Source organism: Helianthus annuus, chromosome 15, assembly GCF_002127325.2.
Source record: "Helianthus annuus cultivar XRQ/B chromosome 15, HanXRQr2.0-SUNRISE, whole genome shotgun sequence".
Taxonomy (NCBI): Eukaryota; Viridiplantae; Streptophyta; class Magnoliopsida; order Asterales; family Asteraceae; genus Helianthus; species Helianthus annuus.
The window spans coordinates 96,884,792-96,956,880 of NC_035447.2; the positions used below are offsets into that span (position 1 = coordinate 96,884,792).

The 72,089-nt window shown below is 36.8% G+C and overlaps 3 protein-coding genes, 1 long non-coding RNA gene and 1 pseudogene across 5 annotated transcripts; 3 read left to right on the forward strand and 2 right to left on the reverse strand.

Moving 5' to 3' along the window:
- Positions 1-3,131: 3,131 nt before the first annotated feature.
- On the reverse strand, positions 3,132-3,857 carry LOC110913930. The gene has a single exon (XM_022158747.1). The coding sequence runs from the start codon at positions 3,855-3,857 to the stop codon at positions 3,132-3,134; it is 726 nt and encodes a 241-aa protein (XP_022014439.1).
- Positions 3,858-24,218: 20,361 nt separating this feature from the next.
- LOC110911998 (myosin-binding protein 3) lies at positions 24,219-27,230 on the reverse strand. The gene is made up of 3 exons (XM_022156659.2): positions 26,645-27,230; positions 24,837-25,822; positions 24,219-24,414 (listed from the first exon to the last, which is right to left on the reverse strand). The coding sequence occupies exons 1-3, from the start codon at positions 27,054-27,056 to the stop codon at positions 24,355-24,357; spliced, it is 1,458 nt and encodes a 485-aa protein (XP_022012351.1). The 5' UTR covers positions 27,057-27,230; the 3' UTR covers positions 24,219-24,354.
- Positions 27,231-32,482: 5,252 nt separating this feature from the next.
- LOC110913929 lies at positions 32,483-33,742 on the forward strand. The gene is made up of 3 exons (XM_022158746.1): positions 32,483-33,038; positions 33,093-33,220; positions 33,362-33,742. The coding sequence occupies exons 1-3, from the start codon at positions 32,483-32,485 to the stop codon at positions 33,740-33,742; spliced, it is 1,065 nt and encodes a 354-aa protein (XP_022014438.1).
- Positions 33,743-45,150: 11,408 nt separating this feature from the next.
- On the forward strand, positions 45,151-47,847 carry LOC110911996 (annotated as a pseudogene).
- A 3,989-nt stretch (positions 47,848-51,836) lies between these two features.
- LOC110909873 lies at positions 51,837-54,993 on the forward strand. Of its 2 annotated transcripts, XR_002575692.2 has the most exons (4): positions 51,837-52,518; positions 53,747-54,112; positions 54,197-54,298; positions 54,772-54,991. It is a non-coding gene; the product is annotated as an uncharacterized LOC110909873 (long non-coding RNA). The 2 variants fall into 2 exon arrangements; XR_002575691.2 differs by lacking the exon at positions 51,837-52,518 and having other exon boundaries at positions 53,746-54,112; positions 54,772-54,993.
- The last annotated feature ends 17,096 nt before the right edge of the window (positions 54,994-72,089 follow it).

The window sequence follows — 72,089 nt, forward strand, 5'->3', positions numbered from 1 at the left end:
CCCTCAGTTCCCTGACGTTGGACAGTTTAATGAATCCAAACTTATTGCCAACTCTGTCCTTTTTGAAAGGGACGAAGACGTCTTCCAGATTATCCAGATGTTTGAAGGCCTTCCACAGATTTGCCCGGTTGCAAGAATCAGGAAGGCTGGAAATAAAAAAACGAAGTTGCATTACGAAGCCTGAGTTCCCTATTGACGAAGTTTTTCTCCTGTCTGGCTTCCTTTCTGCTGAGGACAGTGTGCCAACTATCCTCCTTGTAGTACCGCTTATCCTTAATCTTGTTCTGTTCCTCGTGCTTCTTTCTTCGCAAATCTTGTAGCGTCGCCGGATCTTGCCTTCTGTATTGACCCCCCTTCCCCCTGACCCATGGAGAGAGTTTTCCTTTTGTCTTTGTTGAATACAAATGAATTTCAATATTGAACATACAGAATGGTCAACAAAGTGACTTATGAATGGTTTACCATTGAAGAATAGGTTCACATAACCATTGGAATAATCATTGGAATACTGGAAGTACCACATGCACTTATTAAAGGCAAAGAGGTAATTATTGATAACTTTAAATGCCAGAGTATCTTAGATTTTTTCCCATAAGTGATTATAAAATAAGGGTTAAGTTCACGTACAAAGTACCTTATCGTACAAAGTGGCATTTTTCTTAATTATTTGCTTTTAAAGTAATTATCAAAATTACTCTACAAATGATATTCTAGGGTAATTTTGATCTTGTAGGGTAATTTTGTAACTCTACAAGTGTATCCAAATTATTCTGCAAGTTTATCAAACAATATACAATTCAAACGTACTCTAAAAGATCATTTGTAGAGTAATTATGACACTCTACGAAATTACCCTACAAGATCAAAATTACCATACAAGATCATTTGTAGAGTAATTATGATATTCTTCAAGATCAAAATTACCCTACAAGATCATTCGTAAGGTATACTTTACGAGTAAATAATTACGAGAATACCACCACGTTTTTTTACCTTTTCACCCTATTTATACGTTTTGTATGATCAAAATATTGTATTTGATTTTTTATCTATAAAATAATACCTTTTTTTCTAAGTACATCCCTTAACTGTATCATATATGCAAATTTTCTAACCGATAGGATTCTTATAATTGTAAATGTAAAATTGACATTTTACTAACTAAAACTTACATTTGTTATAATATAATATATTATAATGAGTTTCTTTTGTGAGCAATTGTTATGGGAACTGCATTTTCGTTCATGGTTCTTAATAATTCACTCTTATGGTAGTTTTTTTTTTTTTTTTTGAATGGCCGAAATAAAATTTTTATTCATTGTAGTAAGACGCTACCACCATAATTACAACCAAAGTAACACATACACCAAAGAAGAGAAATCGTTTACACCAATGCAAAACTACCAATACAAAACTTTAACCAAAGCAACTAAATCGGCACCAATCTTCCCATGATAAATGCACCTCCTTTGAGCGATTTTTAACCCATAAATACGCTATTGCCTTATCTTCCTCCAAGACTTTTACAGTATTTGGTGAACCTTGTCTGAAAATAACCTCGTTCCTCATCCTCCAAATACCCCCAAAAGTAACCATATCAATCGCATTTATAGCTTTTTTCTTTTTTTTTCGATCCTGGGCTAAATCCATGCAACTCTAGCAGATCTTTAACATCAATGATCGGAGGTATTTTGCACCACCCTGCAATATCTGCCAAATGGTTTGCGCAAAATGACATGAGACAAACAGATGCTCACAAGTCTCATCATATTCACTGCATAATGTACACCTTTGATTCTGTACCGGAATATTTCGAACCGATAACGCGCACTTGGTCAGCAATCTTTCCATTTCTGATCTCCATGCTACTATGGCCACCTTTTTTGGGACCCAATTATTCCACTCAAAGACTCTGCTAGGCCGCTCCCTATTAGCCGAACTAAGAATACTTTTCAGTCCCGAAACAGAAAAACAACCCGATGAGTCATATTTCCAACGCCAACCATCACGTCCGACCCTTAGATTGAGGGAGCCGAGAACTAATAGCAATTGTTGAAACTGAGAAGACTCTTCGGGACTAAATTCTGACCGGGACCAATTTCAATTGAGTTGTAAGCCATGACCAAGACTTCCCATGACTACACGATCAGCCACCACGCACTCCTTTTCTTTCTCAAGCTTGAAAAGATCAGGAAACCGAATGTACAATGGGTCTGGTTCCGTCCAGTAGTCCAACCAAAATGAAATCAGGCTACCATTTGAAACTGTAGCTGTAACAGCCCGATTCAGATCTACTTCCGCGTGTAATAGGACCTGTCGAATGCTTATTATACTTTTCCAAGGGCCTGGCATTGAAATTTTTACTGGAATTTCCTTCCATGCTCTTGGGTTGTGGTGAATAGCCCAAATGACTTTCCTCCATAATCCTTCTTTTTCTGTTTTAAACCTCCACCACCATTTAGCCAACATTGCTAAATTAGCATCCCTAAGAGATCCAAATCCAAGCCCCCCCCCCCAAATTCGACAGGAGCAATTGTTTTATCCCATGCTACCCAATTCATTCTTGCCTTTTCTTCCGACCCCACCCCCCCCCAAAAAAAAAACTGTACGAATCTTATCAAGGGACTCCAAAACCTGTATTGGAGCCTTAAATAACGAGAACTAATATGTAGGAAGAGAGTTCAATACCGATTTAATAAGGGTTATCCTGCCTCCACACTATAACGTTTTTGCTTTCCACAGTGAGAGCCGACTTCTAAAGATATCCAAGACCGTTTTCCAATTCCGCACAAGATTCATGTTAGCCCCAACAAGTATACCAAGATATTTAAATGGAAAAGTACCTTGCTTACAATTGAGGATATTCGCCATATTATTAACTTCTTGGTCGCTTACACCAATACCATAGACGCTACACTTCTCAAGATTTACTTTCAACCCCGAGACTAGATAGAAGCATCTAAGCACTCGACGAAGATTATTAGAATTTGCTATGGACCATTCACCTACAAACATCACATCGTCTGCATAGGCGAAATGTGAGAGAGGTGCACCATCATTAGTAAGTCTAATACCATGAAACAAACTGATAGATACTGCCTTTTCCATGAAGCCGGTCAGTGCTTCCATAGCTAAAACGAAAAGGAACGGAGATAATGGATCTCCCTGACGGAGCCCTCGAGTACAATCGAATTCCTTGGTTGGAGACCATTTACAAGAACCGACTCCCTCGCTGAGTGAAGTGTAGCCATGACCCATGACCTCCACCGAGTTAGAAAATTCATTTGAGCCATAATAGAGTTAAGAAACTTCCAGTTAACAGAATCATAGGCTTTGTGAATGTCAATTTTGAAGAACATGCCTTTCTTTTTAAATTTCTTCAACCAGTTCATGATCTCATTAAGAATAAGAGGGCCGTCCATAATATTTCTGTCTGCCAAGAAAGCCGACTGTTGTTCTGAAATTAACTTCCCCACCACTCCTTTCAATGTGTTCACTAACACTTTTGAAATTACTTTATTAATAATGCCAATTAAGCTAATAGGTCTAAAGTTTGATGGGCTAGCAGGATCTTTGACCTTTGGGATAAGTGCTATAAAGGAAGAAGTACAACACTTATTTAGAGAGCCATCCGTATAGAATTTATTAAATAACTTTAGAATATCATCTTGAATCCCTGACCAGCATTTCTTAACGAAATTGAAATTAAAGCCATCCGGCCCCGGAGCTTGATCCCCGTCACATTCCCAAACAATCGCCTTTATTTCATTAATTGAAAATGGTACTTCCAACATATTTGCCTCCGCCTCGGACAAGGAACCCAAGTTTGGACATTCAAATTCCGGTCTAACTTCCATTGGCTCCGAAAATTGCTGATGGAAAAATTCATATAGAGCCTTCTTAACCACCAGTGGATTTGTGACCTAATCCCCATCAATCCTTAACCCATTTAGCCTATTAGTGCTAATATTGGAGTTAATGATATGATGGAAAAATGAAGAGTTCTCATTCCCTTCAAGAGCCTATTTAGACTTAGATTTCTGACGCATATCCAATTGCTTTAATCCATCAAATTCTCCTATATGATTCCTACATGCAGCTCTTTCCATTAACTCATCTTCTGACAACACTCTTTCTTCTGCCAATTTTTCTATACCAATCATTCGCTTTTTTGTTACTATCATACACACCTTCCCTTCTCAGTTTCCTAGTTTTTAACCAGGCCTTAATATTGTTTTTTAACCATCTAAGCTTGATTGCAAGAGCAAGATCTTCGGGGCCAGAAAAATGAAATGAACCACACGTCTGTAAAACATAACTCAAGAAGCCAGGATATTCAAACCAAGAATTGAAGAATCTAAATGAGATGTGACCATAATCTGTTTGAATCGTTGAAAGAATAATCGGTCGGTGATCAGACACATCTCTATCCAGAGCTAAAACACTCGCATTAGGCCATCTCTCCATAAACCCCAGGCATACCAAGAACCGATCCAACTTACTTAATTTTTTCCATTATCCGATATGTAAGTGAAGTTACCCCCTGTAACAACTCTCGCTAAAATTAATACTTAGTATGATTAATTAATCAGTTAATCAATATTAATTAAGCTAACAAGATTAATTAAGCTAAGTAAGGTTTATTAAAAATAGATATATATGGGTCGTATAAGAACGTTTAATATTAATAATAAAATATATTTTTTTTTTCCTTACTCCGTTTTTAATGAAACTTAGGTTAAAACGTAGATAAAAATATGCTCATTCTAAAGACATATTCATCGTTTTATAAAACGTTATATTTTAAAAGTTATGCAAGAAAAACGAGTGAAGCAGCTGAATTAATATATATAAGCAAGCTAGCTAGCATGTCAAGCAGGTAGGTAGGCACGTCAACTTATCCCACATCGACCAGAATATGAATTGAGGTGCTTGCTTGCTTGCTATAAATAAGAAGCTTAGGATTCATTTTTCTTTGCTCATTTCTTTTCTTCTTCTCTCTATACGTTGGTGTTCTAATCAATAATCACCGATACGATATTCTGTTCGGTCGATTCAGGAACCAACTAACGGAATCCAAAGTATTATACTTTCTGAGTTCGTTAAACGGAATCCAAAGTACTATACTTTGTGAGTTCGTTAAACGGATGCCAAAGTACTGTCTGAATAAGACTACACTTTGTGAAGTTCGTTAAAGGTTCGAATCTCGTAACTATCGTTGAGGTTTGATTTGGGTTTTACACAAATACGTATTCCATTCTGTTAAGCTATATGTTTAACTACCGAAAATACTCCCCACCACACACACATGCGAATCACTAATTAGTATAGCAGGGTGCTGCTACGATACAGGGTATTAACTCGATCGCTATTACGATTCATTTTCCGACCGATCAATATATCCAATGGATGTTTAAGTGCCACCCACATTAGGGTTATACTTTGTCGTTCGTCGTTAAATCGATGGATGTTTAAGTATCGCACTTTGTCGTTTGTTGTGAGAATTTGATCTCGTGAGTTATCGTAATTGTTGTATTAAGTTACCTACCTAGTTCGTGTGCACTCGGTTACAAGGCTAAATCAATAGGCTAAGCTTTGCCAGTATAAATCTGCAATATATCAAGGCTTATCTGTAGACTAAACTTTGGCCGTATGAATCTGCATGTTTATAATGTGAGTCATTCCACTTTTATAAATTCTTTTCTCACAGTTTGTGAGTCATTCTTCTTTTTAACTGTTTTCTCACAGTTTGTGAGTAAGTATTACAAAACTCCAAGTTATTTTCAAAGGTTATAATTACAGGGATTAAGTCTTTGTAATCACCAAATTACAGCTGGTATGTGGGGTATTGTGCACATTACTATTTTTATCACTCTAGGTGAGTGAGTATCACTCTATGTGAGTGAGTATTACTCTGTGTGAGTTAGCCGTCACTATTTGGGGCGACGGGACCCAATAGTGGTATGACCACAGTCACAGATCCGGTCGAGTGACAAATACCCATTCTTGATAATTGGTTGATAGAAACATTGTAATCGCTCTTAATACTGTGAATTATAACAAATCTGTTTTTATAAAACCTGAATGAACTCACTCAGTATTTCCCGCTGACAAAACCTTTTTAAAACGCGTTTCAGGTAATTACAGTAGATTGGAGTAAGAATTAGATCCAGCACTGAAGGACTTCAAGAAGTGGCTTATTTCATTAATTAAATCAAATTAAGAAATATCGTTTTTATATTAAAAGCTACCTTTGTAAAACATGGGTTTATCCCATCTATTTAATAAATAAAATCCGGTGTTTCTAAACTCTGATATTTTTCCTAACTCACGGTCCTGATGAAATTTCCGCTGCAATGTTTTTAAAAATAAAAATAATCACCGGTACCACTGGGCTGTTCGCGGCTCCCGATTCCGTCCAGGGTGGGGTCGGGGGTCGTGACACCCCCCCCCCATATTATATTCAACTAACCCAGCCGACAAAATGAATTGATTAAACGCCTCCGTATTTGCTTCAATAAACTCAGAATTCATACGTTCATCAATATTCCGTACATCATTAAAATCACCCATCAATAACCACAGCCCTTGCAAGGAATTTCGAATACCCAACAATTCTGACCACACAACTCGACGACAAGCCGCATCATTGGGAGCATATACATTAACTATATTTATACTACACCCAGCCTGAACAAGGAAACCAAACACAACAATATAAAATCTATTCTGGATCGCACCTGAAAACTGCAGGACACCATAAACAAGCCAACCCACCGGATATGCCCTGGAAGTTTACGAATGCTTGCTTGAATTCCGATCTACCCCAAAACTGACTAAAAACAAAAGATTCCGAATCTTGCAGCTTGGTTTCTTGAATAGCTAAAGATTGACATCCGTAACTTGTTTTTAAACCCCTGATCCATTCCGATTTTCGTTGATTCTGTACACCTCTAAGATTAATAGATAAACAATTCATTGATTACCGATGAAAACTCCTTCGTCTGCAATCAGGCTTTCAGTAACAACTTCAAACCCATTCAAATTAATACTGAGCACCGAACCCACATGTACAGTGACTTCAACCTCCTTATATAAATTCTGCACTGTATCGGACTCCACTGGCATATTATTATCACCTGGAATCGACTCGACAGGATCCGAGATGAGCGGAAATACCTGCGGATCAGAGCCGTTGTCAGTTGCTTCCGATCTCTAAGACCCTTCAAACCTGTCGTCATGTTCACCTACTGGAGTATTGAGATCTAGAGGATTATTAGACTGCTCATGGTTTTGGCAAAACAGCCTTTGAGAGGGGCCTTGAGTGGATCCTGATGATGGTGGACTCCGAATATGTCTGGGCCTTTTTCCAAGATTAATAAAAGTAGCTGGACCATTAAGCCCAACAATTGGAGTATGTCGGTCCATATCACTGGGATTATTTAAAACATGATCCCCAGCATTACTTCCCTTGGAACCATACACCTGGTCTTCCCCATATTTATTCTTTTTGGATCCTTGTACCAATTCCCCCTTCTCCCCATGCACACCATTCACACCTTCACAAAAATCATTAGTAGGAAATGGTTCGTCTACCGGTGTCTTTCGATGTACCGGAGACTCATCGTTTACCACCGGATCGTTTGTGTCATTCCTAACCATACCAGGACTGCCGGATCCATCCTTCTTCGGCGACGGCGACTGAGAAGGAATATCGTTATTATCTGACGACTGATTATTACCATTTTTTCTCGTTACCATCCCCATCTAAATTCTGCCTTATTTCTCCTTCCTCAAAATCATCCATTAAGTCATTCTCCTCTGTGTCTGACTCCGAGTCTGTAGTTACTGTAACCGAATCATCATCAAACTTAGGAGCCCGATTTTCCGGGACTTCAGAGACCCATGCAACTATACTCTTGCTCTTCCATGAAATAACCACAGCTTCATCAATCCTTGATTTCTGAGTTGTAAGTACCGTTATTGAACCGGTCTAATTATCCCCCGCTTGCCATGAAAAGTTTGATGGTTGAATAACATCTCCAAACAAACCTCCAATTTGATCATACAGAGTGTTCTCTCGAATTAAAAACAGCACCCCAGTAATACTTAGTTTCACGACCCTGTTAAACGGAATATCCTCCCCTTGCAATAAGCTAAACTTCGAAAATAGCGATGAGAACAGTTTAGAATATGTTTCCATTGAGGAAACACCTACTTCTTTGTTGCTCAAAGTAATTAAAACAGTTAATCCACCCACATAAGACATACCAAAATCACTCATCCCTTCATCTTCCATAACACGTTTAAAGTTGTATAAGGACAAGAAATCTTTAACTTGACCAATAATAGATCTACCAATGCAATGTAGAGGATACAATGATCCTTTCCCCTCCACGACAACTATTTTCGTACCTTGACTATTATTATCTTTCCGCCCACTAAGCTTGTCAGCATAACTCACACCTTCCCGGATGAACGCCGGACCCATCGGGTCCGAGACCGTCGGGTTATTCATTGTTGGAGCTTTCCCTTTCTGCTTCCTCAAACCATCTTCTTGCTCGTAGTTTCTGGGATTCATTTCCTTTTGTCTCCAAACACTCTGACCCATACCATCCACTGGGTGGTTGAATCTCTTATGATTCTTATCATATTTTTCCAGGGATACCAAAAGTTTTACGCCAAACAACTTCACCATATTCATGGCCGCTAGTGTTTCATTCATATTTGTCACCCCTACATATCGAACAAAGCCGAAACACCGGCCTCTTGCATCTCTTTTCCGGGCTACATAGACATCCGAAATAAACCCATGAGGTTGGAAGGCCCTCCAAAGAATGTTCCTTGTAACTCGATCAGGCAAGTTTTGGACCAAGAACGTCCATTCTACTCCATCTCCTCGGCTTCTTTGATACTTCAGGTTTAGCACATCTGTCCAAGGTCCACCGTTATCACCCATGACGTTCAATACTTGATCAAACGACCAACCAATAGACCCAAAAATGCGAATGGATAAAACAGAAACCTAGGTAGAATGAAAGGTCAAAACAAGATCTACAACGTGTAGCAGATCGGAATGACCTCGCACGCTAAATAGGACTAAGTTAAAATCGTTGAGCACTTTAGACGACTATGGAAGATCAGAAGAAAATGAATCGTCCAACTCTGTGACGAAGGGAAGAAAGATCAAGTAGAAAGAACGCACCGCCCCAGACGACGAATGGAAGAATCCAAATATCAAAATAAGGTGGAAGGTCAAGCCTGAATATCAAGCGACCTCACACGCTATCCCAATTTTTTTTCTTCTTCTTCGAGCCTCCGGCAGCCGGTGCAGAGAGAGAGAGAGATAGTTTTTTTAAATCTAGTCGGTTTAAGTTACTGTCAAGTGAGTGCTTATGTTAGTTAACATGAGAGCTTTGCATTGAAGTGTATATGTATTTGATAATATTTGAGCTCTGCTGCTTACGATCATTGAGGAAAGAAACATCTATCTGCACCACTTCCTGTTACACTTTCATCAAATTACTAATATTAGAGAAAACGACAAACCTACAGATAATATAATAAATGTGGTGTATAAAGAAATCTTTAATAACTTACATTTTTTTTTGTATTTATTTTTTAGTTCATCGTAATTTAATATTTACACAAGTAACGGAACATTTCTTTTATTTCAAATTTTATGCCAACACTGTTAAATATTATATAATTTACTTTGAGTAACCCGAGTAACACACGGGTACTTAAACTATAGTTATAAATAAAAGGAATATTAGATTTTAATAATCCCAATTATTTATCGTTGGCCGCCAACAGTCCCAACTTTAAAAATAACCACCAACAGTCCTAACTTTTAACATATTAGCCTCTAATGGACCCTGACTAATAGAACCCTAACGCCGTTAGTCTCTGGTCGCCGGAAAAACGTTTTTTTGGCCGGAAAACTCATTTTTAGCCGAAAACTCAACATTTTTGTCCTGAACTTCTTTGTAACCTAATTATGAACCTTTGGGAAACTTTTTCTAGTAAAAGTCCCAATTACTAAAGTCGCCGGAAAATTCTTTTTTCGCCGGAAAACTTCTTTTTTCGCCAGAAAACTCAACTTTTTGGCCGAAAAACTCAACATTTTCGTCCCAAACCTCTTCGTAACCTTAGATCGGACCTTTAGAAACTTTTTATTTTTTGACAAAAAAGGGCTTTCCGGCGACCAGAGACTAACTGCGTAAGGGTTCTGTTAATCAGGGTTCATTGGTGGCCAATATGTTAATGACCCCCATGACCCTAAGTTTGGCTTTATTTTAAAATCGATCTCATAACAAATCTGTCTATATTATCAACACCATCCATGAGTATAGTAGTCCGTAGATAACATATTAGATAACGTCTAACTTATAATAAAAGACTCCAAATAATGACCCATGACATTCTCTCCTTCAACCTTATAAATTTTATTTATATTTATTCAATAAATTTCTTTTAATATTAATGCTAATTAATAACCAATATATAGATATCACTTATTTTTATCCTTATCTTTATCTAAAATTAATAAATAACTTCAATTTTGCCATCTAGACCCTTTGTTTTTTTTTTACTTTTAACCCAAAGTTTTTCATCTTTTGCAATTTAATCCCAACTCTTTTTTATTTTCAATTTCGGTCCACCATACTTTTAATCTTTCGCAAGTTTTTCGTTTCGTTCTAAATTTTGTGAGTTAACGCACCGCAACGCAACGCAACGTGCGTGTGGGGTTCAACATTTTTTCGTGTATTTTTTTCCTATTTGGCTGGCCCGTCGTGTCACACATATTTGTATGCGTTTAACAAGTTCGTCCAACACGCGGGTCCTGGATGGACTTAGTTATTTTTTCTATGTTTTACGTTTCGGTTTAATTTCTCAGCAACGAGCATGCGTGATTCAAAGATTATACGTCTGCTTTTCACTCGGCGTTATTTTTTCCCGTTTTTATTTATTTTGTTTTTACGAACTTTTCTGGTGTTGGTGGTCGCTGACAATGGTATAGTATTTGTCACACCCCAACCAATGGCGGAAACTTCGGAATGAGACGAAGTGTGAAGATTGCTCGAGACTTCATAACGCTATTTGTGTCAATATTTAATAAATCGATTTCATTTCATAAACTAAATTGTCAACAATACAAGGAATACAAATAACAACAAGTTTAAAAGGAATACATAACAACATAATCAAAATTGATACAACATTTAAACCTAAACGTCTATATGTGTATCTAGGCATCAACGCTACTTCATTTCATAGCATCATCATCATCAACCTGTAACATGTTAAAATAAAATTCAATGCAAAAGCAAAGGCGAGTACACAAGGTTTAAATAGTATAGCATAAGTATAAAGCATTTTACTCGAATCCACATGGCAATTTGTATACAAGGTAACTAGCATGCATAACATTACGTTTAAACCCAAAGTGTCCACTAGTATTTAGCATCCCTCGCCACAAAAGTGACAAGACCGTATAGTATATTGACTTAACAAACCCCCGTCGGGTGGTGTGCTACTCCTATAGCGCTATATTTGTTAAGCGAGGGTATAACATAGTAATGGCATAAAACATGTATTATCTAGCATAACAAGTAGCATGTATAACGGATTGAGTTCACAAAGCATGTTTATGTGTGTGTGTGTGTAAGTGTACGTAATTTTGTATGGTAACATGTTACAACCCAAAAGTGGTTTAAGATGTAAATGGGTCGAGTGTACTCAAATTGATTGCGTATAAGGATTTCTTGAGATATCGCACGAGTAAAGAAATCCAAGAGAACGAACAAAACGGTTATCCTAGAGATTTAGAATGACACATAACGAACTCATTAATATAAGTTAAATGATATTCCTAATGTTTAAGATTTACAATTTAATTACGTTTAATGTTATAAAAGTATTAATAGAATTTATTTATCATATAAATAAATTTAGAGAAAAAGAATTAAAAGAATAAAAAAAGATAATTATTTATTAATTAGTCAATAGTCAATTCAATAAACATGTTTTAAAAGTTTAGATAATTTATTTCTAAACTGAATAAAATAAATAGTAAAAATATGAATGCATAAGTTTTCAAAAAGCAAGTAAAACAAAGAACCTGATGGTTTCAAACAAGAAACGTCTATGCAGCAAAAAAGAAAACGAGGGGTTAGGGATTCGATCCCGTGACCTATTGTATGATTAAATATGTCACACCCCAACCAATGGCGGAAACATCGGGATGAGACGAAGTGTGAAGATTGCTCGAGACATCATAACACTAAATATTGTGACAAGTATTTAATTAGTAAATTTCATTTCATTTCTAATGAATCAATTACAAGAATTTGAAACAAAGTACAACATGAATAATGAATTACCATACAATAAGAATACAAAATTTAAAGTGTGTATCTAAGCATCCTACTAGATTTCATGCATCATCAACGTCATCTCAAAACCTGCAACATGTTTTAAAAAGCATAGTTCAATACAAAAGTATTGGCGAGTACACAAGTTTTAGACTCGTGTCGTGTGTATAAAAGCATTTTCAATCCAACATAGCATTTGGTATACAAAGTCAAACTATCATGCAACACAATATGTCAACTCTAGTGTCCACTAGTATTTAGTATTTAGCATCCCTCGCCGCAAGAGTGACGAGACCGTTATGTATAATAAATAGCATCCCTCGATACCGAAGTAACCGAGACCGTATAGTATAAAACTTAACAAAACCCCGTCGGGTGGTGTGCTACTCCTATAGCGCTATAATTGTTTAAGCCGAGTTAACAAGTAGTATGTATTCTAGTATGAACTTAAGCATAACAAAGCATGTATACGGATCGAATGAATAAAAGCATGTTTGTAAATTGTGCATTATAACAAGTAAACATGTTGCACCCAAAGTGTATTAAAAGGAAAATGGGTCAAGTGTACTCACATTGGTTGCGTAAGAGAATTTCTTGAATTATCGCACGAGTAAAGATAGGGAAAAATCCAAGAGAACGAACAAGAGCGATTATCCTAGATATTTAAGATCACATAACGAACCCATTATTTATTGGTTTAAAGTAAATAATTCTAATATTTATCGTTTATGGATTAATAACTTTGTATATTATATCTTATGTCACTATCAACTTTTATTGTTATAAAAAGGAAATAAAATTGACAATTTATTTAGGTTAGAGATTTTTATTATAAAAGAATGAAATGAAAATGATACTTGCGTTGATTAAGTTTTTTAAAGGAAACGAAAGGGAACTTATTAATTAATAATTATTCACTTTGAATAAGGCTTTACTATATATGTAAAACGGATATTATAAACTGAATACATAAAAAAAAAATGATCAAAACCGGCCGAACCGGGATCGAACTTGAGATGCCTACGATGTTACATAATCAGGTTTTATAAAAAGGATTTAAGTTGCAGCGTCAAAAACGAAAACGGGACTCGAACCCACTACTGAACTATAATATTATTTAGTGTGGAATTGGATTTTTTTTTTATTTCCTTTGAACTTGAATACTTGCTACCTTGTCATCTTCTTCCATAATACAACAGAACAAGAACAACGACATAAACAAAAAAAACACAACATTTTGTTTTCATTCTATTGACTTGGATGTAAACAATATGAACATTAAAATGAAAGGAGGATAGGAATACATACAAAGGAGAAAAGAATATACGTAAACTGTTGATTATGAACTCAAAATATTTTGTTGTTTAAATCATGTATGATGTCGAGTGAAAGTAATAGGAGGTTAAACGAAAAACGAAATGAGCAAGAAAGTATACCGAACAGTGGGGCGATGGTGAGTTCAACTTCGACGTGAAACCCGGTTGACTCCGGTGTCGTCTTCACGTTCCGGCGGCCCTCCGATGTCCTCGCGGGTGGGGTAACGGGAAGAATAAACTCCGCGCCTGTTTATATGTGATGGCACGAAGTTTTCAAGTCGTTTCGGGTGCTCCAAACTCCAGTGATGTGCCGATGACGAACAGAGTGTGCGATGGTATATACATATATGGTTATGTGAACTGTATGAAGGTTATAATAAGGTTCCAGTTCATGATTGTTTTTAAAATAGAGAGCATGCGTGATCGAGAAATCGGGAACGGCATTTTATTGAAACTTTATGTCTGCATTGCTGTCAAAAGTAGTTAGGCGGCATGGTTGGTTTTCAAAAGGAAATTAAATTAATGCCTACTTAAAACTTAGAGGTTAGGTTACAGTTGGGTTGGTGGTAAAAGAGGATGGAATTGAAATAAAACAAAAATTAATCTTGTTTTATTTTCTAATAAATGCACAAGTTGTCACTTAACTATGAGAGGTTAATAGATTAGGTAGAGTAATTTTGTTTAAGTTATATTTCCTCAAATAAACTAACTTTAATAACCTCGTTTACAAGCGTCTTTGAAACCTTTGATGAGCCTAACTAAGTTTAATAGCTAATTAATATTATTATCATAATGGTTTTATTACCATAACAATACTAATTAACAAATTAATTAAACCAATAATTAAATAAGAAATCGTATTTATAAAAGAATTGAATTTGGAATAAAAATCGTTCAACGGTTGTTTATTTCACGAAAATTTTCGTTTGTTCAAGGTTAGGATTCGATTTTTTTTTAAACGGGTCGATTTTGACGGATGTTACAGTCTCCCCTACTTTTGGAGATTTCGTCCTCGAAATCTAAGAGAAAGACTTCTAAAGATTCAAAAGAAAGAATAGATAAAGAATAGACGAGACTTGATCATAATGTTTTGCTTAAAGAAAGCTGTTTTCATGAATGCAAGCATATAGTTTTTTTTTTTCTTCACATAGCATATAAAAGGTTCAAAAAGGTCTGCAAAACACTGAATTTCTCATGGCACGTTTTACGAAAGTTTGGTAACATGGTGAAAACACTTATATATAGGAAGTACCAGCGGCGTATCCACCATGTTTTGACCATGTTACATCCGTTTCGTCTTCGGTGTCATGTCACGTTCTGTGTATTACCATACGCAGTAGCACACTCTATGGTTCTCATACGCCTATCACTATAATCCCGTGTGCACCCGTGATTATTTTGATCGTCGCATGATCCGCATAGCTTGTACTAGTTGCGTATGAATCGGGGTATACAAAAAAATTTAGAATGTGCACGTACAAGGATATAGTATATAAGCAAGTCCATGTTTAAGTGTATGTGGGACCCACGCAAGCGAATCCCTCGGGTTACGCTCGCGTATAGGTACGAATGTATGAATCATGAGTAAGGATGAAAGTATGAGCATAAGTTTAAGTATGAATACGCATGTATGTATGAGCATAAACATAAAACGTGTAAGTAGTATGTGTACAAGTAGAAGCGTAAAACGTATAAGTAGTATGCGTATAAGTACAAGCATAAAACGTATGAACATAGGTGTAGGTATGAAAAATAAATATTGCGTATATAGTGTTTGTTGGGACACCACGGATCTAAGTGTATAAAACATTCAAAAGGTCGAGTATGTAAATACGAATGATATAAATGATGTTATCGCAAGGTATCGACCAAAATGTGTACGATGATATGCATGTATAGTTGTTTAAATGAAACATTGAGTTTATCGAATCAAAATTAGGTTGACCTTGATTGGAAGGGTAGAATATGGTTGTATATGGGAGAGGATATAAAGTGCTAATTGGTTAAGCATAATGTATTTTTGTAATGATTGAAATGCTACTTTTGTTTAAAAAAAAGTTCATGTAAGTCACAGATTGTCGGTTCCCATGAAGACTTCTTGCCCGCGTGTTTTGTAAATTGGTGTAGGAAAAAGGTTTTCGTTAAAAGTAAGTTCGTTTCATCAAATAAGAAATTATGAATTTAGGAGGTTCTTGTGAAAACTAGGATCCTTAGAAGAGAAATTTAGCAAAAAAGGGCTTAGTAAATAAAAAAAAGTAACAAATGATTTGTTGATGTTGAAAAGGGTATTTGGTAAAACAATCATATAACTTCTATAAGATCTCATAAGTATTTGAGAAGGGTTGGTTGGATTTTGATTAAAAGTAGAAGGTGAGCATGTTTTAGTGATTAAGTCGAATATGAAGTTCATGGGCAAGAGTTTCATTGAACCGATTAAATTGATAGGTAGCACTTCGTAAGGTTTTGAAGTTCGAGCAATAAAACGTTTTAAGACATGATTATGAATTTCGCGTATAAGAGTTGAGTGGAAATAGATTGTAGAATAAGAAGTACGTTTGATAAAACAATGTGTTTTGAAATCGGTATGAGTGGGTATTTTGAATAACATTAAGCAATTTGGGTATAAAGTATGATCGAGTTTGCATAATAAGATATTTTGAAGAGGCGTTTTGGAAACGATCACCTAGGTAAAGGAATCACCCCTAGCTCGTTGGTGAGGTCGTTTTCTTTTTTTTTTTTAAGGAGTGGAGTTAATCGTCAAGGTAAGGAAATCACTCCAATCTCGATGATACGTCTCCACTAGTTGTTACAAGGAATATTAATTTAAATTATATGAAAATAATGCATATATAAATGTATCGAAAAGGTTCGATATGTTGTGCGCGTGAAAAGAGAAATCGAAGGTAAGACTCGAGGTTGAAAGATTACATCGTATAAAATGAACAATGGAAACACATGTTTGACCAAAGTTTGAAGTGTCCCAAACCGGAACTTTGACTAACCAAAGTGGTCGAAAAGTCTTTTGAATTTGAGGAGCATGCTTTGGCCTAATAGGTAAAATACTCTCGCCGACAAGTCGGTTAACGGTATTTACCCTTCCGGTTACTACATGTCCCAAATCAATTGAAATTTCGAGACTTGGCGGGATTTATGAAAAAAAAAATCAAGGAGTGGAACTACTCGACAAGGTGCGGGTTTCACCCCTAACTTGGCGATTTAGTATCCCAAGTGTGGTTGGTACTCGTCCGGTCAAAAGTTAATTTCGACACTTTGACGAGGGTCCACTAGAATTTGAAATTTGAATTTCTCCATCAAGGTGAGGATTTCACTCCTAACTTAATGGTGAATTTCATGTAAAAAGAAAAGTAGATGGATTGAGAGTCATTCACCAAATTGTGGGTTTCACGCCTATTTTGGTGAAGTCGTCTCGTTTGTGTATTACGAGGGTTTGTGAATTTAGAACAGTCGAGTAAAATGTATAAGGAAGAGCGTATGTTAAAGGAATGAACAAACAAGTATAACACATCAGAAAGCATACCAAGAATAGCACATAAAGAGTGGGACAATAAAACAAATATTAACACATCGAAAAAACAAGTTAAGAGTAGCACATAAATAATCGAACAATGAAACACGTATTAGCACATAAAACAATTATTACTACATAATAAAACAAGTATAGCATGTCAAGTAGTTTTAAGCAAAACATGAGAATAAAGCTCTAAAACTATAGACTAGGTTAAAGCACTCCTACTTTTCCTAATTCCCTATAGTTATGGCTCTGATACCAATCTGTCACACCCCAACCAATGGCGGAAACATCGGGATGAGACGAAGTGTGAAGATTGCTCGAGACATCATAACACTAAATATTGTGACAAGTATTTAATTAGTAAATTTCATTTCATTTCTAATGAATCAATTACAAGAATTTGAAACAAAGTACAACATGAATAATGAATTACCATACAATAAGAATACAAAATTTAAAGTGTGTATCTAAGCATCCTACTAGATTCCATGCATCATCAACGTCATCTCAAAACCTGCAACATGTTTTAAAAAGCATAGTTCAATACAAAAGTATTGGCGAGTACACAAGTTTTAGACTCGTGTCGTGTGTATAAAAGCATTTTCAATCCAACATAGCATTTGGTATACAAAGTCAAACTATCATGCAACACAATATGTCAACTCTAGTGTCCACTAGTATTTAGTATTTAGCATCCCTCGCCGCAAGAGTGACGAGACCGTTATGTATAATAAATAGCATCCCTCGATACCGAAGTAACCGAGACCGTATAGTATAAAACTTAACAAAACCCCGTCGGGTGGTGTGCTACTCCTATAGCGCTATAATTGTTTAAGCCGAATTAACAAGTAGTATGTATTCTAGTATGAACTTAAGCATAACAAAGCATGTATACGGATCGAATGAATAAAAGCATGTTTGTAAATTGTGCATTATAACAAGTAAACATGTTGCACCCAAAGTGTATTAAAAGGAAAATGGGTCAAGTGTACTCACATTGGTTGCGTAAGAGAATTTCTTGAATTATCGCACGAGTAAAGATAGGGAAAAATTCCAAGAGAACGAACAAGAGCGATTATCCTAGATATTTAAGATCACATAACGAACCCATTATTTATTGGTTTAAAGTAAATAATTCTAATATTTATCGTTTATGGATTAATAACTTTGTATATTATATCTTATGTCACTATCAACTTTTATTGTTATAAAAAGGAAATAAAATTGACAATTTATTTAGGTTAGAGATTTTTATTATAAAAGAATGAAATGAAAATGATACTTGCGTTGATTAAGTTTTTTAAAGGAAACGAAAGGGAATTTATTAATTAATAATTATTCACTTTGAATAAGGCTTTACTATATATGTAAAACGGATATTATAAACTGAATACATAAAAAAAAATGATCAAAACCGGCCGAACCGGGATCGAACTTGAGATGCCTACGATGTTACATAATCAGGTTTTATAAAAAGGATTTAAGTTGCAGCGTCAAAAACGAAAACGGGACTCGAACCCACTACTGAACTATAATATTATTTAGTGTGGAATTGGATTTTTTTTTTTATTTCCTTTGAACTTGAATACTTGCTACCTTGTCATCTTCTTCCATAATACAACAGAACAAGAACAACGACATAAACAAAAAAAACACAACATTTTGTTTTCATTCTATTGACTTGGATGTAAACAATATGAACATTAAAATGAAAGGAGGATAGGAATACATACAAAGGAGAAAAGAATATACGTAAACTGTTGATTATGAACTCAAAATATTTTGTTGTTTAAATCGTGTATGATGTCGAGTGAAAGTAATAGGAGGTTAAACGAAAAACGAAATGAGCAAGAAAGTATACCGAACAGTGGGGCGATGGTGAGTTCAACTTCGACGTGAAACCCGGTTGACTCCGGTGTCGTCTTCACGTTCCGGCGGCCCTCCGATGTCCTCGCGGGTGGGGTAACGGGAAGAATAAACTCCGCGCCTGTTTATATGTGATCGCACGAAGTTTTCAAGTCGTTTCGGGTGCTCCAAACTCCAGTGATGTGCCGATGACGAACAGAGTGTGCGATGGTATATACATATATGGTTATGTGAACTGTATGAAGGTTATAATAAGGTTCCAGTTCATGATTGTTTTTAAAATAGAGAGCATGCGTGATCGAGAAATCGGGAACGACATTTTATTGAAACTTTATGTCTGCATTGCTGTCAAAAGTAGTTAGGCGGCATGGTTGGTTTTCAAAAGGAAATTAAATTAATGCCTACTTAAAACTTAGAGGTTAGGTTACAGTTGGGTTGGCGGTAAAAGAGGATGGAATTGAAACAAAACAAAAATTAATCTTGTTTTATTTTCTAATAAATGCACAAGTTGTCACTTAACTATGAGAGGTTAATAGATTAGGTAGAGTAATTTTGTTTAAGTTATATTTCCTCAAATAAACTAACTTTAATAACCTCGTTTACAAGCGTCTTTGAAACCTTTGATGAGCCTAACTAAGTTTAATAGCTAATTAATATTATTATCATAATGGTTTTATTACCATAACAATACTAATTAACAAATTAATTAAACCAATAATTAAATAAGAAATCGTATTTATAAAAGAATTGAATTTGGAATAAAAATCGTTCAACGGTTGTTTATTTCACGAAAATTTTCGTTTGTTCAAGGTTAGGATTCGATTTTTTTTTTTAAACGGGTCGATTTTGACGGATGTTACAAAATAATTCACTACCAAAGTCATACAACATCAGACTCGAATGTTTTGTATTTCTATTTTGTTTTAACACTATGATATGATGTACAGTATCATCTTCTACATTTAGAAAAAAAGAGAACTAACTTACTGTTAGTTTTGAATTAGAATTGTTTTGTTATAAGATTGAAACCAGAAGTTATAACTGATTAAGTGATTACAACAACAACAAAGGGACAAGGATTATACCGAACGTAACGAGTCGGGCCGACGGTGGACGTGAACCCTTGTCGTGCTTCGAGCTCCGTTTAACCGGCGATGTAATGGTTCCCGTTGTAAAACATAATATTATAAGCGCGTTCAAATTGTTACCATTTTATTTGTAGACTGACTTTGACCCGACACGAGACCCGAAACACAAGCCGCTGTCGCGACCGCGGTCGCACTCACTGCCGCCGTTAAAGTCATCGTCGGACCACCTCTGCCGTCGACGATGGTGGTCGGCCATCCGTTAGAGAGAGAGACGAACGAGGGGAAGGGTGAGGTGTGTTGTCGGCTGAACCGACACCGGAGAAGAAGGGGCGCCAGAGATCTTCGTCGGGCAGGAAGGAGAAAGAGCCGAGGGGCTGTGAGGGTGGTTATCGGAGCATGGGGTGTCGGAGAGGTCGCCGGAGTGGGGCAGGGGTGTTCATGTCGGCTGCCATAAGGTGTGGGGGGTAGGGTTCTTCTGTATTTGAAGAAGGAGATGGGTTTTTAAGACAAGAAGAAGATGAACGTATTTGAAGAAGGAGATGGGTTTTTAAGACAAGAAGAAGATGAACAGGCTTTGTATACGGCTGAATGGTTTTTTTTTTACGAACAGGGTTTGGGTTTTTTTTTTTTTTTTTTTTGAGAAAAATGCAATTTGCGTCCCTGTGGTATGTCCTAAACATCAACCTGAGCCCCTAAATTAAATTTTTGGATGTTTGAGTCCCTGACCTTATAAATTCATAACACTTTGAGTCCCTGCCGTTAGTTTGACTGTTTGAGGCAGGGGTAAGACCGTCTTTTGACATATATTAATAACACTTTGCGTCCCTATGGTATTAGTGAAATATCAACCTGAGCCCCTAAATTCATTTTTTGCTTTTTTCTTAAGAAATCTAATAATTCAAATTAAATTAACTCTTTTATTTTTAAAAAAAAATGCAATCTAATAATTAACTCTTTTTAAATAAATGCAATATAATAATTAAATGGTGTATCCTATGTATATCAAAGATCCACAAGCAATTGGGTTATATTCATTCATAATAAAATTCTCGATAACAAAAGACCGTAACGTACAGACTCGATAACAAAAGACCGAAACATACAATATAGAGACAAAACTTCAAAGATCCACAAGCAATTATGGATCTTTACTGACGGGTGCACTTCGGAATGTAGCAGATATGAATGAATATAACCCAAGTGGTAGATATGAAATTCCAGAGCTCGTTAATTACATATCTGCCACTGGGGTTATAATCATTCATATGAATGAATATAACCCAAGTGGTAGATATGAAATTCCAGAGCTCGCTAATTACATATCTGCCACTTGGGTTATATTCATTCATATGAATGATTATAACCCCAGTGGTAGATATGAAATTCCAGAGCTCGCTAATTACATATCTGGCACCGGGGTTATATTTATTCATATGAATGATTATAACCCCAGTGGTAGATATGAAATTCCAGAGCTCGCTAATTACATATCTGCCACTTGGGTTATATTCATTCATATCAATCACTTCCTTATGTGCACCGCGCCATCTTCTAGGAGGTTGTCAAGTGTTCTCGCCTTCGTAGTTGGTGTTTTGCGTAGTATCTTTATGTCCGCAGCTATTCTGTACAACAAAACACATTCAAATGAGGAACACATTCAATCCAAAACTGATCCGATATAACAAAAACATCCAAACCAGAATCAAAACCAAAACACATTCAAACGAGGAACACATTCAATCCGAAACTGATTCGATACAACAAAAACATTCAAACCAGCTTCAAAACTAAAACACATTCAAATGAGGATACCCTAAACCCTAAACCCACAAGAATCAAAAACCAAAACACATTCAAATGAGGATACCCTAAACCCTAAACCCACAAGAATCAAAACAAAAACACATTCAAACCCTCTGTTTTTCACCGAAAATCAACCCTATGTTTTTCACCCTCTGTTTTTCACAATATAAACACATTCAAAATCAAACCCAAAATCAAACCCAGAATCAACCCAAAATCAAACCCAAAATCAGTTTTTCACCCTCTGTTTTTCATCGAATGTAACCCAAAATCAACCCTCTGTTTTTTCCCATTATAAACACATTCAAAATCAAACCCAGAATCAACCCAAAATCAAACCCAAAATCTGTTTTTCACCCTCTGTTTTTCATCGAATGTAACCCAAAATCAAACCCAGAATCAACCCTCTGTTTTTTCACAATATAAACACATAAACACATCGAATGACCAATATGAGGATGAAGATGAACCTGATCGGTTCGATGAAGATGAAGATGATCTGTTCGATGTTCGATGAAGATGATGAAGATGACCTGATCTGTTCGATGAAGATGAAGTTGATCTCTTCGATGAAGATGATGATGATCTTGGGAGTTGGGAGAGGAGAGTTGTTGATGATGATGATATTGGGAGTTGGGAGCGACTGTTGATGATGATAATGAAACTGGTCTGCTTTAAGTGTAGATATTAAAGGGTGGGGGTATTATGGACTTTTCACAACTGGCAAACGGTCAAACTGACGGAAGACTGACGGCAGAGACTCATACTGTTATGAAATTAATACCACAGGGGCTCAAAATGCAAAAAATTATTTTTAGGGGCTCAAGTTGATGTTTGGGACATACCACAGGGACGCAAATTGCATTTTTCTCTTTTTTTTAAAACATTAAACTTTCAGCAAATAACACAACCAGTCCCTTGACTTTAACTAACCCATGTTATGTTATCTTAAAAGAACTAACTTTATTAGTTAAACCAACTAAGTTAGTTTACTAACTTTAAAATCTAACGATGCTAACTTAGTTTATTATAAAAAAATAAATAAGCCTTTTTAAATTGTAAAATTAATTAATTTAATTAGTTAGATAATGAATAAATAACTAAAATTATAATGAAATAGATTATAGCTAAAGATTTTTCGAGGATTATAAAGAAACGACGAATACAAGGATACATAGTTACCAAAAATAGGAATATGAACAATGGTTTCTAAATATGGAAAGTTATGAAAACGCGGAGCGTTACAGTATTGCTACTACTTAACATAGTTTTATGACAACTGCTGCAACGCATGAGCTTAATACTAGAAAATTCATAAACTATTAAATGGCTATGTTAGTGTAGCCTTTTAGTTTTTGAATTTTAACATATTTTTTAAATTTTAAAAGATTTGTATTGATATACTTTGGGCCCCTAATGTGGTTATTTTCAAATTTTTATTATTTTATTATTATTATATTTAATCATATTTTGTTTTTTTAAGACTTTTCAATTTTTTTCAAAATATAATGTTTTATAAAATTCCGACTATATTGTTGTAACGTGACTATTTTTGTCTACGTCAAGTAGTAAATAGTAATGTACAAATGATCTAAGCACAAACGTACAAGTCAAAAGTTTCCTCGCGGTTTTTAAAAATACAATTACGTCGTCGTTTATATTTTTTGTTATTTTAGTAATAAAGTATGGTTATAAAATTTCGAAAATACTGTTATGACGTGCTTATTTTTATTTACCATGATTCGATAAAAGTTTTATTTGAAAGGGTCAGATGCATGTGATTTTTTTCTTTCGTTTTATGGTTTGCTCGACATGTCGTTGAGTACAAAGTTGCATGCACAGTTGAATGTTTTTTTGTACTGTAAGCTATAGCTAGTACCGGTACGGTAATGGTACGTGACGAACCGATTCCATTGTTGTATCTAGTTCTGTATCATACCGAGCCGAATCGAGCCAACCCGAACCAGACATATACGGACCCAAAACCCACTGCGGACTACAGGTAATCCCACACGTTGCAATAAAAGTTAAAAACATATCGGTTTCTATATACATCTTTTTGCATTTTTGACTACAGTCCATAGAGATTTGAGACTCAGATTTCTTGCACTTTTATAACGCCTGAGTTTGACTTTTGAAAGTCAAAAACAAAACTGATGGAAAACATACACCAAACAAAAATTATGGAATACTAAAAAGCAAAAAACAGTTGCTATATTTATACCAAAGTTTACTCCTTCCAAAGGTTTATTAAAACATGCTAGTAACTGAATCTAATATTCACAATATACCATATCAAAAAACACAATATAAATTTGCTCTAATCCTTTGGTCTTTAAAGCTCTCAAATCTTTGAGATCTTGATGAGCATTTCAAGAGCTTTTTGCGTGTACCGAAGATACACTTCTACATCGCTTTATCTTCGTTAAACCCTGCAAAAATGATGATATTTCATCAGATTCTCATACCAAAAGATCGCGGATTTTTTCTAAACCATGAGAAACAAATATCTGTTTAGACATACATAAACACACACATTTTATGGTCAATGACCCCTCATACCAGACAATATTGTCTGTTTTGCCCACAAGTAACATACATATTTATTTTTGGTTTACCCGAGTGGAAACTTCTCACGAGGGATTATTTTTTATTTCCCTAGACAAAACAAAACAATGTGGGATTCGCCTAAAATATGATACCTACTGTAAATTCATACACAAGGGAACTAAGTTGATTTTCAAGATAAGCAAATCATCATAAAGAATGACATGTCAAATAAGGGATATTTAGTACATGAACATTCACATGATGCATATGGAAAAAGGTCAACAAAAAGAAGACTCAAATTTACCTCTTTAGAGGAAGGAAGGGGGAGAGAAGCTTGACAGGCGGTCCGCGGTTCAGTCAGCATCCGAATCTCGTGAAGCTGGCCTGCTATATCCTCCAAAAGCTGCATCTGCAAACTTTCCTTTTCCCGGTTATCAACAGAAAAGTTAAGTTTTACTCTTCCTTGTTCCACATTCCTTAATCTTTCTCTGAGCCATTCGACTTCACTATCGAGTCTGGTTCGTTCATTATCCAATGCTGATGTCGAATACCTTCTTAAACTACTCTTTGAACTCACTGGCGGCAGCCCAACACGCGTCACTGAACCATTCTGTTCTTGATCGCTTTGCTTCATATATCCATTTGATTTTTCTCTAGATTTCGGCTCATTGTCAATTACATGAACATCATATATGTGTGAACCAGATTCACCACCACGATATGCATCTCCGGGCGTTATATCCAAACCTTTATCTTCCCCTATAGTTTTTTCAGGCTCTTCTTGTTCAGAAAAGTCAATATCTTCAAACAACCTTGAACTGCTAAGCTGATGTAACATCAAATCAGGATCGTGAACAAAATCTTGATTATTTCCGCCATTAATTCGATCATTTTCAACACTAATCATCTGCCTGTATGCTTCAACTTGTTTTTCCAAGAAATGTTTCTCCCTTTCCCTCCTTAAAACTATTTCTTTCAATATATTCATTTCTTCTGCATCATAAGCTGATTTTTCTTCTATCATTCTTTGATACTGTCGCGACTCCATCTTTACTACGGCTTTCTCTTCTTGTAAACGGAGAATCATGGACATTGCTTCATCTGCAGCAGATGCAGAAGCATTTCTTTCCTTCTCGAGTTCAACATAAAGCGCTGCGCGAGCAGCTTTTGATTCTTCTAACTCGCGTGTTAATAAAACAATCATCTTGTCTTTATCAGCTTCGTTAACTGGAATCCTTTTCTGTGTAGCCTTCGGGTCGCTAAGTACATCATCCTCATGATATCTGCTAACTGATTTTACCAATCACATAACAGGAAATGTTAAAACTAGTGGCAAGAATTCCTGACACGACTCGAAAATGAACAGGCTTTGTGTCGGCTAACACAACCTGTTTATCAAACAGGTCACCAGGATAACGACCCGTTTAATAAACATGACCCGTTTACCAAACAGGACAATCCGAACATGACCCGTTAACTAAACAGATCAATCCGAACACGACCCATTTAATAAACAGGTCAATCCAAACATGATCCGTTAATCAAACAAATCAATCCGAACATGACCCATTTAATAAACATGTCAATCCAAACATGACCCATTTACTAAATAGGACAATCCGAACACGACCCGTTAACTAAACAAGTCAATCAGAACACAACCTGTTCAATAAATGGGGTAACCCAAACACAACCCATTATCTAAGTGGGTTAACCAGTTCACACGTTTAAGGGTTTTTAAACATGTTGCTATTTGTATTTTACAGATAAAAAGTGTTAAAATTTGAAGTTAGATGTATTTTTTTTTTTTCTAATTTTCACTCTTAACTATTTATTTCTAGAAATTCTTAACCTTTTTCTATTTTCCAACAATTTTATTTCATTAGTCCTCTCCACCGATTTATCATTTCCATTCGGTTGGTTGCTAGAAATGGAGAATACACATTAGTTATTACTCATTTTCACAAATGAACATTAAACGGGTCAACCTAAAACATGACCCGACCAACATGAATAAATATAGGGGTCGCCCTGTTCATCCTACCAACCCAACAACACTTTTTATCGATAGCGAAATAATGCTTAAACCAAATTGATAAGGAGAGTACTCACAGTTGCAGTCAGAAGGAATGGAAGTGGCTTCCTGTCCACCATCATTACTTTGCTCATCATCAACACATGTAATCCAATTTGAACAACATGACCCCTCACCTTCTGATAAATCATCCTCCAAATCACAACCACCACACCCTGAAACAAAAATCGAATCAAACGGAAACTTCCTCGTTGCAGAAAACCGAACGCCGGACACCTTATCAGTCGGGTAATCAACCAGCAAACTTGTGTAATCAAAACTAATCATTCCAACAAACCCATACCCATTGGACGGCAAGCTCAAACCGAACAAACCCAGAAAGTTAACAGCAAATAACGCAACAGTTGATCCACAAAGCAAGAAATATGCAATGAACAGATCAACAAAAGCACCCACCAAAGTGTTGAATGTCCAAAATCTATTCTTCATGTTTAAGGGTTTGAATTTGCTGATCAAGAAACCCACAAAGGCCCAGTTTGAATGTTAATTCAAGACTAAGTTATCTGAAACACATGAATGAATGTGATTAGTTATTTGAACGACAGAGATATATGATGATTTTGTTTGCGAGTGGAACACGCAGCATTGTTACAAACGAGTCACGTGCGATTCATTTCTTGGAAGCTTATGATAACGGCTTCCCATTTGGATTTCTGCTTCAGTTACTATTATTAATTAAATATTATTAATATTTAAATTAAATAACAATAATAATTGCTAGGGATTTATCCTCGTACTTTTTTTAACGTTAAATAAATTCAGGTCACACGAGTCGGAGACAACACTGATAATCCGATCCGTCATTAATTCTAGAGGAAAACCCTACGTGAAGGCCCATTGTGATAAAACCCTTGACTCACTCGTGACATTTTATTACAAACAAGACTCCAACCAACGACATCTCTTAAAAATAGTCATTAGGTACCGCTAGAGCACTACCCCTCCTTTAATATGTATATATGTAACTAGGTTATCACTTGGGATTGCTTCCCGAGCTCAAGCAAGTTACTTATATTAATTATTAATTACTAATGATTATGACACTCACTACAACTTACGGCATAAAAAAAATACTCTATGCAATACGTCAAGAAAACCATAAAAACGTATAATATACAGGAACTAATGTTGTTCGAACGATTGTTTGTCATGGTAAACAAAAATATATGTATAATTTATCCGTTTGGATTGAACCTTTGTGTCTTCTGTATCTAGTCTTGCATTGAGAGCATGCTTGATTCTCATCTCTCTTTTTCGTACTCATAGCATGGCTGCATACTTGGAAGGCACACTTGTTGGAAGCACTTATAATTAGGGATGAGCACAGTACTCGTTCGGCGTCGAACCGGTACCGGTACCAAAAGTACCGGTAATGAAAAATGGGAAAAGTGGGTACCGGTACTTACCGGTGTTTTACCCGTAAGTACCGGCACCGAAAATAAGGAAAGTGGGTACCGGTACCAGTACTGAATATACCCGGTACGGTTCGGTATCAGTACGGTACCGGTTCAGTACCAGTACCCTGTACCAAATGCTCATCCCTACTTATGATATGAGTATAAAATAAAGACAAATAATACATGTACCTGATGGATAAGGCCGATTAAGAGGTTAATTAATATCATCAATTCCATGTCTTTTCAACTAAATCATTTGGCAAGGGAAAACACCTCCATAATGTAAATACAAAATACTATTAAGAGAAAAATGCAATTTGCGTCCCTGTGGTATGTCCCAAACATCAACCTGAGCCCCTAAATTAAATTTTTGGTTTTTTGCGCCCCTGACTTTATAAATTCATAACAGTATGAGTCCCTGCCATCAGTGTTCCGTCAGTTTTACCGTTTGACAGTTGTGAAAAGTCCATAATACCCCCACCCTTAATATCTACATTTAATAGCAGACAACCAGTTTCATTATCATCATCAACAGCTCTCCCAACTCCCAATATCTCTCCCAACTCCCAAGATCATCATCATCATCATCATCTTCAACAGATCATCTTCACCATCTTCATCGATCATCATCATCTTCAACAGATCATCTTCATCATCTTCATCGAACATCTTCATCATCGAACATCTTCATCATCGAACAGATCAGGTTCATCTTCATCCTCATATTGATTTTTGGTTTGATTCGATGATTTGAATGTGTTTATATTGTGAAAAAACAGAGGGTTGATTCTGGGTTTGATTTTGGGTTCCATTCGATGATTTTGGGTTGATTTTGAAAAAAACAGAAGGTTGATTTTGGGTTCCATTCGATGATTTTGGGTTCCATTCGATGATTTTGGGTTGATTTTGAAAAAACAGAGGGTTGATTTTGGGTTCCATTCGATGATTTTGGGTTTATTTTGAAAAAAAACAGAGGGTTGATTTTGGGTTTGATGTATCAACTGAGTATATTGTTCAAAATGCATCAAAACAGAGGTTTTGAATGTGTTTTGGTTTTGATTCTTGTGGGTTTAGGGTTTAGGGTATCAAAACAGAGGTTTTGAATGTGGGTTTGAATGTGTTTTGGTTTTGATTCTTGTGAGTTTATGGTTTAGGGTATCAAAACAGAGGTTTTGAATGTGGGTTTGAATGTGTTTTGGTTTTGATTCTTGTGGGTTTAGGGTATCAAAACAGAGGTTTTCAATGTGGGTTTGGTTTTGATTCTTGTGGGTTCATCATATTGATTTTTGGTTTGATTCCATGATTTGGGTTCCTCATATTAAGAACTGATCGGATCAGTGGTTTTCAATGTGTTTTGGTTTTGATTCTTGTGTGTTCATCATATTGATTTTTGGTTTGATTCGATTATTTGGGTTCCTCATATTAAGAACTGATCGGATCAGTGGTTTTCAATGTGTTTTGGTTTTGATTCTTGTGTGTTCATCATATTGATTTTTGGTTTGATTCGATGATTTGGGTTCCTCATATTAAGAACTGATCGGATCAGTTTCGGATTGAATGTGTTCCTCATTTGAATGTGTTTTGTTGTCCAGAATGGCTGCGGATGTAAAGATACGCAAAACACCAACTACGAAGGCGAGAACACTTGACAACCTCCTAGAAGATGGTGCGGTGCACATAAAGAAGTGATTGATATGAATGAATATAACCCCAGTGTAGCTCTTCGATTTTCCTTGAAATTCCAGAGCTCGCTAATTACATATCTGCCACTTGGGTTATATTCATTCATATGAATGAATATAACCCCAGTGGCAGATATGTAATTATCTACACTGAGGTTATATTCATTCATATCTGCTACATTCCGAAGTGCACCCGTCAGTAAAGATCCACAATTGCTTGTGGATCTTTGACGTTTTGTCTCTGTATTGTATGTTACGGTCTTTTGTTATCGAATCTGTAAGTTCCCTCAAGTCTACGAAGTTGGTATGGCATTTTGTCTCTGTATTGTATGTATTAAAAGTTTACATTTAATATACAGTTTAGGCTTTAATAATTTGTTATATATAGTATACATTTAATTATTATATTGCATTTATTAGATTGCATTTATTTAAAAATAAAAGAGAATTTAGGCTTTAATAATTTGTTATATATAGTATACATTTAATTATTAGATTGCATTTATTTAAAAAGAGTTAATTATTAGATTGCATTTATTTAAAAATAAAAGAGTTAATTTGAATTATTAGATTTCTTAAGAAAAAAGCAAAAAATGAATAGAGGCTCAGGTTCATATTTCACTTATACCATAGGGACGCAAAGTGTTATTAATATATGTCAAAAGACGGTCTTACCCCTACCTCAAACAGTCAAACTGGCGGCAGGGACTCAAAGTGTTATGAATTCATAAGGTCAGGGGCTCAAAAAACCAAAAATTTAATTTAGGGGCTCAGGTTGATGTTTGGGACATACCACAGGGACGCAAATTGCATTTTTCTCTACTATTAATAAAAGGAACCAAAGGAATAAAAATCATAAGTATGTCTAATACGAAAGTACATGGCCAAGATGTTTTTGCAGCAAGAAGTGAAAACCCAGTCATGTGTATCATAAGATAAGATCAAGGGAACAAATACACAGGTTGATGTGTCGTCAGCCTTGTTGAGCACCACATAGGGCTTTGTCACAACAATTATTTTGGAGCTCCAATCTTGGGTAAATTATAAAAGCATCAATATAAGCAGAAATGCCAAGAAGTAACTTTAAATAATAGCCTGGAAGTAATCGCCACATTTAAAACCTCCATAGCTGGATAACTTAGAGCTTAATTCTAGGTTGAACCATAATAGGAAAAACAATCTAACCTGAAAGAAATCGTTGAGCAGCTACATAAGAAGTCAATGTTGCACTTCCTGTGATTTTCATCATTATTGTTGAGTTTATTGTTATTATTCTCATTGAGAAACACCCCAAGTCGAAACTCACTCCTAAGTATTTCTGGCCATTTTTTATCGTAGAAAAAGTGGGAGCGGTAGCATATAAACTCGATTTATCGGAAGAGGCTCATATTCACCCGGTCTTTCATGTGTCCTTACTCAAGGGGCCGTGCGGGCCTCCAGAGAAGATTTTTCCTTTACCGGTGGAAGCTCGGTTTAACCTTCAACCGTTGGCAGTGCTAGATAGAAGATTGGTAAAAAGAGGTAACCGGCCGGTTATGAAAGTGCTCGTACATTGGAAGGATCAAACCACTCAAGACGCTACGTGGGAGTTTTTAGATGAATTGAGCTGCGTTTTCCAGACTTCACCGAGCTCACTCTTGAGGACAAAAGTGGCTAAGGAGGGAGTCTTGATATGTTTATTAGTAGTTTTTGCATTTGTTTTTTATTGTTAAACTGGGCCAAGGACCATTATGGCTTTTTGTTATTCTTGTGGGTTGTTTTGTGAACTTTGCATATTGGTTTGATCCAATCTAGTGGTTCGATTCCTGGGAGATTATCCAGAGAATCAGTTTATTCCCCTCTCCTAGTTTTTCTCTAATCAAACCCTATCAACAATGTAAATTATGTTCAGAAGAAGACGTTTAGATTTGCACTCTCTCTAATCCTGACATTAAGGGTGGCTCAAATACTTGATAAGTTAGATCGAATACTGAGGTACATAACTGACAGTTGATCATTTTATGGAACATTGTTACAGAATTATATGAATCATCTTTGTTCATGAAATTAATTGTTGATACTTTGTTGTCTATTGAAGTGTATGTACAAGTGTAATATTGGGTGAAGTGAAGACAAACTGAAGACGAATCTAGGTTAGAATCAATATATGAATAAATACATGACTATAATTCTTTTCGACATAAACCTATTTGACAGATTGAATCTTGGTTGATATGTTATCCCAGTAACATCCACACCAAGCATCTAGGGGCGTAAGATTTGTTTTTAGTAGTAGTCTTTCTTATTGGAAACAATCTTCGTTCTAATCAACTGGATTCTACTCCAGGTGCATTGGGGTATGCATATAGTTTTACTCCACATCGGTATGTATAGTCAGAGAAGTCCTATCTCATAGAATAAAATAGTCACATTGGTTAAGCAAGTTTAAGATTTGCAAAGAAACTCGTAGTTTAAAGTTTCCTTATTTTGTTGGCTTAGGGCATACGGAGTGGGTGCGGCAACGGGGCGGCAATCGAGTTTGCCGCGCGGCAAACACCGCCGCCGACCAAGTTTGGTCGCGGCAAAACTTGAAGAACGGTGAACCTTTGCCGACTCGGGAAAAGAAAATGGAAAAGGGGGGGCCACCTTCCAACGGTCTACCGTTAAAAAAAAAAAAAAATTTTTTTAAATTAAACTATATATATATATCACAAACCATTTCATCATATACTTTCTAGTTTATACTCATACAAACCAAAAAATACCACCAATTCCTTCTAAAAGTTTACCATACAAAATGGCGGATGAACTCCCGTTATGGTTCCCACCCATGAGTAGCGACGATTCATCCGATAGTAGCATTCTTTTTTTTCAAAATCTCATCGAAGAAGCCGAACTTCAAGACACCGGCACATCTAACCGAAGGAGATATATTGAACGTCAACGTGAGGAGGGGCATGAGACACTCATGGCGGATTATTTTGTCGAAGACCCGAAGTACAACGAAGATATCTTTCGGCATAGGTTCCGTATGTCGAAACGTTTGTTTCTAAAAATTGTGTCCGACGTGGAAGAGAACGACCCGTGGTTTGTAGAGGCCCCCGATGCGCGAGGTAGGAAGGGCTTTACGCCCTTGCAAAAGGTGACATCGGCTATTAAACAGCTCGCAACTGGAAACACTCCAGACGAGAACGACGAGTACTTGCATATGGCCGAAAGAACTTCCCGCGAGTGCCTAGAATATTTTTGTGACACGGTTTGCAAAATATATGGTCCAGAGTTCTTACGTAGACCGACAAGCCACGGCATGGCACTTTTATACCAAGCTCATGAGGAAAAACATCACCTTCCAGGTATGTTCGGTAGCCTTGATTGCACCCATTTCGTTTGGCGTTTTTGTCCGACAGAGTATCGAGGCCAATATATGCGAGGAGATCATAGATACCCGACTATTATGCTCGAAGCGGTTGCTTCTCAAGACTTATGGTTTTGGCATGCTTTTGCCGGTCCACCGGGTTCTCAAAACGATATCAATGTTCTACAACAATCTCCGTTATTTTTAACGGAACGAAATGGAACCGCGCCAAAATGTCCATTTTACGTTAACAACCATTTATACAAACGTGGTTATTTGCTCGTGGATGGAATCTACCCTTCGTGGTCCGTGTTTGTGAAGTCGATCCCTTACCCTCACGAAGTAAACGAAAAGAAATTCAAGAGGCAACATGAGGCGGCAAGAAAAGACGTCGAACGGGCTTTTGGTGTTTTGAAGGGGAAATGGGGTGTATTGAGTCGACCGATGCGAGCAAGATCGGTTAAAAAAATTAGGAATGTCGTGTACACGTGTATTATTTTACACAACATGATTTTGAAAGACGATGGAAAGGCGATAGCACCGGTGCACATTCGGGATCCTCCGGTCGAGCCGGCTCTAGACGATACGGTGCTGGGCGAGTTGTTGAATGAAGACACCCATTGGAGACTCAAACACGATCTCATAGATCATCTCGCAAGTCAAGATTTACCCCATCTTTTGGCCGATTCCGACGAAGACTAGTTTAAATTGTTTCATGCTAATGTAATTTTATTGTTTTTTAATTTAGTGTAACTTTGATGTTTTTAATTTAATTTATGAAACTTTATTGTTTTTAATTTATTTATATTAAATTAATTATTGCAAAAAAATATAATAATAAAAGTTTACCACTTCAACAAGTGTTTAAACCATTGCCAACACTTTTCAGCAAAGTTTAAACACTTTTGCCTAATTGACATGGCGCGCTCTGATTGGTCGGTTTTTTGTTTTGCCACTTTAAAGTGTTTAACCACTCCTTATACCCTTATGTTGTTTCATTGTTGCATGTAGGCTAAGGTACTAAGTAAATACAACCCTTAAATCCTTTATGATTAGGGGAGAGGGGGTAGTCACTAGTGATAGATTTCTATGACTCCCAATATCCAATCAAATCATGCCATGTCATCACCCAATATTTTATCACTAGTGATAGAATTGTAGTGGGGGTGGTATCACTAGTGATGGGATTCCAATGTACAAGTATTAATACACAATGTACAAGTCATACCCTATCACTCCTCAAGTTCAACGCGTTATATATATATATATATATATATATATAACGAGTTATACCCTATCACTCGTTATGGAAGTGGAGACGGCGGTGTTCTATGTGCTATCACTCGTTATGGGGTGGCCATAACAGACCACCCCGCCTGCTCTTAGGCCTCCCATAAGATTCTAATACTAATGTGAGAATCTTAAAATCATTTTTCTCAAGTTCATATGTTTATTTAAATAATACTAAATGAAATTTTAGTGACTTTGACATAAAAAGTTTAGGGTACTTAACTAGAACAGTTGTTAACTGGGTTACATTTTTATAAAGTTATTCCTATATTAAATTAGGTATAACGTTTATATCTATCTATAATTCATGTATTTTTATTGTTATCTTAAATATATCAAATTTATATATTATATTATTATAAAATATTAAATTCAAGTTTAAAGCTATGAATATCAATAAATCATAAAGATCTTTTTAATACCATTACTAAATCAAGTTTAATATAAGCCAATTATAATTGTTTGTTCTTCAACCCGTGTAATATATGAGGTTATAACCTAGTTAGTTAATAAAACAGTAGAAAAAACTATAAAATAAAAACGATGTAAAGTATATAAAAAAAGGAAAAAAAACTTATTTTGAAATTTATACGTTTTGTCATTAATTAAAAAAAACTAATGTAAAACATCATTTAGTGGAAAATGTGACACTTGACCTGACTTAACGTTAAAATGTAAATGAGTTACAGCAAAATAACACCGGCTGTATATAATCTGAAACATAAATGACATCCGATTTAATTTTGGTAGATAAAAATAAGAACATTTACAATTTGACTCAAACTTAAAGAACGTAATTGCAATTTAGTCTTCTATATAACATTTGTGGGTGCTTAGAAATAGTACCAATTTTGTGATTTTGTTTTGTTTTTTTTTTTTTTACTTCTAACCCATATACTTTAAATCTTTTACAAATTTTCACAATACTTTTTATCTTTCTAAAGACTAAAATAAAGTTATCAAGGGTAAAAAAACTATACATGCTGTATCCGGTAACTTCTCATTTTCCCGTTTAATGACCTCGTCACAACATACAGGTCGTAGGTCGACTTAACTATTATTTTCCTTGTTTAACTTGGCTTTTGTATATGACTAACATAATTTTTCCGTGACTTTGACATGGTTTTTTATCATCATTTTCTTCATTTGCTTATATTTTTATCCGTATTTCAAATAAAACAAATCTAAATCTAACTAGTTATAAAAAGTGTCGCCGCGTTGCGGCGAACTTATTTTGTTATTTGGTTTGTGTTTATATGTGTTTGAAATCAATATAAGCGCGTTGCACACGGAACCACTGACAAGAATAAAAAGAAAATGTAGAAAAAAAACACTAAAAAATAACCGAAAGAAAATCAACTAAAAAGTTGTATGGTAATAATGTTGTTCGGTAGAAACTCGTAGTCAGAGATGAGCAAATAGTAACGGGTATCGGTATCGAATTTCCTGAACCGAAAGATCCTAAGTCCAGTTCGGTACTGACGTTTGGCGTTCCTGGTACCGGTTCGCTACCGGTTTTTACATTCATATACCGATACCATAACCGGGGTATCAGTTAGCACTGAGCTCATCCCTACCCTGAAACTAAAAAAAAGGTGTACGATACCGTTGTTGTTCGTACGGTACCCGTGATCAGGGATGAGCAAATGGTACTGGGAAGCAGTACCCAATTTTTCGAACTAAAAGACTATCAAACTCAATCCGATACCAACTTTTAGCGTCGAACCGGTATTTTCGATACAAATACCGGTTGCCACCAAACTTATCAAACTTAAAAAGTAAAGAGAATAACAATTATTATAATATAAAATATAAAAAACACTGTTCATTTGATTTTAAAATAAAATAAAATAAAATAATAATAATAATAATAAAATAAAATAAAATAATAATAATAATAACAATAATAATAATAATAATAATTCTCCTATATATTAAAAAGATAAGTTTGTGAATAGTAACTTGGGACACTCACAAGCCTAATGAATAGTAAAAGACAAACGTCCTCGTCTCTCCCTCCCCAACCTCCTCTCATCAGTTTTTCTCCTTCAAATTCATCAGAGAGACAACAACATTTGAAGGAGCCGGAGAGCAATACGGGAGAATGAGAGAAGGAGATTTGGAGCCGGCGACCGGACCTCGGCTCGTGCTTGCCTCCTACCCACAGATTCCAAGATGTAGAAACCGGCAACGGTGATATCTTTTTAGGAAAGACTTCGGTGGGGTGACATGCTATAGTGGAGGCAGGTGACGGTGGTTATGGCGGTGGCTTTCGTCTCCGAAAACGCGAGAAAGGGGCGTCAATGATGTTCTTTGTGGTTTGAAAGGGGGGATCGGGGTGGCTATGGTGGCAATAGCGTGCGACGAGTACTGTAATTGTGGCTAGGGAAAGAGAGTGGGCTGCCCCACCGGCATCATCGTCACCTCCATCACCATCGCCACAGCTGCCATATCTCCGACTGCAACTTTGACGGTGGTGTTGCTACATGAGTAATGGCAGCGAAGATTGAAGGTTTTAAAGGAGAGTAGGTCGACGGCTAAATCGATGAACCCTAAATCAATAATCGGTCTCATCCCACTAAATTTCGATTTCCTTGCTGTTCTTCAATCAATCGCCGATAGGAACTCTTTACAGTTGTTTTTTGCCGAGGTATGCTTCAAGTTTTTGACAGGTTTTTTTAACCATTTGCACTCACTACGCTCCTGTTAGCCAAGGTTTGAGTTCCTCAATTCTTACTTATTTACAGGAAGTAGTTTTAAATATTACTCTTATGTCATTTTGTGTACTTAAATGATGAAATTGAGTCTTGATATTGGTTTTGGTATTAATGTAGAGCTCTTAAATTCCCCTGCAACTTTTAGAGGTATAGCAAAGAGAAGGACCATTAAGTCAGAGCGCGACATAAGTTATAATTCTTCCGAACCTGTTTCGACCCGCTCTGACATGTACTATATATATACCATTGTAATATTAAAAAAAAAAGATACATACTAATATGATAAATAAATAAAATCTAATGAAATTGGGATTGAAGTAATTAATAATATATGTTATTTTATTGGGAACGTGTTTATGTATTTTACTATAATACTAACATTAATAGAGATAAACAATTATGGAAATTTATATTTTTTTTTTTGAATGGCAAAAAAAAAAAAAAAAAAAAAAAATTTTACTCAATTGGAAATTTATATTTAGGTCCATAGTTTTTGTTGTTGCAGTTTTTACTCAATTGGAATAATTGACTTTCAATAATATTATCAAATCAAATTACCGTATTTTTCTCTCGGTAATGATCTCATTCAAATTCTAATTGATATCCCCTCTAAACAAATTGAACGAAGAATTTGGAATGGAATCTTGTCAACATCCTTCTCTATAAACCATTCAAACATTGCTTTCAAACTTGCTTAAGCTCTGTTCCGTAGCAATCCACCGTAAACCTTTGTTCGCCGGAACTTTTAGTCACCGCACCACCCTTTACCGCCTTAAGCCCGCCATAAATTTTTGTTCGCTAGAGCTTTGTGCCACCGCACAACCTTACCGCCAAGAGCCGTTCGCCACCGTGACAAACACCGCACCATTCTTCGCATTCCGTTGTGACCGTAGCGCTGAGTTTCATCATCACCGGTGTCTGACTTTTGATTCGCCGATCAGGTACCAATAATTAATAATCTAGTGTTCTCTCTTTCAAACTCCTATTGATGTATTGATGAGTTATTCGGGCAGCTTCACAGCCCAGGTTCGGAACCTTCGCGCCGCCGCCACACTACCCCGCCACTCGTATTCCGTTCGGTTCAGTCTGATTCACGGTGAGCTGCCACTAATCAACAATTATTTTTGTTTCGTATCGTGTTAACAGGATCGAGTAATCTACGCAGCCGCGGGAGTTACTCGTGTTTCGCAGATCTTGTCTCACTCTAGGATTTGTTTCGGTTCGACATTTAAGGTACCCAAATCGATCCCTTGACCGATTTGCATTTAGACATTTAAATCCTGGTTTGTTGTTTTGGCTTCCCGACGACTGTATTCTAAATTTTTAGAAGTGATATGTATTTTTGTGATGTAGTTATATGGTCTGTTATATTGCTATTGTGTAGTTATACAAGAGTTACACATGCAAATCTAAACCAACGTAACTCGACACTAGTTGTTAATAGATCATTGATTTGAAATGCAATTTTATATTATTACAGTAACTTGTATGGAGTTGACTAAATCTCCAACTTAAATTATAAACCATCATCATCCAAGTTCTCAGTGAGTTGGTTTGACTTACTCATTGTTATATACACCTCCATGTCTATGCATGGAACAACAAATAAATAGGAAAAAAATAATAATAAAATTTTTAGTTCATGAAAAAGAGTGCAAGTAACTAAAGTTTTATTATTACTAATGTTTTGTTTCATAGAGGTTCAAGAAACTTTAAGCTATTCACAGTTCCTACGTTGGTTGTTTTGTGTATATAATTATATATATTTATATATTTTTTTTAAATATTAACACATGTAAGGTTCTATAATTAGCAATTAGTGTTTGTAAAACAAATTGTTTTTATATTGTTGTAGTATGGACATCAAAACTTTGGAGAATTAAATGACATAGTGATTGTCGTGATCATTTTAAATAAAATTTTAAGCTGTTAGTTTTGTTCGGTCGTCGGGAATTTCTTAACAAACGAATAAAATAATTTTCACTAAACTAATTCGGGTGGTAACGGGATTATAGGTTCTTGATTTTTCGTGGTCAACTTGATTTATTTGGTTTTGCTTCGGTTGCTAACAAGGTACGGATTATTCTTTGGTCTCCTCATCAGAGTATTTATTTATCATATCTGTCACTTTGCAGTACGGATTTTGTTTATTTGCGCTAGTTGCTTCAGTTCACATTTATTATTTTACAAGTTCGTAGTAGCATGCAATAGACTTTAGCAGTTGTAATCATTGTTGCATGTTCCCATGAGAATCAGTTTAAGTTGCATGTACATTAATACATGGCCTCAGTTTCTGTACTCTGTCACCCGAGCATGTCTGGCTTGTCGTTTGGGCGTCAACGACATGGCACTTATCGTGACGGTGCGTAATAAAAGTTCACGGCGTTTCTAGTATGTGCTTGTGTAGCACTTGGCCCCTAGAGGCGTATAGATCGATCTTAGCTCTGAGTCTGAGTTTGTTGTCTGGAGATTGGAATAATGGGTGAACGCCACACTCACCATCTCATAGGTGCATGGACTAGCTAGCTATGTACCCGTCTGTTTAGGCTCGTGGGTGCTTCCGTCTCACGTGACTTGGTTTGTTGTTATTTGTAGTCACGTAGTCTGATATCTGTTTCTGATCTGATATGTTTATAATATTGTCTGGTATGCTTTGTATGTCTGATTATGTTCTGCCTCAGATTATGTTCAGTATTTGTTCAAGTATCAGTTTTGGTTTTGCGTTCAGAAATTTCATATTTCTTTCTTTATGTCCCTTCTTTACTTGTACTATTTGATTTTTCCGTTACTGGGCAACCTTTGGCTCAGCCGTAGTTTTCTTTGTTGTGTTTTTCTTATTTGTTGACAGGTAATCCGGGAAATGTTGGGATCTAGTGATGATGAGAGTAAATGCAATTCAAGAATAAAGACTTTTATTTATTTAAGTATTTTGAATTAATTAATACTTAGGATTCTTGGTTTGTTTTCGAAACTTTTGGTTGTCTTTTGGATCCTACGTTTCCTCTTTAAACGGATTGTGTTTGGTTTTGATATCTGTAATAGTGACACGTCAGCCCTATTCGGGTCGGGGTGTTTTCAAGCAATCACATTTTTTTAAAACAAACTAGGGGTATTCGAACAAGGTGATACTTCTAAAAACATACGTGGCTATAATTTTAACTAGGGAGGTTAACCGCTTGAAACTAAAGTTATGAATGATTAACGACAACAAGATGATACCTCTAAAATTCTCCTGCAACATGGCGGGTTGGGTAACAAGTCAAAAGGGTTTTAGGTCACCTCTCAATACCTCCACCGCTTTTCATCGTTGCCTCATTCTGCAACACCACGACCTGACAAGGAGTTGGGGTTGCAACATGTAAGTCGATGAACACAACGAGTAATCGAAGCGACAACGGGGTTTGTGAGGACAAGCTCACGCCTCTCCCTCCGATTTAGTTGATTAAAAAACTTAAATCTTTCGAGCAGATTAAGAGAGCATCAAAGGTTCATGGTACTCCAATGATGTAATTTCCCTTGAATTTTATATGCATTTTCGATTACTTATTCTAATAATTCCCTCTATATTATGTAACTGATTTAGGCGTTAGGCAATTTCAATAGGAAATGATTTGGTATGAGGGATGAGAGCATGAGGGGTTGATTTAGCATTCGGTTTTCAGTTTTGAAGGACTGATTTACGCGTCAGGTGATTTCAATAGGAAACGATTTAGTATGAGGGATGAGAGCATGAGTGGTCGTTTTCGCATTCGTTTGTCAGTTCTGAAGGATTGATACTTTCTACTAATTCGTATCTATAAGTGGTCAGTTATAGATGTACTATTATTAGCCACTGATTTTCTTCAACGACGCCCCACGTGACTTAACAGAAACGTGCTAAGGACCTGAAGTATACTGAATTACATGTAGTCAATTATTAAATTTCAAAACATGAATAAATCCAAACCTTACTCAAGAATCCAACATCCTTGGTACTAGAAGTGTACTAGAAGTATTCTGGAAAAAAGGTAGCCAAAACAAAGGCACTACCTAAATTCCATGAAATCTGTTTAAGGATATAGTAGATAATTAGACTATGGGGTATGGGGCGGGAGTTGGGGCGGGGGTTGGGGCGTGGGTTGGGTACAAACACCCAAGTCACCACCCCGGGTGGGCTTGGGTTTCGGCGTGGCTCCTTGGGCGGGGGTTTCAGCCCAGGCGTTGGGCGGGCCTAGCGGTCTTCCGTGGCCGGCTCTCATTGGCTGGGTTGGCTAGGCTATAGGTGGCTAGGCTTTTTTTTTTTTTTTTTCATTTTGTATGTATTTTTATAATAATTGAAAGAAAAAAATTATAACACGTGGCCAATTCAGGCGGGCTAGCCACGCCCCGCCATACTGACCCAACATGCAACTGACCAGCAGTGCCCCTCGAAGTCCACGTGTCAACCCATGCTCCAAACCTCCGCCCCACCATACCCGAAAAAAAAAAAAGAATACCTGTGCTATAAAGTGGGAAGAGGTCTTTGTCGGAATTTGAAAGTTGCTGCCACTTTGCAATTAGTGCTGGCATCAAAATTTCAAAGTATTTAGGCTGCAATTAAAAAAAAATAAGCAATGAAGTAAAAAATATATAAAAAAGGAATGAACATAAAAGATCAAAAAAAGACTGATGCTACTATAGAGCATAGAATGCATTACCTGATTCAATTCTCCTCCAACTGCATCCACTAAAGTGCCAATAGCATTTGTTTAAGTTCCGCCTGCGCGAACCGTTTAAAAGACCTTAAAAGACCGATATTGAGCTCAGATCCATCTGTTTCGACGCACCAGCTGCAGCCACATGTTCAGTTTATCATATTTGCTTTAGATGGATATCGGCATTCGGACCCCAAGTGTGCACACATTGTCATATTCTTTTAAAAGATCCTCAGCCTGTAGAAATAAGTTAAAAACAACAATATGTTACCTTTTTTTTTATATGAAATTAATTCATAATCACACGTGGGTCGGTTTAATGTTTTGGATTTCAGAAATAATCTGGGCCCGGTTCTCCAACCGACCTGTTCCATACTCGTACCACCCGGTTTTACCATAGATCAAGAACTTGAAAGCCGGTTTACTAGGCGGGTTTGAACCGGTTTTTGAAATGGATACTATTTTTTGATGGATGCGTCTGCAATGTAGCATAATAACTATATGATTCTCAGTTGTTAACATCGCAATAGTCGCCATCGCCAGGAGTTACTAACTCGCTTGCTACCAACGGCTCTGTTGTATGAAAACTCCACTTGTCAACTTAAAAATAAGACACTAAATAGCCCAGCTTTAATAACAACCAAGTATTTAGTCACAATAAATGTTTTACAATGACTTAGTTTTGTCGCGGCGCGCAGCATTAAAACCTAGTGTATATATAAAAAAAAATACTCAAATGCATAGATGACAAAAATAGCGTATACCAAAAATCAATATATAAAAAATGTACAAATTTAAAAAATAAAATAAAAGAAACTGTATCTGGTGTATAATCGGGTAAACTAGTACACTTAGAGGGTGTTTGGGATTACGTTTTGAAGTGATTATTTGATTATTGTGTTTGTAAAACATAAATAATCTAAAAAAGTGTTTTGATGAAAAAGTGATTATCTGTCTCTAAAACGCAGTTTTGGAGAAGCATGTACCTACATGCTTTTTCAAAACGCAGTTTTGATAACGCAAAATCTATTTTGAAAATGCAACACCAAACACCCAATTAATCAGGTAACCGAATAGGGTAAACGGGTATATCAGCAATCCCAAACCTGGGAAAAAATAAAAACTAATCCCCAACACAGTCCCATACCTTATACTATAATACATCTTGCTAATAAATTACGACAATGAAATCAATCAAAGTACCTTGCCGATGAGGATTTCGTTGGAGTGACGTCCGTAGATGTCGGAGGTATCGAGGTGAGTGACGCCGGAGTTGATGGCGTGGTGGATGACTTTGATCATGTCTTCTTCAGGTTTTGGTGGGCCGTAGCCGGAAGACATGCCCATGCATCTAGAGGTGTACAAAAAAACTGGTTTTAGAACCGAAACCGGAAAAAAACCGAAACCGGTTTTTTTAACTGGTTTTTTTATAACCGGTTTTTTTTAACCGGCTTTTTTTAACCGCCGGTTTTTATACCGGTTACTATTCTTGACTTCAAAAACGGGTTATTAACCGAACCGGTTATTAAAAAACCGGTTAAAAACGGTCCCAACCGGTTATACCGGTTATTGTTTTGGACCTCAAAAACCGGTTAGTAACCGGAACCGGTTATAAAAAAAAACCAGTTTTTATTTTGGGTGAAAAAACCGAAACCGGTTTTTGGAAAAAACCGATTTGTACACCTCTACATGCATCCTAGTAATAGTAATTTAAAATATATAGATAGATAAAGATAATAAAGACTAGGGGCCGTTTGTTTTTGCTTAACATGTCTTCAAGGAGCTTATGTAGGGATGGCAAAAAAGCCCAAGCCCGACGGGTATACCCGAAACCCGAAACATACGGGCCGGGTATACCCGAAGCCTGACGGGTATGGGCCGGGTATGTGATTAATAATATAAAAATATTCGGGTATGGGTACGGGTATGGGATTTAGCGATACCCGCCCGATACCCGGCCTGTTTACCCGAATAATTCCCGAAAAGCATATTATTTTAAATTTAATTTTCCATTTATATAAACTTTAGTACATACACTTATTCATATTTTTTTGCTTTGTTGTTTGTCTTCAAGATTTTAACATACAAACACAAGATTTTATGTTTAGTTATGTTGTTTCTATGTAGAATAAAAATGTGTGTTAGTTTTGGAATTTTCTAACCACATTTCAAGTTGTTAGGGAGATTACTTGGGTTCTGATTAGTTCTGCTATTTTTCATGTTTGGTGTTCAACTAAATGCAAATTATATAAACTGAGATTATGTGTTCCAAATAGTAGTATATTAATTAGTTAATTATGCAGATATATGTTTCAAATATGCATTTGAATATGATATGTTTGTATGTTATTGGTCATATTTTCCTTTGTTGTAGTTTTTAAAGTAGTAGATTATATATACATTAGAGTAAAAAGTGCACATGAGAGTTTCAATGATATTTTTAACAAACTAATGGGTATACGCGTTACCCGCGGGTATACCCGATACCCGATGGGTAAATACCCGACAAATACCCGACGGGTAACGGGCCGGGTACGGGCCAAAAAATTACAACCGGATACAGGCTTGGGATTACTAATACCCGACCCAAACCCGGCCCATTGCCATTCCTAAGCTTATGTCTGCATAAAGGCTTAAAGACCGTTTGTTTAAAAAAAAATCTAAAAGAAGCTTTTATTAGCTTAAGTGGGTGTTTAGGTTAGCTTATTTTAGAGCAACTTATAACTTATTGACTTATAAAAGTTAATAAGTTGTTTTTAGAGTGTTAGTTATTTTTGTGTGTGGAGAAGTTGTTTTTGAGAAGTTAGAAATTCTAACTTATAACTTATGACTTATATAAGTTAATAAGTTGTTTTGAGAAGGAATCCCAAACACCCCCTAAAAAAAAAAATATCTAACCTCTTCACAAATCATCAGATCTTCTTCACATATACGCTCCTAGACACGCTCCCCAGACGACTCCACTTCTCCTCCCGCCGCCACGGATCGCCGCCTCCCACCATCTTCTTCCACAGGTTCGTCTTATCATCTATCTAATCGTTTATTGTTCCGATTGTTTGCGGTTTTCTAGGGTTAGGGTTCCGATTGGTGCTGTATGTTCACCAGGAACCACAGATATTGTAAAAGCATCTCCTCTATTTGGTGTAGCTGCATATACAGAAACAATAAGAATCTTGCAGCCAGACACCTAAATAAAAAAATAGTCAGTCGGTTGTTAACAAACAGCCATCTAAATTCTAACCGACATATAAATCACATAAATAAACATAGATTATTCCCGAAACAAAAACTCCTTCACATACACAAACGAACCAAAGCGTCTACGCTGTTAATACCGACCGCCACCACCACCACCACCACCACCACCGTCGCACCGGTAAGTTACAAACGTTCTCATCTAGTATCCATCCCCGTTTGTAACTAGGGTTTCATGCAACGACCAAAAAACCGGTTAGAGTTCCTCCACACACGCCCTCCACCCAATTATGTAGCCGGATTAGGTCGTGGAGCCACCGGTTTCACCACTCGGTCCGATGTCGGTCCGGCGCGTGCAGCCCCCGGGGCACCCGCGGTTGATGAGTTTGAAGGGAATGATGTGGGATTGTTTGCTTCTGCTGAATATGACGAGGAGGATGCGGTTTGGGATGATTTGAGACGGAAGGATAGGCGTGAGGCGAGGTTGAAGGAGGAGATTGAGAAGTATAGGGCGTCGAACCCGAAGATTACCCAACAGTTTGCTGGTTTGAAGAGGAAGTTGGTTACATTGTCGCCTGCGGAGTGGGATAGTATTCCGGAGATTGGGGATTACTCGTTGAGGAATAAGAGGAAGCGGTTCGAGAGTTATGTGCCTGTTCTGGATACGTTGCTAGAGAAGGCGAGGCAGGAGAAGGAGCATGTTACTGCGTTGGACTCGAAGAGTAGTAGTGCTTTGGGTGGGACGGAGACGCCTTGGGCGCAAACGCCAGATTTGACTGCGGTTGGGGAAGGTCGAGGGACGGTTTTGTCGTTGAAGTTGGATAGGCTCTCGGATTCGGTTTCGGGGTTGACTGTTGTTGACCCGAAAGGGTATTTGACTAATTTGAAGAGTATGAAGATTACTAGTTTTGCGGAAATTTCAGATATTAAGAAAGCGAGACTGTTGTTGAAGTCTGTGATTCAAACGAATCCGAAGCATCCGCCTGGTTGGATTGCGGCTGCAAGGTTAGAGGAAGTTGCTTGCAAGGTTAGAGGAAGTTGCTGGTAATATTCCGACTGCGAGGGAGTTGATAAAAAGAGGGTGTGAGGGATGTCCGAAGAACGAGGATGTGTGGATTGAGGCGTGTCGGTTAGCGAATCCGGATGAGGCCAAGGCTGTGATAGCTAGGGGTGTTAAAGCGATACCCAATTCGGTTAAACTTTGGATGCACGCTGTGAAACTGGAACATGATGATGCTAATAAAAGCAGGGTGTTGAGGAAAGGTCTTGAAAACATTCCGGATTCGGTAAGGCTGTGGAAAGCGGTTGTGGAACTTGCTAATGAAGACGATGCGAAGCTTTTGCTTCAGCGAGCTGTGGAGTGTTGTCCGTTGCATGTGGAATTGTGGCTTGCGTTAGCTAGGTTGGAGAAGTATGATGCAGCGAAAAAGGTACTGAATAAGGCGAGAGAGAAGCTTCCTAAAGAACCCGCGATTTGGATCACCGCAGCGAAGTTGGAAGAGGCTTTTGGAAACACATCCATCGTTGGGAAGATTATAGAAAGGGGTATTCGGGCTTTACATAGAGAACGGGTTGAAATTGACCGAGAAGCGTGGATGAAGGAGGCTGAAGCTGCTGAACGGGCTGGGTCAGTGGCAACGTGTAACGCGATTGTCAGTAATACTATTGGGATTGGGGTGGAAGATGAGGACCGTAAGGCAACTTGGGTTGCCGATGCAGAAGAATGTACGAAACGGGGCTCCATTGAAACCGCTATAGCAATTTATGGTTGCGCGATTGCTGCTTTCAAATCGAAGAAGAGTGTATGGCTTAAAGCAGCTCTGCTCGAAAAGTCTCACGGCACTCGTGAGTCGCTCGATGCTCTGCTTCGTAAAGCTGTTACTTACACGCCTCAAGCTGAGGTATTATGGTTAAGGGGTGCGAAAGAGAAGTGGCTTGCTGGTGATGTGCCGGCAGCGAGACACATTCTTCTGGAGGCGTATGCTGCGATTCCTAACTCTGAAGAAATTTTGCTTGTTGCGTTTAAGCTTGAATTTGAGAACAACGAGCCTGAGCGGGCCCGGATGCTTCTTGCTAAAGCGCGGGAACGGGGAGGAACCGAGAGAGTATGGATGAAGTCTGCTATCGTTGAGAGAGAACTCGTGAACAGTTCAGAAGAAAGGCGGCTTCTTGATGAAGGGCTGAAATTGTTTCCGTCGTTTTTCAAGCTATGGTTGATGTTCGGTCAGCTTGAGGAACGGTTAGGTAATTTACCACAAGCGAAAGAAGCCTACGAGTTGGGTTTAAAGCAGTGCCCAAATTCGACTCCTTTATGGCTCTCACTCGCTAATCTCGAGGAGAGAATGAGCGGGCTGAGTAAAGTTCGGGCCGTGCTCACAGTGGCTAGAAAAAGGAACCCGCATTTCCCTGAATTATGGCTGGCTGCGATTAGAGCCGAGTCACGACACGGTTCTAAAAAAGAAGCTGATATTTTAATGGCGAAGGCGTTACAAGAATGCCCCAACAGTGGTATTTTATGGGCTGCTGTAATCGAAATGGCTCCACGACTGCAAAGGAAAACCAAGAGCTCTGACGCTTACAAGAAATGCGAACACGATCCACATGTAATAGCTGCTATTGGGAAGCTGTTTTGGCATGACAGGAAGGTGGATAAAGTGCGCACTTGGCTTAACCAGGCGGTTACTCTTGCACCAGATACCCCGGGGACTTTTGGGCTTTGCTTTATAAGTTTGAACTGCAGCATGGGACCGAAGATCAGCAGAAGGAAGTCATGAGAAAATGTATTGCTGCAGAACCGAAACATGGTGAAAAGTGGCAGCCGATATCTAAGGCGGTTGAGAATTCGCACCAGCCGGTGGAAGCGATTTTGAAGAAGTTAGTTGTTGTTCTTGGTAAGGAAGAGAAAGCCGCAGAGGATAACAAACATCAGTAATTTGTTATGTCTGTCTTTTGGCTTAAACAGGTATTTCTTTTATAATCGGGAGTATTGCTACTATATTGTTATGCTTTTTGAGTATTTTCTTATTCATATGATATTTTGCCGCTTCAGTGTAGCATATGGTGGCACAATCGTAATTTGTCTATAGATAAGATCTCACACTGATTTTGGCTACATAATAACATTGTTAACTCTTTTAAAAGCAATGTTCTAGCCTAGTTTGTATTATATTTTCATAACGGTAAGTGCCATTCTAGATACCATTTATACAGGATAGTATCGTATGGTCCATTTAGTGACTCTGTCCTCACATCAGACAATGGGACCCGCTAGATGGAACTAAACTGTGCTATCAATCAATCAATCATACCCAGTAAAATCCCACAAATAGCAAAGCTATTTGTAGGGTCTGGGGAGGGTGGGATGTAGGCACACCTTACCTCTACCCCTAGGGATAGAGAGGCTGCTTCCAGAGAGACCCTCGGCTCCAAAACACCCAGGAAAGAAATAAATAGAACATGAGGTGTGTGTGTGTGTGTGTATGAAGTTACCAATGTAGCATGAGTTGTGAAAGAGTGCATGGTAAAACAGAACAAGTGTGACAATACAAAACAGCCTATACACATAGTTACATATCTACGACCATACACTACACCTAAAAACACAATTGTACAAAACATCGTATACACATAGTTACATATGTACGACCATACACTACACCTAGAAACACAATTGTACCTCTCCTAGAAATCCTTAACCTTAATCCTACGTCTCCACGAGTTCCTATCATGGACCATGTTCTCAGAGAGGTGCAATCTTTGCAAATCCTGCTTAATCCGCTCATCCCACGTAATTTTGGGTCTACCTCTACTCCTCCTCCCCTCCACCTCGAGGGTTTCAATCACTCTAACTGGTTCTATCGTCTGCCTCCTCTTCACATGCCCAAACCATCTCAATCTTCCCTCCTTTATCTTATCTGATATACTAGCTACTTCTAATCGCTCCCTAAAAACATTATTTCTTATCCGGTCTAACCTTGTGTGCCACACATCCATCTTAGCATTCTTATCTCTGCTACCTCCATCTTACGTGCCTGTACTTCCTTAATGGCCCAACATTCGGTTCCATATAGCATAGCAGGTCTAATTGCAACCCTATAAAATTTCCCTTTCAATTTTGTTGGGAACCTCCTATCGCACAATACCCCAGTGGCAGCTCTCCACCTACACCATCCAACCTGGATGCGGTGGGCAACGTCACTATCTATCTCCCCATCCCTCTGGACAAACGATCCTAGATACTTGAACTTAGTCACCTGCGGAACCGCTTGACCGTCAATGGTGATCTGAATGTCCTCATCGTTGTCCACTCCACTAAAGTCGCAATATAAGTACTCAGTCTTAGATCGACTAATCCTTAAACCCCTGCCCTCTAAAGCTGCTCGCCACTCTTCTAGCCTCGCATTCAGGCTTTGTTTACTATCAGCAAGTAACACAATATCATCTGCAAAAAGCAGGCACCACAGAAGAGCCCCCTGAATTAACTTTGTCAACTCATCTAGGATAACTGCAAATAGAAAAGGGCTCAAAGCAGACCCTTGGTGGAGTCCCACCTCCACCGGGAAAGAATTAGTATCCCCCACAGGCGCTCGGACACTAGTTTCAGTCCTAACATACATATCCCTAATTAAGTCTATATACTTCCTAGAAATCCCTCTACTCTCCAAACTATCCCAAATCAGTCTACGTGGCACACTGTCATAGGCCTTTTCAAGATCAATGAACACCATGTGTAGGTCCCTTTTCTTCTCCCTATACTTCTCCATCAATCTCCTTAGAATATGTATTGCTTCCGTAGTCGATCGCCCTAGCATAAAACCAAATTGGTTTACCGTGACTTGAGTTTCTCTTCGGATTCTCGTCTCAATTATTCTCTCCCATAGTTTCATAGTGTGCCCTAGTAACTTAATCCCTCTATAATTCCCACAACATTGGGCATCCCCTTTGTTCTTATACACAGGTACTACTACACTATTCCTCCATTGATCTGGCATATTCCCAGATTTGAAGATAAGATTGAATAAAATAGTTAGCCAATGAACTCCTTCTTCTCCCAAGCACTTCCATACCTCAATTGGTATGTTATCAGGCCCAACTGCCTTAGCCCTTCCCATCTTACTAAGGGCTGTTCTCACCTCCTCCCGTGTGATACGTCGACATTATCAACAAAGTATGATCATGTTACCAGTTTTTTTCACTATGGGAGGGTCAGACAATGGATCAAAAGGGGTAATATACGGGTCAAAACAGGTTGGAATGGGTTGATCCATGGCTCAGTTTGTCCATAAAGTTTAGCTTTTTATAAACAATTAGTGTGTCTAATATGATTACAAATAGTATATTATTTGATTTATTTCTGTATATCACTAACAATCTTATTTAGATAAAATATAAATACACTTTGGGCGACTTTTGACCTGCTCCAAGCTCCATTCATTTGACTTGTTTTATATTTTCCGAAAAAGAACCCCGGCCAGTTCAGAATTAAATGGATCAAAATTGTCACCACTAACATCATTGTACCAAGCATGTACCCTTTATTCGTTGTGTATGAAGTTTCGCTTTTGGTTGATATAACAGGTCTGCATTTCAAGAAATGGTGCGTAATGCTATCTAAAATAAAGTCGGGTGCCATCAGTGAGGTATGTCCTGACCCTTATGTACTGACATTTCGCTATCCATTAACTACTAGAATGGAGTTGATCTAACAAGTGTGTACATAATGCAGTACAAGAAAGAGGTGGAACTCATGCTAGACGTGGCTCGTTCGTGTATCTACTCCAACACAGTCAATGATGCGACGACACAATCTGTTCCTTCCACATAATACAACGCGTAACCTCGTCATACCCAAGATGTTTCAGTTTTAAACATCTACTTTATTTTATACCTTACATATATATATATATATATATATATGTGTGTGTGTGTGTGTTTACTACCTTTTTTTAAGCAGAACTATACCATTTTAAATGAAGCTCATATTCATCTGCGTCAAGAGGATAACATCAAGAAGATATCTTCTTTACTTTTCATTTCAAGTGATGAAGCTGCCATATTAATCCGCCACTATATATAACTGGTAATCTGTTGTTAATTTCATGTAGAGTTGTTTTAATAAATCTTGTTTTAATCCATAGTCACATGGATCGCGGTTCGCTCCGGTTCGCGGAATGAAAACGGGTACCTAGTTTGTGAAATTTTAAAATTCGGTACGAGGGGGGTAGGTTCATTCGGAACGCCAATTCGGTACGCGGTACGGCATACCATATAGTTTGGTACGTCGTATCGTATATAAAACAATTGTTACAATATAGTTTATAGAAAAATCCAATCTGAAAAACAAATTTGATAATCATATCCAAAATTCAAAAGCATTTCATAACCATAATCATAATTCATAAGTTCATAACAGAAAATTCATAAAACAAAAGCAGTTCATAAGCATAATCCATTAAAAAGGCGGGAAACGTTTGCAATTCGTGCATCTATTGACTGGTACACTAATCGAATCGTTCCGAAACGGCTAATTTTTCAATCGGACACACGTTTTTTAGTGATTCGGAACGAGTATTGTGATAATCGGGTACGACCTTTTTTCCGATCTGGTTCGCGAACCCAGGCCGAATGGTTCGATTCTGTACCCGATTCTGGTACGGCCGAACCGATTCGGGATTCGAGGGGGGATCTGCATTTCCTGTGACTATGGGCGGGTTGACCTGTTTAACCCATTTATATTATATCATATACTGTTACATGTTTTATGTCATAAATTAAATTGGGTAGAGTATTTTATGCCATAATTTAACTTAAAAAGAGAAATTTTATAATTTAAATGTAATTGTATTGTACACATTTGTGTTTTTTGTAGTAAATTTGAATTTTAATATATTCATTTGTGGAAAAAAATAAAATAATAAAAAATCAGGTTGAACGGGTTGTGTTTGGGTCAACCCACGAACATTCAGATTGTGTTTGGGTTCATATGTATGACACAATTTTCGGGTTCGGGTCTTGCTCGGGTTCGTCTAAAATTTTTGGGTTCAGGTTGTGTTGAGCCTGTGAACACGACCCGTTTAGCACCCCTATTTGTTCTACTACTCAGCCCTATTTAGTCTGTGTGTGTGTCATATTTCAGCCCTATTTGCATAACTGTTTTTTTTTTCAGGGTTATATTAAGAACATAACGCCAAAGGGATGTTTTATTTTGCTTTCTAGGAAGCTTGATGCGAAAATCCTCATTTCAAACTTGTCTGACGACTTTGTCTCGAACTCCGGAACGCCTGCAAATCATGGTTCTGATTCATTCGAGAATAATTCCTAATCTGATGAGGAAACGCCTTTTGAGGTCCAGGAGCCACTGATTCTGTCTGGGAATGGGAATCATCCAATGTTAGCGGAAGTGGAATCAAGGGCTTTCGGTCCTTCCGCTTGACGTTTCGTTGGATGAAACCTCGGTGCTCAAAGGGCTATTGGTTTGGGTGGCACTGAAGCTGCCATTATTCCTATTAGTTTGGGTGGTTTTGTGGCGTGCAGGGCCCTTTCTCAGAGAAATAAATGATGACCCCCAAACGGTTTTGTCATGGGTGAAGGTGCTGGTGTGTTGGTATGTTTTCTTTATTTTCAAAGTGATATATATATATATATATATATATATATATATATATATATATATATATATATATATATATATATATATATATATATGGATTAGGATCAAATACAAAGGATCCTAATTGTAAGAAGTTTAACAAGGATTTATAGAGTGACAAGTGTCCAATAACCTAAAAAAACCCACTACACAAAAAAACCCCACTACAAAAAAAAAAAAAAAAAAAAAAAAAAACCTTAAACATCCACCACCACCAAAAACCTAAACCCACCCCACATCACCCACCCTAATTTTTTTTTTTTTTTTTTTTTTTTTTTTGCCGAGGGGGTGGGGGGTGGGGGGTGGGGGTTTAAGTTTTTGGGTGGGGGTGGGGGTTTAGTTTTTTTTTAGGTTTTTGGGGGGTGGGGGGGTTAGGTTTTTTTTTTTTTGTGGGGGGGGGGTTAGGTTTTTTTAGGTTTTTGGGGGGTGGGGGAGTTTAGGTTTTTTGGTGAGGTATAGTTTTTTTTTTTGCGGGGGGTGGGGGGGTTAGATTTTTGGGTTGGGGGGGGGGTTAGGTTTTTGGGTGGTGGTGGGGTGGGGTGGGGGTGGGTGTTTAGGTTTTTGGTGGTGATGTAGTGGGTTTAGTTTTAGGTCATTGGACACTTGTCACTCTATAAATCCTTCTTACACTTCTTACAATTAGAAGCCTTTGTAGAATAACTTGACCCATATATATATATATATATATATTTATTATAATTAATGTCTAATAACGGAGTTTTTGGAATTTTACACCGTCATGCTATTTATATTGACTACTTTGCTCTATATCTAAAGAGAGGGTAAAAAACGACTTAATAAGTTTAAGGGTAAAATAGTCAATATTATAATGTGGTGGTGTGCAGGCATGAAAAACTGATTATTGCAATTCACTTAAAAACAATGTTTTCAGAATCGGAAAAGACGTCGAACCGGTCTTCTTATGAGTCCACTGGTCGGGCCGGTTGAATCGGACGTAAGAACCGGGTGATGCTGTAAATATTATTAGAAAAAAGGGTAAAATCGAAATTTTTTTAATACAAATCTGGTTCAATCCCCAAGACCCCAGTTCCCTGTCCGGTTTTCAAAACATTGCTTAAAAACCACAAATCCAAATATCCCTTGATCGTGAGATGGTACGAGATCACCAAACTTTTTTAAGAAAAAAATTTATTGATTATAAAGAATATAATATTATTTGTAGGTGATGGAGAGCCTAGAACATGCAATGAAAAGGGGTGCACCAATAATTGCCGAATACTTGGGCGGGGCGGTTAATTGTGACGCTTATCATATGACTGATCCACGATCCGACGGTCTTGGTGTTTCTTCTTGTATTCAAAGCAGCCTTGAAGATGCTGGTGTGTCACCAGAGGAGGTAATATTTTCAATATAATATATAAAAATAATTTTGTTAAAACATAAAATATAATTATGTTACATTATGTGAACATAAGCTAACTACAAAAATGCATACGCAACGTTAACATTGGTTGGTGATCTGGCGGAGGTAAATGCTATAAAGAAGGTGTTCAAAATCACTGACGGGATTAAAATGAATTCAACCATGGTGAGATATCTTTTCTGTCATTTGTATTCTTCACATGTTAATATTGACAACATCGGTTAATGATAAAACTTGTTTTTGTTTTAGTCTATGATTGGACACTGCCTAGGTGCAGCCGGAGGTCTAGAAGCCATTGCTACGGTCAAAGCTATTCAAACAGGATGGTTGCATCCCACCATAAATCAATTTGTATGTTTTATATATGTGCTATATAAATTGAATTCTCCTTAAGTTGGTAAATTTGACATATATTGTGAATGGGTCGATTCAGATTATTTTTCGGGTCAAAGAGTCAAACGGGTTGAAATCGGTTCAGGTTATTTTTTTTGTTCTTTTACAATGATAGAGGCACTGATCACTTTTTCTCCAAAACAAGTTTATTTCATGTATAATTAATTGATGATAAGCAAAACTACCTGGTTTTCCTTTTTTGTTTTTTTTCTGGAACTGATCATGCATGCCCTTTTGGATCACATGGTGGTGTTTTATGTCCATTTTTTTATCACATTTGTAGCTACGTTTTAAGTTGTTCTTTATCACGTTTACACTTCTAAATCTGCAATATGTTTTGGAAATGGAATTGGAATAATTACTGGAACCATAAGTTTTATGTCGCTGTTTATCATGTTTACACTTCCCAACCCACCCATTTTGTTGTGCAGGTAAGGTAAAGAGCTTGAAAACAAGAGAAGAATATAAGAAAACCATGTTGAAGACAGATAATTATTAGACCATGCGTAGTGTTAGCTCAATAATGTCTCCCTACCATGGGGCGTTTTCTGCCATGTGACAGTCCAGTTAGCATGGGGGCATTATTGGGCGTTATTGCAAAAGTGCCGTAGTGGGAATAATGCCCAATAACGCCCCTTCCAATCATCAAACAATTATTTTTTTAATTAAAAACTTAAAATACTTTATTAAATTAAAAAAAAATACAATACTAAAAATAAAAAAACCATAAAAAAGTAAAAAAAAAAAATTACATTGCCAAAATCTAATTAAAACTAATTAAAACTTTAGGGACTGAAATGCAAAATCCTTTTTTAAGGACTTTTGAAGTTTAAATCCATTTTTTAAACTTCAGGGATTGAAATGCAAAATCCTTTTTTTAAACCTTCTTCTTCCTTTTTTAAACCTGCAACTTAAATATCGAGAACCTCCTCCTTCCTTCTTAAACTTTAGGGACTAATTTCTTTTGTTTTTTTTTAATTAAAACTAAGTATACACACATGACAAGGTCTTATTGGGCAAAGAAATCAGGTTTTGGGGGGCTTCAGCGTGTTTCAAAGAACGCCAAATCCAATTTTGCCGAAGAAAACGCCGAAACACGCCCCGGTGTAATGGCTAGTCGGCGTTTTCGGGCGTTCTTTTTTTTAATTTTTTTATAAATCACGCCCCATTACGGGCGGTCTTAGAGATTTGTTTATTATATATTTCCTTATTAGGGTAGGATTAAATGTATTGGTTAGCAAGTTATTTGAAGTTATTTATTAGTATAAATGGGGGTGACGTCTAAAAGAATGGATGAAAAACAAAAAAGATTGAAGGCCTTAGTGGGTGATTTTTTTTTTCTATGGTTTTGTTCTATCAGCGAATATTTTGGTGTTGTATACGAAGCTCTTTTGAGATTCATTAAATGGTGTTTAGCTAGTGTCTTGAGGAGAGCAGAAAAATTCAAAATGATTACAGGAAGAAATGATTTTTTGGATGCACATGTTTCTACTTTGGGTTTTGATAAATCTAAAGTTACTTGTTTTCGATGCAGGGAGAAAGGTCATTTCAAAAGAGAATGCAAAAATCAGGAAGCGAGTGGAGCAAAGAATCCTTTTGGAAAAGATGATTACTATCGAAAAGCCATATATCAACAGGTTGCTCATCAACCGCATCAACAAAAGGAACCACAAACTGCGCATGCAAGAATGATCGAAGATGCAAATAAGAGAGCTTATTATGGTATCATTGATAAAGATGATGAAAAAGTGGCAGAAGGTTTCAGCTGGGATAAATATATTCCACTTGATTCAAAAGTTGTAGCTATGATTGCTGAAATAGTTCAAAAGCCTGATTTGTTTACAGAATGGATGAAAATATTTGATAGTAATGATTCAAGCCAAGAAGAAGAGTCTGTTTCATCCGATGAAAGTTTAGAAAGAGCAACTGTTTTTGATCAAACACCATCTGATTATGGTTCTTCAGATGATAGTTCTGAAAAGACAATAGATTTTGATCAATCACCAACTGATGATAGTTGTGATAATGATGAAGAAATGCATATTAATGTTGCAAAAACTCAACTATTTCCTGAAAGTTTTCAATTTTATTTTGCAGATCGCTTGGAGAAATTGAAGAAGAAACGAGCAGCGAAAGAGTTGAAAAACATGAAAGTTGAAGATGTTGCTGAGACAATGAAGAGTGTTCAAAATGAAGAGGTTAAAATTGCTGAGGAGATTGTTGAAACAGAGAAGGTGATTGAAGTTGAGAAAGTTGTTGAAGTTGAGAAGATCATTGAAGTAGAAAAGATTGTGGAAGTCATCAAGCCTTGCTTAAAGTGCTTAAAATCTTGCAAGCAGTGCGCACAGAAAGATGAAAAGTTGGTTGAACAAGAAAAGATGAAAGAAAAATTACTGTTTGATCTCAATTACGTGAAGGAATCTTGCGATGTATTGAACAGAACAGTAACTGGATTACAAAAGACAAATTCTGAAAGAGAAGATGCGCTGACAATGCTGAATGCTGTGTTGATGTCGAAGCAGAAAGCCATTAATTTCTACATTGAAGAAAGTGCAAAATGGAAGCAAGAGTTGGAGACAGAAAAGATAGAGAATGAGAGAATTAGAAGACTCTTACAAAGTTATTCTAGTTCTGATTATCTAATTGACCGAATTTATCCAACTGTTGCAGGTCTTGAAGTTTTTCAAGATAAGAAGCCAAAAGAGAAGAAGGATACTGGTAAGAAACAGAGTGTTAGTTATAACAAGTGTGCGCCTCCTGTTTGGGAAGGTTATTCTCCTAGAAAACCGAATGAGGAGCAAGTCAATAAGGCTGTCAATATAAAGTTAAAATCCGAATCAACTGATGAATTACCAGAAAACATTGACGTTACGTTCACTTCATCTGACACTGATCATGAGTCTGAGTTAATAAAAAAGGTGGTCGATCAGGTGTTGGATACAAATGAGGAGGTGGAGTCAAAATCCGAGTCTGGAAATTCGAGTACGTCCGTCAAAAGTTCGAGTTCGTCGGTCAATTGTTCAAAGACGTCGGTTAAACGGGTTTATAGTAAAGAGTTTCTGTTATCAAAATCTAATTTGAATGATGAACCAATCAAAGTGGCATATACTTTGATAGATTCTGACAAATTATATTCTGATGAAGAATTTCCAATAAGAAGTGTTCAAGCTGAAAAGATCAAAAAGGTTTTCAAACTAACAGAAATTAACATTTCTGAAATAAAAGATGTAAATCTTAATGCAAAACCTAAAAAATACACTTCAAGAGTTCAACAACGGTTAAACAAGAAAAAGGGTTACAGTTCTGGTTCTGGTTTTCAAAAGAAACCAAACCATAACGGTAATTTCAAAAAGAAAGGTCTTGGTTTTATTCCACCTGAAAATTATAAACATGAAAAAACTTCTAAAACAAATACAAAATTTGTTGCAGGAACAAGCTCGGAAGAAGAAGCAAAAAGCCCATTCTGGAAGCAATCGAATAAAGATTTTCTTGCAAAGAAGCAAGAAGTTATGAAGAGTGGAGCTAATGAGAAGAAAGAAACAAGAACTTGTTACAAATGCAATGAAGTTGGTCACATTGCATGGAACTGTTCTAAAGCTACCAACATCAAACAGGAAGTTGTTTCTAAACTTAAAGAAAAAGTTGTTGAGAAAAATGAACCACCAACTGAGAAATTCAAAATTTTTGAAAATTCAACATATGAAGTTGATGAGTGTTCAAAGACACATTTTTATAAAAAGAGAGCTAAGAATGACAACCAAATGTGGGTTGTTAAGAAGATTCATGAAGATGTTAAAAAGTTTGATGTAAAATCTGGTGATGAATCTGATTCCACAAAGTCAGATGAGCAACAGGTTGAGGTTAAAGAAGAAAACTCAGTGCCTCCAATGGATGATGCTCATTTTCCACCTTTGAGGTCTGAGAATTTTAAATCAAAAGTTGGAAAGGTTGAGATTTTGAATCGATTATATTCTGAGAAGAAAGAATTTGATGTCGAGAAAGCATTTAATGGAAATGTTAAAAAGATTTTTGAAAAAATGGTTGAGGGTAAGGCTAAACGGGTAAAGGACTTTTATGAAACAAAGAAAGCAACTTATTACCCAAGTGAAGTTGAGAAGGAAACATCCAAGTTTGGTCAGGCTTGGATGGCAGTTTTTCACAAGTAAAACCCTGACTTGCCGGAGCTCCCAGATTGGCAAGAGTGGAGCAGGAATCGGCATCATTCTTTGTATCAGGTTTGATTATGCATACCTACAAGTGGTAATTGGTTTGATCTTACAAGTGGTAAATCAGGGACATTAAGTTGTACTTGATTTTCTATAAAGTGGTATGTTTGGTTGGTAAACCTACAAGTGGTTTTAAAACAATGTGATGAAATGAACCCCTAACCTACAAGTGGTAACATCAACAAAACTTATTTTCTGGAAAAACCATTTTGATTAAAACAAACTTAAGTGTTTTGAAATCATAATGGGAAAATAGTTTGTTGTAAGGGGGAGTTCTGATTGTTTATGCCGAGTGGATGGCAATTTGAAGCTTGAAACAACAGTTGTCATTTCTTGTACAGTTTTTTTTTTTCAAAGTTTCTTTAAATGTTTCTGAATTTTAGGGGGAGTAAGAAAATTTCAGAAAATCCAAAACATGATAAAATTCAAAAATGAGTTTGTTGGTGAAAAAGAGGAAATGATAGTACATCAGTGGACTATCACAACATGCTAAAGAAATGTAAAGTCAAAAATGTGATAAACAATCTCACTGTGGATGTGCCAGTAGGTTTTTGCACATTCAGTAGATTGTTTTCGAGATATAAACATAAATTTCAAACTTGCTTATCTCGTGGGTAACATTTCTTGGATATATGGGTAACCCCCGAAATCGTGTTTGAAAGGTCCCTGTTTCTGAGATACTAGGTCTTTATACTCAGTGATATCTGGGGTATTATCCCGGGACTTCTGATTTTGCGGAAGCAATGGCCTAGTCCCCATATAATACTTTGCATTTGCTTGAAGTATAGCGCTGCCCTCAGCACAAAAAATGATGAAACATTGCAAAATGCTAATCATGTGCTGTTGAAGAAAAGATTCTCTAAAGGGAACACACCTAAAGTCGAATCGTCATCTCTTTGCTGAATGAAAGTTCTGACCTGAGCTCTCACAGTTTCGCACTTAACCTTTTAACAGATATCATCTAAGTATACTCACCTGTAAGACTGAATATTGGGATCTGGATACGGGAGTATATTCAAGAGGTGGGACACGCGAATAAGTTTAAGTTCTTAAAACATTAAACTCGTATCTCAAAACAGTTGAACTTTGTGTGAAAATTTAAGTGGATCAGTATACTGACAATCTAGGTGAATTGTTTAAAACTTAAAATGTTTAAAGCTTAACAGTGTTGGTGATTTGTCTCAAAAACTGATATGATCCTCTTACACAAACTCACAAAAATGTCGTCTGTAAATATTTCTTTACTGCATTTCTTTAAAGCCAAAAAATCCAAAAATATTTTAAGTGTCTTTTAGCTTAAAGTTTTGAAAAATGCAAAAAGATTTTCGACAACTGGTGTTGAAGAGCTGATTTTCAAAATTCCAAGTGCTAAACATGATTAACATTTCGTGAGGGGGAGTTTGTGTATAATGAGAAAAAAAATCTTGAGTGTTTGGCCTACAAGTGGTTATCAGATATTAATTCCTGCAAGTGATGAATAAATTTGTGAAATTTATTGTGAGGTAGAGAATGTGCAGGATAGCCAAATTTCAGATCTTGATCCTGAGTAGAATGTGAGCCAGGTTATGATCCTGAAGCTAAAGTTCACGCAAGTTGATGAGGCTGATGAACTTAAGAAATCAAGAGATCTGATCAAGAGAATGAGAAGCTTGAGCCAGATTGCGATCTTGATCCTGTTGAAGATCAACATCCAAGGATTTGTTTGAGGAGAGTAAAGAGAAGATTAAAGAAGGTTTACACTATCAAGATACTTCAAGGAGAGCAGTCAGACTGATTAAGACTGAAGACGTTGAAGACTCGACAATTACGACTCGTCAACATCCGAGGGGGAGTCTGTTAGTGCATACGTCTGTCGGCTTCGTTTTGTATCGATTCTTGCATTGCTCAGGGCACGAAGTTCAAGAAAAGTGTCAAATCATGTAATTCTGCTTGAACTAGTAATTCCGCTTGAAGAGTCTTCAAGTAATTCCGCACGGAATTACATTGTAATTCCGTTTGAGTGTGTATTTCCGTTTGTAAGTAATTCCGCAAGAACATGTTTGGAGCGGAATTAGTGGGTCTATATATAGGGGTCACTCCGTTTCATTTGGAAAAGAATTAGCATAGTGTTTTCCGACGGCGAAGCTCTGTCGAAGTGTCTCCATGGTGTAATTTGTTATCTGATCAATAAACAAGATAGTTATAAGTGAATATCTTGCTGAATCACACACAATATGTCTGTTTCCACCTTTCATATTGTGTAGAACGCCTCTGATCGACTCGTTTCGGGTCCATACACGATCCTACAGGTTTGTTGTCAATAAAGTTTAGCTCTATGGGGTGGACAACATTGTCAGTTATCTTTCTTAACCGAAGATTAACAATGTTGTCCATCTCATTCAGCAAAACATTATTGATTTTAGCATAATCAAATTTTGAGGTTTAAGGTGCTTTTATTTCGGGGCGTTCTTTTTATCGGTAAAACGCCAAAAAAGTTAAAAAATAAAACATTGTTCATTGGAAATTTCAAGATTGTTGGCTGAAGGGTCTAAACTCAATAACATTTTGCTGCATGAGATGGACAAATCTTCAAGAAAAAGATGTTGATGTCAGATTGTGTGCTTCCAAACAACCACACAAAAAACTACTTGAAAAACAAAAAAACAAAATGAATCATACGAAAGTCGAACCAGCCAGTTAAGATGATTCAAAAAAGAAGAAAGAGACTGGTGACAGTGAAGATTTGGAAGATCAATTGTTTATGTATTCTTTTTTTTTCATTTTCCTTTTTAGTTGATTGTTATATAATAAAGACGCCATATATAATAAAAACGCCAAAACAGCGAAAATGCTTGTTTAAACGCTATCATCCTGTAAAACGCCCCCAAAAACTCCCAAACTATAACAAAATTACTTTGAAAAAGTATTATTTAAAACCCAAAAAATAAAAAATAAAAATAAAAAGCAAACTTGAAAATGTAACTAGAAACAGTAAAAATGAAGAGACGGAAAATTTATTATATTAGAATCTAAAACGCCAAACTTGAAAGACGGGACATGTTACAAACTTCAGAGAAAAAGGCTTATCAAAAACAATAATTACAAACAGTAACTGAAACGACGAATACTTTATTAATAAAAATGCACCGCCTAACCAACGCCGCCAAAAGAAATCCTATAAAATAATAACTCTCAGCAACTTCCATTTAATCAAACCAAAAAAACAAACGCCAAAATACTAATAAATACCACTCACTGCAAAACGCCAAACAATCAAAAAAATTAAAGATCGCTAATATGCTATCTTGGATATTCAGTATTGCTCTTCGTGAAGTTTCACTGAATAGATTGTTAGCTGAGAGGAGTAACTCAGAAAGATTTTGCTGCATGAGATGGACAATTCTACAAGAAAAAGATATTGATGACAATGGAATGTCATTTTGTGTTCTTTGTTCTTGAATAAGACTTGGATGAGGAAAAGAGATCAATGACACTGAAGAGTGCCATGATTATAAAGATGAAGATGACGATGAAGAAAAAGCGAAAAACCCAACCACACGGCATAGATCTATGTACCCAAACATCCACAAAAAGCCACTTCAACAAACGAGCAGGCAAAAATAATCAAACCGATGGGTTTGTTATGTTTTACATAAAACGCCATATATTTGGTGACAGTTCTTATACTATTAAAGAAGAGAGAGACTGATGACAGTCAAGATTGTGAAGAGAGATCCTATTAGGATTTTTGATTTATTTTCTTCGCTTCTATTTTTTTCCATGTGGTTGTGATATAATCTTAGAATTGTAAAACGCCAAGTTACCATAAACGCCAAAATGTATATAAAAATTAATAGAACAATGGGTCTTCTTGTTTAAAACGCCTTGAAAAAACGCCATTCAGATAGATTCCTGACCACCCTGGGATTGCAATGGCATACGATTTGAAAAACGCCATAAACGCCAAAATGTTAATACGATGAAACCATTAAACGCCATTAATTATTGAATTTGGTTAACGCTAAAAATCTTAAACCCCAAAAAATAAAACAATATTGGGAAAAGCAGAACTAGAAAAGTAGAAGATAAAAGGACAAAAAAGCCCCTCCGCCCTTCTCTATGCCGCGGGACACGTGTTGGGCCAGGAAGCGTTCTCACCGTTCTCACACTTTTGAGCGTTTTCTCCTGATCCCGTTTCTATATATATATTCGTTATTGAATTTATGGACTTTGGACACTTGGACAAGTATATGAACAAATATATATATAATTACTACAATTAATGGAAATTATACAAAAATCGGACAAGTGATAAAGTATATATATTTAACAAGCATGATAAAAATATATATATTACAAACAAGCCTTAAACATATATTATTTTTAAGAAATATAATTCCGGAAAGTATAAAAATCATAAGTAATGATTTTTGACATTTAATACAAAATACATGTGTATTTATACACAAAAACATGTATACTTGCCTAAGTATACACTTGGTAAAAATGACAAGTTATACAAATAACCATATAAGTATAATTATACTAAAAATAATATTGGGAATATTATTTAACAATTCACTTATATTTATTTTGGGAAATAATATAAGTATACGTATATGAGGTTAAGTTAAAAAGAAATTATTTTTAACACATATCGCTTTTTAAATCCTATATATATATATAGGTAGGATTTAGAGAAAACGGTAGAAAGTGTGAGAACGGTGAGAATGCTTATGGATCGTCCGATCAAAACAATTTATGGACTAGATTGACACGGTGGCGTTTTCGTAAATAACATCAATTTTATTACGTGGACGCGCTTCATTAAGGGTAAAAGGGTCTTTTGACTTCTCCACACAAAACGCCATCTCATGAAAATAAAACGCCAAACAAAAATGACACACCATTATAACTAAAAATGCCATTAGATATAAAACGCCAAACTTAATTATAAAACAATCCCGCCTAAAAAAACCGCCAAAAAATCCTATGTATACAACATCTCAGACCTTCAATTAAAAACACACACAAAACCCCAAACGCCATATTTAATATATCCCATTCGTCATAGAAACGCCAAAAAAAACCCAAACATCAAATATTTTCTAAACCAAAACGTTTTTTGAAATTCTGTTTGGCTGACTGTAAGCTTTCGCTCAATGTAATGGACAAAATGCTTAAGTGAGGATATTGTCCATTTCATTGAGTAAAATCTTATTGACTTATCCTCAACTTCCATCCAATTTATAACGCCAAAACATACAAAAGCATTATTGAGGTTTGTTGTCATTAAAGTTTAGCTGTATGGGGTGGACAACATTATCAGTTATCTTTCTTAATCGAGGATTAACAATGTTGTCCATCTCATACAGCAAAACATTATTGATTTTAGCATGATCAAATTTTTAGGTTTAAGGTGCTTTTATTTGGTGGCGTTCTTTTTATCGGTAAAACGCCAAAAAAGTTAAAAAAATCAAACATCGTTCATTGGAAAAATTCAAGATTGTTGGCTGAAGGGTCTAAACTCAATAACATTTTGCTGTATGAGATGGACAAATTTTCAAGAAAAAGATGCTGATGTCAGACTTTGTGCTTCCAAACAGCCACAAAAAAACTACTTGAAAAACAAAAAAAAACAAAATGAATCATATGAAAGTTGAACCAGCAAGTTAAGATGATTCAAAAAGGTAGAAAGAGACTGGTGACAGTGAAGATTTGGAAGATCAATTGTTTATATATATATATATTTTTTTAATTTTCTTTTTCAGTTGATTGTTATATAATAAAAACGCCACATATAATAAAAACGCCAAACAGCCAAAATGCTTGTTAAAACGCTATCATGCCGTAAAACGCCCCCCCTAAAACTCCCAAACTATAATAAAATTACTTTGGAAAAGTATTATAAAAACCCAAAAAAAAAATAAAAATAAAAATAAAAATCAAACTTGAAAATGTAACTAGAAACAACAACTACAAAATAGTAAAAATGAAGAGACGTAAAATTAATTATATTAGAATCTAAAACGCTAAACTTGAAAGACGGGACGTGTTACAGACTTCAGAGAAAAGAGCTTATAAAAAACAATAATTACAAACAGTAACTAATATAACAACCCTCCAAAATTATTTCCAATATATTTAGAATATCCCTATATGTCTTAAAATATACCCCATATACGAAAACTAAGCCCAAAATACCTTATATAATTAAAAATTAAATAAAAATAAGAAAATATAGGCGCTCGCGGGTCGAGAAGACTTACTCTTCGGGCTACGCGGGGCGCGACAGCTAGGCTACGCAGCCTCACCCGGTGATGCCACGTGTCGTACAAGTGTTGAGCCTATAGTGGTGACCAGGCCAAGCTAGGCCCTACTACCTCTACGTCGCGGGCCGCGAAGGATTACCCTTCGGCTTACGCGGGCCGCGAAAAACCTGAAATCAGGCCCGATATATTGAGACGATCGGCCTTCAGTTTTCGATGTTCAAAAACGAAATTCTCTCTCTAATTCTATAGTGTAGAAGCTATATTCGGGCATAATACCCCCTAAATAAAGAAGTTCTGCCTCATTGTAAGTATCATAACCCCCGGTTACGTATTAGATACGCTGCCCGATTGATCTAGGGTTCTGTAACGGCTGTCAAGGTTCTGCCCGACTTAGTCATTGGAATTCTGTCTCGGGGTGGGTATTACTAATGTAAATATTGGGTTATTATACTGACACGCGTGCACTGTTTAATTAATAGATTATAACCAGGAATCGACCAAGAAAAGTCTAAAGTAGCAATGTGAGTAATCCTCCTTTTTGCAAATTGTTTTTACAAAACCTCAAATAATTAACATTATATTAAACAGTGATTGAGTATTTGTATTCTAAAATTATCGTCGGTATGTTGGGGTTTTGCATACAAAATTGTTACTACAGTGTGAGTAGTAACATGACCACAAGTCGGGTTGACAGTACCGTGGGTGGTGATTAAAGTAGAAAATAAACAAATGTAATTGCGCGACCGTCCTCAATACTGTAAAACGGTTTTATCTATCTTGATTAAACTTGGATTCACTCACTAGTATTTCCCACTAACAAAATGTTTTTAAACGCGTTTCAGGTAACAAAATGTGAAAGCCAAATATAAGCCAGCTGGACAGCACTGAAGGCTTGGAAAAGTGGCTATAAAGTTACCTAAAATAAAGAGATGTTTTTATTTAAATAAAATAGAATTTATCCGTATGAAAATGTGTGTACTAAAAACTTGGGAATTTCCCACGTATTTAATATTATAAAAGTGTGGTATTTTACTCTGATAAAATATTTCCTTACTACGGTCCTGATGTAATTTTCGCTGCCAAACTGATAAACACCGATACCACTGAAACTGGTTGCGGCCGTCCATTCCCGGGTAATTAGGGGACGGGGGTTGCGACAGAAGGTGGTATCAGAGCTAAGCCACTGATTCAGCCACAGAAGTGTTCTGCTGACACCAAAGTATTATTCAATATGTTAGGAAATTTCTACGGAACTACGTGCATATCTGTATTTTATTGTTGTGTGTTATTTGACTATTTGTTAGTTTACAGTATGAGCGACCAAGGACCTTCAGACGCTTACCGTCAGTTGTCTAGCTCACCTAGGGACGAAGGCACCTCTTCACAGCCTACCCTCTCAAGGTATTCAGCTGACAATGAAGATGGGATTTTCGTGTTCAAGGCACAATCTGAAGAGCCATTCCCTCCTAAGAAGAAAGGATGGTTCAGCAGAGGAGCTCATGAACGTAGAAAAAGAATGAGAAAACTTCAGCAGCAGCGTGCTTTAGCAGCCGCTAAGAGAGAAACAGATGCTCACACTCAGGATATGCTCAATAGGAGTCTAGCACATTTTCATATCTTAGCAACTACAGCTGCAGACCCTAATCTAGAGCAACTCATAGCACCCCAGCCATTACCACTGTTTCCCACACAACTAATGGAAATTTAGCCAACCCAGAAAACCAAATTCCAATGCATGATTTTGACCCAGCAGAAATACCTAGGGTACCAGCACCCCATCCCTCAGACCCAGACTATGACCCCTGATTTGATGACCACATGGATTACCAACAACGTTACCCGATACCAGATGAACCCATGCCAAACCTAGCAGCCTACCCAGACCTGGACCCTCTAGACCCATATTATGATAATGACCAATTCATCAGGGAAATTCTAGAGAACCCTTACCCTTACCAAGAACCGATGCCCCAGTTCCCAAACCCAATACCAGCACATGCACCACCCATGAACACAGAGAATGTGCAAGAACTCCGAACCCTTGGTGAGGAGATTTTAGAAGGAAGTGAGAGAATGAGGAAGATGGGAGAACGACTCGTCTGGAAGTATGACAAGCGTAATATGGAGTTCTGGATGAACCCATACCAAGAATAATAATAATAATATATAACAGGTGTGTATGTTTGGAAAAAAAATATAGATAACAGCTATGGATGGATAATAGTATTGTAATTTTAAATTCCAGTTCCAGTTTGTATTAGACGCATAATATATAAGAAAGAGTAAAAGTCGCAATGTTCGATGATTTTGATCAATATGCTTGTTGTGTGATTGTTTGCATTAAATATTATCTTGTGATATTGATATGTGATAAATGTTTAAAATTCAGATGGACAACGAAGTGAACCAGGAAAACCAGAATAACCATAACCAGAATAACGATAACCCGAATAACAATAATAATGGAAACCCAGTGGATAACAGTGCCATCCAACACATAGTGGCACAAGGGATAATAGATGCGATGCCATATATTATCAAAACCGTTAGGGAAGCGGACAATAAAAGTAACAATGGTAGTAAGCGACCTACTGAACCAGATCACAGAGTAAACAATGGACCAATACTTCAAGTGCCCATTCCCAAAAGAAGAAGAACCATGTCTTATGGTTGTTCTTATAAAGAATTCTGGTCTTGTAAACCAATAGAATTCTCGGGCAATGAAGGACCCATTGCAGCTCTACGCTGGATAGAAAAGACTAAGGCAGTCTTAAAAATAAGCAAGTGCGCAGAAGAGGATAAGCTTATGTTTGCTTCCAATCTGTTTAAGAACTCAGCCTTAGAATGGTGGAACACTATCCTCCAGTCTAGAGGAAGTGACCGGATTTACAATATGGAATGGGAGGAATTTAAGAACATGGTGGAAAGAAAATTCTGCCCTCCCAATGAAAAAGAACAAATAGCAAATAAGTTTTTAAACCTTAGAATGACTGGAGTAGATAGTAAGGGTTACACTACTACATTCTTTAAATATGCTAGAATAGTGCCAACCCTTGCATCACCAGAACCAGTATTAATCTCCCGTTATATATGGGGGTTAATCAGTGAGATTAGGCATGTAGTCAAGGCAGCTAGACCTCAAACTATAGAAGAAGCTGTAGAACTAGCAAATACCTTGACTGAAGAATTAGTACGTACGCGAGAAGAGGACCAGAGGAGGAACCTAGCTCAAAGGCTTACCGAGGAATTTCGCTATGGGAATTCTAACCATGGAAAAAACATAGGTTCTACCTCTGCACCCTACTGTAAAGCCTGCAAGAAGAAGCATTCAGGAAGATGCTCCACCTACTGTAATTTCTGCAAATTGCCAGGACACAAGGAAGAAGATTATAGGAAGAAACCTAGTAATGGAGTGTGCTTCAACTGTGGAGAAAAAGGTCACATCAAGAAATGCAAGAGTTGAAGAAACAGTTAGACGAATTTCGAATTCATTTGCTACCAGGAACAACATCAATTGCCAAAGCACCCTATCGTTTGGCACCTGCAGAAATGCAAGAGTTGAAGAAACAGTTAGACGAATTGTTGGAAAAAGGATTCATACAGCCAAGCTCATCGCCATGGAGCACCGATCTTATTCATTAAAAAGAAAGACGGGTCAATGCGAATGTGCATTGATTACCGTGAATTGAACAAAGTCACGATTAAAAATCGATACCCATTACCGAGGATCGATGATTTGTTTCAACTGCAAGGAGCTCGATTTTTCTCTAAAATCGATTTACGATCAGGATATCATCAATTAAAGGTACAGAAAGAGGACATTCCTAAAATCGCTTTCAGAACAAGGTATGGTCATTATGAATTTACTGTCATGTCATTTGGTTTAACCAATGCCCCAGCCGCATTTATGGACATGATGAATCGAATATGTAAGCCATATTTCGATAAATTCATAATTGTCTTTATAGATGATATTCTCATTTACTCTAAGAGCAAAGAGGAACATGCAAAGCATTTGCATGCACTTCTAAGTTTATTAAGAAAAGAAAAGCTTTATGCAAAGTTTTCGAAGTGTGAACTTTGGTTAGAAGAAGTACAGTTTCTTGGACATTTAGTCAATCATGAAGGAATTCATGTGGATCCTACAAAGATTGAGGCAATTACCAAAAGGAAAACCCTTGAATCACCAACCGAGGTTAGAAGTTTCCTAGGACTGGCCGGTTATTATAGAAGATTTATTCGAGATTTTTCTAGAATAGCCATTCCCTTAACTAAGCTAACCTGTAAATCTGTTAAGTTTGAATAGGGACCAAAACAAGAAGAAGCCTTTAGAATTCTTAAGCAAAGATTAACCAACGCACCCATACTAGCGTTACCAGAAGGAACAAAAGACTTTGTAGTCTACTGTGACGCTTCTAAGTTAGGTTATGGATGTGTGTTGATGCAACGTCAAAAGGTTATAGCTTATGCTTCTAGACGCCTTAAGAATCATGAAAAGAATTATTCAACCCATGATTTGGAATTAGGAGCCATAACTTTTGCCTTTAAAATTTGGAGACATTACCTTTATGATAGTAAGTTTACTATTTTTACTGATCATAATAGTTTAAGATATGTCTTCGGGCAAAAGGAGTTGAATATGAGACAAAGACGCTGGATGGAAATTCTTAGTGATTATGATTGTAATATCCAGTATCATGCAGGAAAGGCTAATATAGTAGCTGATGCTTTAAGTCGAAGGTATCATGAAAAGCCAAAAAGAGTGTGTTCTCTTAAATTAAATCTACAAGTAGATTTAAATGAATAGATCAGGAAAGCACAAGAATCAGTAATCAAGGATGATACTAAGAAGTTAAAAGGAATGATTAAGGAATTATATCAAGGAACAGATGGAATTTGGAGATTCCATAAGAAAAGAATATGGATACCTAAATTAGGAAACCTACGCCACCGTATATTAGAAGAAGCCCATAAGTCTAAGTATACGATGCATCCTGGAAGTGATAAGATGTATCAGGACTTAAGAAAGAATTTCTGATGGATAGGAATGAAAAAGGGTATAGCAGCTTATGTTTCCAAGTGTTTAACCTGTTCGCAAGTTAAAGCTGAACATCAGAAACCCTCAGGTTTATTGCAATAGTTAGAGATGCCAGTTTGGAAATGGGAACTAATAACAATGGATTTTGTTACCAAGTTACCCAAAACAAGAAAAGATAATGATACAATCTGGGTGATTGTAGACATGTTAACCAAGTCAGCTCATTTCCTATCAATGAAGGAAACTTTCAGTATGGAACAATTAGCTAAATTGTATGTAAATGAAATAGTTTCATTACATGGAATTCCTTTATCAATTGTTTCTGATAGAGATAGCCGTTTTACCTCTCATTTTTGGACAAGTTTCCAAAAAGCAATGGGAACCAAGTTGAATCTAAGTACCGCTTATCATCCTCAAACAAAAGGACAAAGCGAAAGGACAATTCAGACAATGGAATGCTTAGAGCTTGTGTAATTGATTTCGGAGGTAATTGGGACGACCACTTACCATTGATAGAATTTTTCTTATAATAACAGCTATCATACCAGTATCAATGCTGCACCATTTGAAGAACTTTATGGACAAAAGTGCCGAACTCCAGTCTGTTGGGCAGAAATTGGAGAAAAACAATTATCCGGACCAGAGATAGTACAAGAAACAACCGACAAGATTGTTCAAGTCAAGGAAAGATTAAAAGCAGCACGTGATCGACAAAAAAGTTATGCTGACAACAGGCGAAAACCATTGGAGTTTCAAGTAGGACACAAGGTGTTATTAAAAGTTTCTCCTTGGAAAGGAATGGTAAGATTCATCAAGAGGGGAAAGCTAAGCCCCAGGTATGTTGGACCTTTTGAAATTACTAAAAGAATAGGACCTGTAGCCTATCAGCTACAACTGCCAGAGGAAATGGCAGGAATACATGATGTATTTCATGTATCTAATCTCAAAAAGTGCTTAGCCGATGAATCATTGGTAGAACCTCTTAAGGACATCAAGGTAAATGAACAGTTAAAGTTTGTAGAAAGGTCTCTACAAATTGAAGACAGAAAAATCAAGAACCTCAAGCACAAGAGATTAGTTCTGGTCAAAGTGAAATGGGATTCCAAGAGAGGACCAGAGTAAACTTGGGAGCTTGAATCAGAAATGCAAAGGAAATATCCACACCTATTCCAGTAGACCTTGAGGACGAGTTCTAAAACAAGGTGGGGAGGATATAACAACCCTCCAAAATTATTTCCGACACCCCTAATATATTTAGAATATCCCTATATGTCTTAAAATACACCCCGTATACGAAAACTGAGCCCAAAATACCTTATATAATTAAAAATTAAATAAAACTAAGAAAATATAGGCACTCGCGGGCCGCGAAGACTTACTCTTCGGGCTACGTGGGGCGCGACAACTAGGCTACGCAGCCTCACCCGGTGATGCCACGTGTCGTACAAGTGTCGAGCCTATATTGGTGACCAGGCCAAGCTAGGCCCTACTACCTTTACGTCGCGGGCTGCGAAGGATTACCCTTCGGCTTACGCGGGCCGCGAGAAACCTGAAATTAGGCCCTATAAATTGAGACGATCGGCCTTCAGTTTTCGATGTTCAAAAACGAAATTCTCTCGCTAATTCTATAGTGTAGAAGCTATATTCGGGCATAATACCCGCTAAATAATGAAGTTCTACCTCGTTGTAAGTATCATAACCCCTGGTTACCTATTAGATACGTTGTCCGATTGATCTAGGGTTCCGTAACGGCTGTCGAGGTTCTGCCCGACGTAGTCATTGGAATTCTGTCTCGGGGAGGGTGTTATTAATGTAAATATTGGGTTATTATACTGACACGTGTGCATTGTTTAATTAATAGATTATAACCAGGAATCCACCAAGAGAAGTCTAAAGCAGCAATGTGAGTAATCCTCCTTTTTGCAAATTGTTTTTAAAAAACTTCAAATAATTAACATTATATTAAACAGTGATTGAGTATTTGTATTCTAAAATTATCGTCGGTATGTTGGGGTTTTGCATACAAAATTGTTACTACAGTGTGAGTAGTAACATGACCACAAGTCGGGTTGACAGTACCGTGGGTGGTGATTAAAGTAGAAAATAAACAAATGTAATTGCGCGACCACCCTCAATACTGTAAAACGGTTTTATCTATCTTGATTAAACTGGGATTCACTCACCAGTATTTCCCACTAACAAAATGTTTTTAAACGCGTTTCAGGTAACAAAAT

Coding starts and splice junctions, on each gene's coding strand:
- LOC110913930 (XM_022158747.1), bottom strand. CDS start 3,857: ATGGAAGTTAGACCGGAATTTGAATGTCCAAACTTGGGTTCCTTGTCC.
- LOC110911998 (XM_022156659.2), bottom strand. CDS start 27,056: ATGAAGAATAGATTTTGGACATTCAACACTTTGGTGGGTGCTTTTGTT. Junction 25,823..26,644: donor CATTCCTTCTGACTGCAACT/GTGAGTACTCTC, acceptor TGGTAAAATCAG/TTAGCAGATATCATGAGGAT. Junction 24,415..24,836: donor CCCTTCCTTCCTCTAAAGAG/GTAAATTTGAGT, acceptor TCATTTTTGCAG/GGTTTAACGAAGATAAAGCG.
- LOC110913929 (XM_022158746.1), top strand. CDS start 32,483: ATGGCGGATGAACTCCCGTTATGGTTCCCACCCATGAGTAGCGACGAT. Junction 33,039..33,092: donor GGAAAAACATCACCTTCCAG/GTATGTTCGGTA, acceptor TTTGTCCGACAG/AGTATCGAGGCCAATATATG. Junction 33,221..33,361: donor GTTCTCAAAACGATATCAAT/GTTCTACAACAA, acceptor GTGTTTGTGAAG/TCGATCCCTTACCCTCACGA.